This window comes from Mustelus asterias, chromosome 3 (genome assembly GCF_964213995.1).
Source record: "Mustelus asterias chromosome 3, sMusAst1.hap1.1, whole genome shotgun sequence".
In the NCBI taxonomy this organism is placed as follows: Eukaryota; Metazoa; Chordata; class Chondrichthyes; order Carcharhiniformes; family Triakidae; genus Mustelus; species Mustelus asterias.
Window position 1 is genome coordinate 8,351,740 of NC_135803.1, and position 53,457 is coordinate 8,405,196.

At 45.5% G+C, this 53,457-nt stretch overlaps 1 protein-coding gene across 1 annotated transcript; it reads right to left on the bottom strand.

Annotated features, from left to right (window-relative positions):
* Positions 1 to 847: 847 nt before the first annotated feature.
* On the bottom strand, positions 848 to 26,471 carry LOC144485788 (extracellular calcium-sensing receptor-like). The gene is made up of 6 exons (XM_078203876.1): positions 26,263 to 26,471; positions 24,220 to 24,511; positions 15,092 to 15,895; positions 8,231 to 8,458; positions 3,650 to 3,773; positions 848 to 1,761 (listed from the first exon to the last, which is right to left on the bottom strand). Exons 1-6 carry the CDS (start codon positions 26,469 to 26,471, stop codon positions 848 to 850), a joined length of 2,571 nt encoding a protein of 856 aa, XP_078060002.1.
* Positions 26,472 to 53,457: the final 26,986 nt, after the last annotated feature.

Sequence of the window (53,457 nt, forward strand, 5' to 3'; positions counted from 1 at the left end):
TTAAAAATAACGGTTGCTCATTTATGACCGAGACGAGGAGGAATTTCTTCAGCCAGAGGATGGTGAATCTGTGCAATTCATTTCCATAGAAGACTATGGAGGCCAGGTCATTGAGTGTATTTGAGACCGAGATAGATAGGTTGTTAATTGGTAAAGGGATAAAGGTTAGAGGGAAAAAGCGGGAGAATTTGGTTCGGAAACATATCAGCCATGATCGAATGGCGGAGCAGATTTGATGGGCTGAGTGGCCTAATTCTGCTCCTATATCTTCTGGTCTTATAGTCCAAAGATGCACTGGTTTGGCCATGGTAAATTGCCCCTTAGTGTCAGGGGGCTTAGTGGGGTAAATATGTGGGATTTAGGGGATAAGGGTTGGGTGGGATTCTTGTCAGTTCAGGCTCGATGGGCCAAATGGCCTCCTTGTGTACTGTAGGGATTCTATGACTCTATGATTCGATGATTCTTGTGACAGAGATGAGGAGAATTTTGTTCTCCCAGAGTGTCGTGAGTTTCCGGAAATCTCTTCCTCAAAATTCTGGTGGAAACAGGGTCAATGAATATTTTAAATTCAGAGGTAGGTAGGTTCTTGATAAGCAAGAGGGTGAATGATTATTGGGGGTGGGGGGAATGGGGTGTTGAGATTCCAATTGAATCAACCCTGATCTTGTTGAATGTCGGAACAGGTTCAAGGGGCTGGGTGGCCTACACCTGCTCCTCATTTGAATGTAATTGAAATTGGTACTTTTCTGAGTGTTGCAACAAAGCAGCCCAAAGTTGCAGTGATTTGATGAGGGTAAAGCATTGGACAGTGATTCTAAAGTGATACAGCTCCAACTTTGAAGAATTTTCAGATTTTTGTTGCAATCGATCTGCGCATTAAATATTTCTTTGTGTTCTTTTCTGGTTGGAGGATGATGATGTAACACTTGGGGGCAAAAATGCAGAACAGCAGACCGAAGCTCGACGCCAGAATTGCAAAAACTTCTACGGCCACCGTGTACTTTCCTGGGGAGCTGACGTAAGCTGGGATAAACGTGATCCACACTGCGCAAAATATAAACATGCTGAAGGTTATAAAAGTTGCCTCGTTGAAGTTATCTGGCAGTTTTCGGGCTAAAAATGCGAGTGCGCAGCACAGACACGCAAGAGCACCGATGTAACTGAACACACAGCAGAAATACACCATGGAGCCAACGTTACATTCCAGTATAATGATAGTCTTGTAGTACTTTGTGCTGTTAACAGGGAAAGGAGGTGAAGTGGTGAGCCAGATAATACAAATGATAGCCTGCACAGAGGTGAGGGCACAAACATTCAGTCTTTGATGCATTGGGCTAAACCATTTGATCTTCGTATTGTTGGGGAGTCTGGTTTTGAAAGCCATTAACACGACGAGCGTTTTGCCCAAAATACACGAGAGGCAAAGGACAAAAGTTATACTGAAAACTGTGTGACGCAGCATGCAGGACCAGACAGAGGGTTGGTCAATAAAGGCCAGAGAACAGAGGAAGCAAAGTGTTAAAGCAAAAAGGAGCAGGAAGCTTAACTCCGAATTATTGGCTTTGACCAGAGGTGTCTGCCGGTACTTGTAAAAGATAAAAGCTGTCGCCACAGTCAAGCAGGCTCCAATCACTGCCAGCGTCATTAGGGAACTTCCCATCTCATCATAAAATGAAAGGAACTCAATCTTCTTTGGCACACATTGAGTCTTTAACCCATTGGACCAATATTCTGGCGGGCATTTCAAGCACGATACTGAATCTATGGAGAAAGCAATACAACGCATTGTTGGTATTTCAAGGTCATACGCGTAGACTGATTCTGAAAGTAATTAAAAGGGTCCCAAAGAACCCCCCCCCCCCCTCCACCCTCCAGCCCCACCCCTGCAACCCTGACCCTCCCAGCAGTGTCAGGTTCCAAAGAATAAAGAGAAGTACAGCACAGAAACAGGCCCTTCGCCCCTCCAAGCCTGGCCGACCATGACGCCCTAACTAAACTAAAAAAAAACCTTCTGCCCTTACTCGGTCTGTATCCCTCTATTCCCTCCCTATTCATGGACCCATCCAGATGCTTCTTAAATGTTGCTAATGTTCCTGCTTCCACCACCTCCTCTGGCAGCGCGTTCCAGGCACCCACCACTCTCTGCATGAAAAACACCCCCCACATCTCCCTTAACTTGTTCCCCTCTCACCATGAACCTGTATTCCCTTGCAATTGACACTTCCACCCTGGGAAAAAGCTTCTGACTATCCACCTTGTCTGTGCCCCTCATAATTTTGTTGACCTCTGTCAAGTCTCCCCTCAGCCTCCGTCTTTCCAGTGAACACAATCCTAGTTTATGCAATCTTTCCTTCAATGCTTGAGCTGGTTGTATAATGTATAACATAACAAGATCCCACATTTTGGCTGGGATTCTCCCCCAAAAAAATTCTAAGCATAAAAACTGGAGTAAATCACACTGGTTTTTTCAGTGGGATTTTCAAAACGAAACTCCCACATTCTGTGCATCACAGACTGCCCTCGTGTGAATCTCATTGAAAATCCAGGGGCAGGGCCTATTCCCGTTGGAGAGGCTGACAGCATAGCGCTGAGCAGGCCACAGTGCATGCGCCGATCTGTCACAGCGGAGAATCGGCGCATGCACAGTAGCCCCGCACTGCTGGCCTCCCAATCGCTGGCCAGTGCTATCACTGGCCAGCCCCACGACCTGCATTGCTGGTCGTACAACCCCCCCACCACCCAATCGCTGGCCTCCCGGATGTGACTGGGCCAGCCCTGACCCCCCCCACCTCGATCTTCCGCCGACACCAGCAGCCCTGACAACCCCCTGCAGTCCCCACTAACCTCCCTCCCGCAGCCCCAACACCTCCCAGCAGGTTGCCCCCCCCCCCCCCCCCCATCCTGATGGCCAGCCCCAATCACTGGCCTCCCTCCCTCTATCACCAAGCCCAAGTACAGAGTGGCAGCGGGACCTCCCACCTCTATTGATCTCTCCCCGAGAGGCCTCGCCCCATATAGCCCCCGCCCCCTTGGCATTGCTGCTGCCTGGTGCCATTTCCAAAGTTCCCCCTGGGCATTGCCATTTTGCCCTTTGGGCAGTGCCAGTGAGCCAGGTTGGCACCCCCCTTTTACACCCAACCTCCTGGGGGGCCTGCATGGCCTCCCTTCACTTCAGCGGGATCAGGCTGGGAGCCCCCCACAAAGGGGAACATCTGTTCAATGTCCACCTCATCAATCCCCTTCAGTATTTTATATACCTCAATCAGGTCCTTCCTCATTCTTCTAAACTCCAGTGAGTACAAACCAAGCTACTCTACTGCTTCTCTAACGAGATGGGAGGAAACTGTTTCCACTTGTGTAAGAGTTGGTAACTCAGTGATGCAGCCTGAGTACAATGGGTGAAGGTTCTGGGGATTGGCTGGGGTGATGAGATGAGGAGAATTTTGTTTGTGCATCACGTAACAGTGGCGGAAGCAGATTCGATGCTCATTTCATTTTGGGTGTTTATTTGAAAGGGGAACATTTGGAGGATGGTGGGGAATGAATGAGAGAGTGGGATTAATTAGGTTGCTCATGCATAGAGCAGACAAAGGCACAATGCGGACAATGGCCTCCCCCTTTCTGTGCTGTGAGATATGTTCAGTCATACCTGTCAGGTTGCTGATCTCACCGTCAGAGCAAGGTATGCAGGTGAAACAACACAAGGGCATTTCTTTTTTGACTGTTTTCCATGTTCCAGGAAGACAACTGTCAGAGCAAACTCCCCGGGGGACCTAGGATAAATCAATGGTATTAAATTCAATCCAGTGGCCTCGAAAAGATGAAAACACTTAATATCATCTCATTCTATCACCAAAGTAAGAGTACTGTGGAATACCGTGTACAGGTTTGGTCTCCTTGTTTAAGAAAGGCTACAAATGAGTTTGAAGCAGTTCAGAGAAGGTTTCCTCGACTGATTCCTGGGATGAGGGGGTTATCTTATGAGGAAAGTTTGGACAGGTGTATTCCCTGGAGTTTAGACCGAGAGGAGATCTTATTGGAATGGATAAGAAGATCTTGAGGGGATTGGACAGGGTGGATGCTGAAAAGTTTTTCCTAGTGGAAGAGACTAGAATTAGGGACACCGTTTAAAAATAACAGGGCTGGAATTTTCCGGCTGTTTACGCCAGCGGGATTCTCTGGTCCCGCTGCAGTGAGCGGTGACTTGGCTGAGTGCCAAATTCTCCATCCTTGCTTGCAGCAGCGGTGGGGCGTGAACAGCCAGAGAATTCTCCCTTAGGTCGCCCATTTAAGACGGCAATGAGAATTGTTTTCTCTCTCAGAGGGTTGTGAGTTTATCGAGCTCTCTCCCCCTGGACAATGTTGAAGGCCGTAAGGTTACTGAATATTTTTAAGGCAGAGGGCGACAGATTCCTCACCAACAAGGGAGTTAAATGTTCTCAGGGCTGGAGGTTCGGATACAATCAGGACAGTGATGATCTTATTGAATAATGAAGCAGGCTCAAGGGGCTGAATGGCCTACTCCTGCTTCTAATTTGTATGTTTATAAGTAAGACATATATTTATTACCTTTGGTTTTCATTTATTACAATTATCCCAGTTAAGAAAATCTTAGTTGCAATTAAATTTGAAACAACAGTTTATAAGCAAGATGTAACTTCAAAACCTGCTGAATATAGTTTAATAAGGAATCAAATTAGCTAGATTAGATCAGTTACTAGTGGTGTACTGCAAGGATCTGTTTTGGGGCCACTGCTGTTTGTCATTTTTATAAATGACCTGGACGAGGGCGTAGAAGGATGGGTTAGTAAATTTGTGGATGACACCAAAGTCGGTGGAGTTGTGGACAGTGCGGAAGGTTGTTGCAGGTTACAGAGGGGACATAGATAAGCTGCAGTGCTGGGCTGAGAGGTGGCAAATGGAGTTCAATGCGGGAAAGTGTGAGGTGATTCACTTTGGAAGGAGTAACAGGAATACAGAGTACTGGGCTAATGGTAAGATACTTGGTAGTGTGGATGAACAGAGAGATCTCGGTGTCCATGTGCATAGATCCCTGAAAGTTGGCACCCAGGTTGATAGGGTTGTTAAGAAGGCATACGGAGTGTTAGCTTTTATTGGTAGAGGGATTGAGTTTCGGAACCAGGAGGTCATGTTGCAGCTGTACAAAACTCTGGAGTATTGCGTACAGTTCTGGTCGCCGCATTATAGGAAGGATGTGGAAGCATTGGAAAGGGTGCAGAGGAGATTTAGTAAGATGTTACCTGGTATGGTGGGAAGGTCTTATGAGGAAAGGCTGAGGGACTTGAGGTTGTTTTCGTTAGAGAGAAGAAGGTTAAGAGGTGACTTAACAGAGGCATACAATATGATCAGAGGATTAGATAGGGTGGACAGTGAGAGCCTTTTTCCTCAGATGGTGATGGCTAGCACGAGGGGACATAGCTTTAAATTGAGGGGTGAGAGACTTAGGACAGGTGTCAGAGGTAGGTTCTTTACTCAGAGAGTAGTAAGGGTGTGGAATGCCCTGCCTGCAACAGTAGTGGACTCGCCAACATTAAGGGCATTTAAATGGTCATTGGATAAACATATAGATGATATTGGAATAGTGTAGGTTAGATGGGCTTTAGATTGGTTTCACTGGTCGGCGCAACATCGAGGGCCGAAGGGCCTGTACTGTGCTGTAATGTTCAATGTCCTAGAGGTAATTAAAAAACTTACCTGTAATAATACCACTACACCACAACCTACCCCAAGCATTAATGCGCTGGAATTCTACCGCCCCGCCTGCCACGGAATCAGAGCGGGCAAGGGACGGCCAATGGAAATGTCAACGGGATTTTCTGGTCTCGCTCGAGCGAACCTGTAAAATCTCGCCCTTGATCTCTGCAGCTCCCTCTTTTAAGATCATGGGGTGCAAACCATCAGGTCCAGGTGACTTGTTAGCCTTTTACTAGATTGGTCTAGTTGGACCAAGGAGCGGCACAGGCTTGGAGGGCCGAAGGGCCTGTTTCCTGTGCTGTACTGTTCTTTGTTCTTTGTTCTTTACTCTATGAGTTTGCCCAAAGCTATTTATTTGGTGATGGTGACTGGATTTCATTCCTCCCCAGTATTTTTTACTATTTCTGGGTCATATCCTCTCAGGTAAAGATCAATGCAAAATATTCAATTAACTCTTCTGCTTTTTTTTGGTCCCCATAATTACTTCCCCAGTTTCATTCTCGAAGGGGCCAATGCTTCCGTTTACTTCTCTTTTCCTTTTAATGTACTTTAAAAATCTCTTACTGTCTGTTTTAATGTTTCTCACTGGCTTACCTATATCGTTTATTTTCTCCTTCCTATTTTTTTTTAGCTCTGCATTCTGAATCTATCTTATTTTTCTGGCCTATCATGAACCTTTTCCATCTTATATGTTTCCGCTTTCAACTTAATACCCTCCTTAACTTCCTTGGTTATCCATGATAAGTTCTTCCTTCTCTTAAAGTTTTTCCTCTTCATTGGCATGCATTTTTTGCTGGCTGTCATGAATTATCTCCCTAAATGTCTGCCACTGCTCATCTATTGTCTTACCCACTAATCTATATGACCAGTCAACTTTGGCCAATACCATTCTCATACCTTCGTAATGTCCCTTCTTTAAGTTTAGCACTGATAATTCAGTGCCAACTTTCTCACACTCAAGCTGATTCCTTGTGATTCCTTAGAAGGGGGGGGGGGGGGGGCAGGGGGGGGGGGGCAGGGGGGGGGGCCAGGGGCTTGATCTTACTGGCTCGTTCCACCGGTCGACATGACAGTGCACTGGGATAGCTGGGCACCTGCGCAATGGCGCCCATAGAGCTCAGCAGCTGGCTTCTCAGTGAGAATAGGCTCTGCCCACCTAACCCCTGCTGGTGAGAATCATCTGGGCTGTTTTTTTTCCAAGTGCCGTACGATTGTATCTGGGACCGCGCCCAAATAATAGGTACGATTCTCTCCTTTTTGGTAAGATTGCCCTCATGATCTTTTCTCGTTGACTCCTCAACCAGCGGAAATAATATTTTCTATTCACCTTTCAGAATTAAATATACATATATAATAGATGATATAAGGGTATTAAAAAAGATTGATTGGAATGGAGGTGTTGCTGCCAAGGCTGCCATTTATTGTTCATTGTGAGAACACAGTGGTCGACCTTCCGCCACAATCAATGCAGCGAGGATACTCCCACAGTGCAGTTCAACAGGGACCAGGATGTTGACAGGATGTTGATGCAGTGACAATGAATAATGGGATGAAATGTTACAGCCTCGTTCACAGCTGGGATTTTCCATTCTCCCTTGCAACAGGTCCCTTTGCGGACGAGACCAGAGAATCCCGCCCATGGTGCGAGACTTTGAGAGGAATTCAGAGTTGATGGTGTTTCCATGCCCTGTTCTTCTGAATTTTTAAAACATTCATTCAAGGGGTGCGGGCGTCCTTGGGCAGATCAACATTTATTGCCCCTCCCTAATTGACCTTGAGAAGGAGGTGGTGAGCTGCCTTCTTGAACCGCTGCAGTCCATGTGGTGTAGGTACATCCAGAGTGCTGTTAGGGAGGGAGTTCCAGGATTTTGACCCTGTGACAGTGAAGGAATCACAATATATTTCCAAGTCAGGATGGTGAGAGGCTTGAAGGGGAACTTGCAGGTGGTGGCATTCCCATGTGTCTGCTGCCATTGTCCCCCAAAGTGAAAGTGTTCATGGGTTTGGAAAGTGCTGTCCAGGGAGTGATGGAAATGCTGAGTAGATATGTCATAGAATCCCAACAGTTTAGAAGGAGGCTATTTGGCCCATCGAATCTGCACCGACATTCCAACAGATCATCCCACCCAGGCCCTATCCCCATAGCCCACGTATTTGCACTGCTAATCCACCTAATCTACATATCTTGGAATACTAAGGGGCAATTTAATATGGTCAATCCACCTAACCTGCACATCTTTGGCCGGTGGGAGGAAACTGGAGCACCCGGAGGAAACTCACGCAGACACAATGAGAACGTGCAAACTCCACACAGACAGTGACCCGAGGTCAGAATTGAACTCAGGTCCTTGGCACTGTGAGACAGCAGTGGTAACCACTGTGCCACCATGTCGCCCATTAAATTAGTTAAGGAAGAAATTTCATAATGTAATGATACTTTAGGACTGACTCTTTGAGGTGATTCCAAGTCCATAATGTACAATCTAAAGCTGGCACAATTTAAAGATAAACTTACCTCCTTTTTCCCATTGATCCAAATAATATTTTCTTTGTTTATATAGAACCTTTTATCAAAAGCTACAAGTCCATCATAACGTCCAATTGTCACAACATGAGCAACACCTTTAGAATCCACCTGCCAATTTACCAATTCATATAATGGGACTGTATCTAAGTTTTCATCAAAGTATATACTTTCTCCATTCTTTGCGGTAAAATTCACAGCGTACATATGATGAAGTAGCTTGGGGAAAAGAAGAAAAAAAACAACAGAATTACATGCAAGTCATTCATGAGATTGTATCTCGCAACACAATTCACTGTGTAGTCTTAAATTGAAATTAGAAATCATTTTCAAATCTTCCCCCAGATCAAATGTTCAGGAAATTGGAAATTCAAATATAAATGAGTACTTAATCCATTTGGAAGATGTTATTTCAGGGGCTTTTCTGCTGATTGGAAGAGTTGCTCTAGTTTAAATATGTCTGTGACATTTTACACATGATAGCCAATTTTGACTAAAATTACTAACTGTTCTATAGACAGTGGTTAGAAGTAACCTAGGCCTTGTACACACACAATCATTGATATACAGCAACCAGAGAAAACCCCCTCCCTCCTGTCACAGATTCATAGAATCCCTACAGTGCAGAAGGACGCCATTCGGCCCATCGAGTCTGCACCGACAGAACATTCCACCCAGGCCCTAAACACGTAACCCCACGCATTTACCCAGCTAATCCCCCAAACCTACACATCTTGGGACATTAAGGGGCAATTTATTATCACCAAACACCTAACCTGTATGTCTCTGGGAGGAAACCAAAGCACCCAGAGGAAACCCACGTAGACAAGGGGAAAACATGCAAACTCCGTACAGTCACCCAAGGTTAGATGGAACCCGGGTCCTCTGTACTGTGAGGCAGTAGGGCTAGCCATTGTGCCACTGTGCCGCCCCAAAGATGTCATAAGTAAAGTGGATAACAGTGATTGTGTAGCTGTAGTATATCTGGACTTCCAGAAGACATTTATAAGGTGTTGCACAAAAGGTTAGTTCACATGGGATTCGTGGTAATTTATTAGCTTGGATAAAGAATTGCCTAACCACCACAAAGCAGAGAGTTGCAGTGGAAGAGTACTTTTTTAACTGGACCTCTGTGGCAAGCGGTGTTCCATAAGGATCAGTGCTCGGGCTTCTGTTGTTTGTAATATATATAAATGATTTGGAGGAAAATGGAGGTGGTCTGATTAGTAAATTTGCGGATGATACAAAAATTGGGGGAGAAGCGGATAGTGAGGAGGATTGTCAGAGGATACAGCAGGATATAAATCGGCTGGAGACCGGGGCCAAAAGACGGCAGACGGAATTTAACCCAGACAAATGTGAGTGAATGCGGTTTGGAAGGCCTACTGCAGAAGGAAAATATACAGTAATTGGTAGAGCCCTTAGAAATATTAGCATACAGGGGGATCTAGGCATGCAGATCCACAGTTTCCCGAAGGTGGCAACTCAGGTCGACAAGGTGGGCAAGAAGGCGTATGGCATGCTGGCCTTCATTGGTTGGGGCATTGAGTATAGGAATTGGAAAATCATGTTGCAGCTGTATAAGACTTTGGTTAGGCCGCATTTGGGGCATTGTGTACAATTTTGTTTGCCACATTACCAGAAGTAGTGTGGCAACCAGAATTAAGGGAGGTTTAATTAAATTATTAAGGGGTTTGGAAGAGTAAGTGAGGAGGAACTGTTTCCCTTGTCACAATGGTCAGTAACTAGAAGATACAGATTAGAACCTAGAGGGGAGATGAGGAGATTTCCTTTGCTGGGCAACTTGTCACCTTTGGGACGCTGTGTCTGAAAAAGTAAAGGAATCTCTGAAAATGTCATTATCTGCAAGGGGAGAAAGTTGTATACCTTACATCCTAACTCATTGCCACTTTTACATCCTCTCCACATCTACTTTGTCAATCCCCCTCATCATCTTGTACACCTCAATTCGATCTCCTCTCATTCTCCTAAACTCTGGGGAGTATAGGCCTAAACTGCCCAATCTGCCGCTGTTCATCAACTGTCCGACCATTTAGGCTTTCTGCCCTAGGGTCAAATCTGTCCTCGTGCCTATGTACTTATCTTTGTTTAACTCTAAAATGCTAGTGTGGGACTCCAGTTTCTCACCTACTATGATCACTCTTCTCCAGAGGTTCCTTAACCAGGACATCATTAATTTGCCCTACCTCATTACACAATAGCAAATCCAGAACAGCCTCCTCTCTCTTGGTTCCACAACATATTGCTCCAAAAGCCAATCTCTAATACATTCAACAAACTCTCCCTTGAGGCTACCTTACCAATGTGATCAATCCAGTCTATGTGCATATTAAAATCATCCATGATTATAGCCCTCAGTATTTCTTGGTTTATACTGTGTGCCACCTGTAAACCTGATTTAGCCCGTATTGGAGTTTTGGATGGGACTGGTCCTTCATCGAGACTCACCCTGCTAATTCCAAAAACAGGCTTGGCCAGTTAAACAGAACCAGGGGGTCCACATTTCTTGACATAGAACATAGAACATAGAAAAACTACAGCACAAGTTGTGCCGAACACATCCCTACCTTCTGGACCTACCTTTTTTTTTTCTTTCAGCACAGAACAGGCCCTTCGGCCCACGATGTTGTGCCGAGCTTTATCTGAAACCAAGATCAAGCTATCCCACTCCCTATCATCCTGGTGTGCTCCATGTGCCTATCCAATAACCGCTTAAATGTTTCTAAAGTGTCTGACTCCACTATCACTGCAGGCAGTCCATTCCACACCCCAACCACTCTCTGCGTAAAGAACCTACCTCTGATATCCGTCCTGTATCTCCCACCACGAACCCTATAGTTATGCCCCCTTGTAATAGCTCCATCCACCCGAGGAAATAGTCTTTGAACGTTCACTCTATCTATCCCCTTCATCATTTTATACACCTCTATTAAGTCTCCCCTCAGCCTCCTCCGCTCCAGAGAGAACAGCCCTAGCTCCCTCAACCTTTCCTCATATGACCTACCCTCCAAACCAGGCAGCATCCTGGTAAATCTCCTCTGTACTCTTTCCAGCGCTTCCACATCCTTCTTATAGTGAGGTGACCAGAACTGCACACAATATTCCAAATGTGGTCTCACCAAGGTCCTGTACAGTTGCAGCATAACCCCACGGCTCTTAAACTCCAACCCCCTGTTAATAAAAGCTAACACACTATAGGCCTTCTTCACAGCTCTATCCACTTGACTGGCAACCTTTAGAGATCTGTGGATATGGACCCCAAGATCTCTCTGTTCCTCCACAGTCTTCAGAACCCTACCTTTGACCCTATAATCCACATTTAAATTTGTCCTACCAAAATGAATCACCTCACATTTATCAGGGTTAAACTCCATTTGCCATTTTTCAGCCCAGCTTTGCATCCTATCTATGTCTCTTTGCAGCCTACAACAGCCCTCCACCTCATCCACTACTCCACCAATCTTGGTGTCATCAGCAAATTTACTGATCCACCCTTCAGCCCCCTCCTCTAAGTCATTAATAAAAATCACAAAGAGCAGAGGACCAAGCACTGATCCCTGCGGCACACCGCTAGCAACCTGCCTCCAATCCGAAAATTTTCCATCGACCACCACCCTCTGTCTTCGGTCAGACAGCCAGTTACCTATCCAATCGGCCAACTTTCCCTCTATCCCACACCTCCTCACTTTCATCATAAGCCGACCATGGGGGACCTTATCAAACGCCTTACTAAAATCCATGTATATGACATCAACTGCCCTACCTTCATCAACACACTTAGTTACCTCCTCAAAAAATTCTATCAAATTTGTGAGGCACGACTTGCCCTTCACGAATCCGTGCTGACTATCTCGGATTAATCCGCATCTTTCTAAATGGTCGTAAATCCCATCCCTAAGGACCCTTTCCATCAATTTACCAACCACCGAAGTAAGACTAACCGGTCTATAATTACCAGGGTCATTTCTATTCCCTTTCTTAAACAGAGGAACAACATTCGCCATTCTCCAGTCCTCTGGCACCATCCCCGTGGACAGCGAGGACCCAAAGATCAACGCCAAAGGCTCTGCAATCTCATCCCTTGCCTCCCACAGAATCCTAGGATACATTTCATCAGGCCCAGGGGACTTATCGACCTTCAGTTTATTCAAAACTGCCAAGACATCCTCCCTCCGAACATCTATTTCCTCCAGCCTATTAGCCTGTAACTCCTTCTCTTCCTCAAAAACATGGCCCCTCTCCTTGGTGAACACTGAAGAAAAGTATTTATTCATCACCTCGCCTATCTCTACTGACTCCATACACAAGTTCCCACTACTGTCCTTGACCGGCCCTAACCTCACCCTGGTCATTCTTTTATTCCTCACATAAGAGTAAAAAGCCTTGGGGTTTTCCTTGATCCGACCCGCCAAGGACTTCTCATGTCCCCTCCTAGCTCTCCTAAGCCCCTTTTTCAGCTCATTCCTTGCTAACTTGTAACCCTCAATCGAGCCATCTGAACCTTGTTTCCTCATCCCTACATAAGCTTCCCTCTTCCTTTTCACAAGACATTCCACCTCTTTTGTGAACCACGGTTCCCTCACTCGGCCATTTCCTCCCTGCCTGACAGGAACATACCTATCAAGGACATCCAGTATTTGTTCCTTGAAAAAGTTCCACTTTTCATTAGTTCCTTTCTCTGACAGTTTCTGTTCCCAACTTATGCCCCCTAATTCTTGCCTAATCGCATCATAATTACCCCTCCCCCAATTGTAAACCTTGCCCTGCCGTACGGCCCTATCCCTCTCCATTGCAATTACAAAAGACACCGAATTGTGGTCACTATCTCCAAATTGCTCTCCCACAACCAAATCTAACACTTGGCCCGGTTCATTTACCAGTACCAAATCCAATGTGGCCTCACCTCTAGTCGGCCCATCCACATATTGTGTCAGGAAACCCTCCCGCACACACTGCACAAAAACTGCCCCATCCAAACTATTTGACCTACAAAGGTTCCAATCAATATTTGGAAAGTTAAAGTCCCCCATGACAACTACCCTGTGACCCCCACACATATCCATAATCTGCTTAGCAATTTCTTCCTCCACATCTCTATTACTATTTGGGGGCCTATAGTAAACTCCTAGCAACGTGACCGCTCCTTTCCTATTTCTAACTTCAGCCCATATTACCTCAGTGTGCAGATCCCCCACGAAGTGCCTTTCCGCAGCCGTTAAACTATCCTTGATTAACAATGCCACTCCTCCACCTCTTTTACCAGCTTCCCTACACTTAGTGAAACATCTATACCCCGGAACGTCCAACAACCATTCCTGTCCTTGTTCTACCCACGTCTCCGTAATGGCCACAACATCGTAGTCCCAAGTACCAATCCACGCCCCAAGTTCATCTACCTTGTTCCGGATGCTCCTTGCATTGAAGTAGACACACTTCAACCCACCTTCCTGTCTACCAGTACCCACCCTTGACCCTGATACCTTCCCCAATACCTCACCACCCTCACTGACTTCTGGACTACAACTCCCTTTCCCACTCCCCTGACAAATTAGTTTAAACCCCCCTGAAGAGCCGTAACAAATTTCCCTCCGAGGATATTGGTGCCCCTCTGGTTCAGGTGCACCCCGTAAGGTTCAGGTGCACCCCGTAAGGTTCAGGTGCACCTATAACCCTCCATCCTATTAAGCTCCATGTACTCATCCAGGAGTCTCTTAAAAGACCCTATTGAGTTCGCCTCCACCACCACTGATGGCAGCCAATTCCACTCGCCCACCACCCCCTGTGTGAAAAACTTACCCCTAACATCTCCCCTGTACCTACCCCCCAGCACCTTAAACCTGTGTCCTCTCGTAGCAGACATTTCCACCCCGGGAAAAAGCCTCTGAGAGTCCACCTGATCTATGCCTCTCAACATCTTATACACCTCTATTAGGTCTCCTCTCATCCTTCGTCTTTCCAAGGAGAAAAGATCATGCTCCCTCAGCCTATCCTCATAAGGCATGCCACTCAATCCAGGCAACATCCTTGTAAACCTCCTCTGCACCCTTTCAATCTTTTCCACATCCTTCCTATAGTGAGGCGACCAGAACTGAGCACAGTACTCCAAGTGGGGTCTGACGAGGGTCTTATATAGCTGCATCATTATCCCCGGACTCCTAAACTCAATCCCTCGATTGATAAAGGCCAGCACACCATACGCCTTCTTAACCACCTCCTTCACCTGCAGGGCCGATTTTAGAGTCCTATGGGCCCGGACCCCAAGGCCCTTCTGATCCTCTACAGTACTAAGAGTCTTTCCCTTTATATTGTACTCCTTCATCCCATTTGACCTACCAAAATGGACCACGACGCATTTATCTGGGTTGAAGTCCATCTGTCACTGACATTGAAGCTAAATTGGGAAACTTATTGCACTCTCCAAAAATTTGGAATTTGCAGTGTAAATCCAGCGGCAGAGGCCAGACCCAGAGAAAACATTACCCGGAATCCAATAGCTTAACATCCGCACTGTAACGTAAGGTATCAATATAGTGAAATAAAAAACAAGTAGCATAGTGAGAGAGATAAGACATATGGGGACAGAACTTTGACTTTGACAACCTGACATTTCTAAAGTATGAAGATAAAAGCAAAATACTGCGGATGCTGGAATCTGAAACAAAAAGAGAAAATGCTGGAAAATCTCAGCAGGTCTGACAGCATCTGTGGAGAGAGAATAGAGTCTGGATGACTCTCTCCACAGATGCCGTCAGACCTGCTGAGATTTTCCAGCATTTTCTATTTTTATTTCTAAAGTATTCACGGATTTCCAAGAAGGTTCAGATATCCTACCTCCCAAAGATCAAGTTGCGAAAAGGTAAAGTTAGTTTTTGATAGCATCTTATTGAGTGAATGTGCAATTGCGTACACAGCTTTGTACACATTGTAAGCGATTCTCAGCTGCGATGTATCAGTGTATTGATTATCGATTTCTTCCAGCTTTTCCTCTCCAGTGCACAGTTTCACCTCAACATCGCTGTCCCTCAGGCTCAGGTTTTCCGGCTTTTGCCAGAGGCATTCAAACATGGTTTCCCAAAATTCTTCCACAAAGACATTTCCGGAGTAGTTGGAAGGGTGAACTTTGAGGAGGAATTCTTTCAGCCCCGGCAGGATCGCTTTGGGTACGGCGAAGCCCAGTGTCCCCGCCAGGAATCTGGTGTCTCTCTTGGGGGAGATGCCGGGCATAGTGATCCAAGACTCACTGCCGATCCACTGGATCCCAGTCACGTTCTGGCGCACTAGTTCCTGCAACAACACTGCCATGTCTGCCTGAGCCACGAAGGCAACGATGATCTTGGTAGTGGCTCGCTGGATGGTGTCGATGAGACTACTCAGCTTCTCTTTGGAGTCTGTTTTGTGGACTGCTTCGGAGAAAGCGATGCAAATGCCGAAACTCTCCATGCTTTTGATAATCTCGTCCATTGCCAGGGCCCCGTAGGTGGAATTGCTCCTTATTGTCCCAATCCAGTTCCATCCAAAGTATTTGACAAGCTGGGCTAGACCATCCACCTGGTGGTAGTCATTTGGGATGGTTCGGAAGAAGGTGGGGAATTCGTACATGTTGTTGAGATAGTCGTAAGCAGCAGAATAGCTGAACTGGAGAATGGAAAGGACAAGTGAGAGTTAGAAATTCCGATTGGATTGTTGGCGAATTGAATGTGGTCTTATCAACAATCCCAAAGAAAATAAAGACATTAAAAAGTGGGTGAGTTTATAAACATTTTCATCAAAGCAAAGTACTGAAGATGCTGGAAATCTGAAATAAAAACAGAAAATGCTGAATAAACAGTTAAAGTCATCATAGGCCCAGATGACCATAAGCTGCTCTACCCTTTGGCTAGTGGTGATTTAACCTGTGGATCACCACATCTCAGGCAAGGTTGAGAAGGCAGAGCCTTCATGAATAACCTCAGCCGGTACAAGAATTGAACCCCCCGCTCTTGGCGACACTGCATCACATACCAGCCGTCCAGCCAACTGAACTAAACTGATCCCCCTTGATAAACACAACAGGTCTGGTAGCTATTGTGAAGGGAAAAGCAGAGTTCTGTGGCTAGGATTTTCCGGTCCCGCTGCAGTGAATTAAGTATTGGCTGAGCACCAAATTCTCCATTCTCGTTGGCAGCGAGGCATACGAAACCAGAGAATTCCAACCTACATTTCAGATCTAAACAATTGTTTTGTATTGTAATTGAAACATTAGTTTGGTTTCTCTCTCCACAGGCGTGCCAGACCTGCTGAGTTTTTCCAGCATTTTCTGCTTTTATTTTATATATGGGAAATGATTAACCTTTGGGAATCGATGAGTGATCGTCTATTTAATTCTTAGATGTGCTGGTTATTCTTGAATATTTCAGTTATCAGAATGCCTGTGCATCTTATTGGTAAGAATAACATGGAATGACCTACTGGTGATTGGTGAGACATAGCAGACTTTTACTTTGGTTGGCACGGTGGCACAGCGGTTAGCACTGCGGCCTCACAGCGCTAGGGACCCGGATTTGATTCTTGGCTTGAGTCACTGTCTGTGTGGAGTTTGCACATTCTCTTCGTGCCTGCGTGGGTTTCCTCCAGGTGCTCTGGTTTCCTCCCACACTCCAAAAATGAGCAGGTTAGGTTCATTGGCCATACTAAATTCTCCCTCAGTGTACCCAAACAGGTGCCAGCCAGAGTGTGCCAACTAGGGGATTTTCACAGTAACTTTACTTCACTACTTTGGTGGGGAGACTTTCAATAATTCCATCACGAGTGCAGAGGAATATTTCTCAATAGTTGAAGCAGTTGGTGAAGATCTGATCTGCTCCCTATCTAGATACAGGCTCTGTAAAGTGGAAGGCAGTATTCACCATTTTAGGTGTCAAAGCAATTCTCTCCTTACTGTAGTGACAACTTTACTTGAAACATAATCTCCAGGCATTCAAACTGCCAGCTTGTGGTTAATTTTATTAGATTCAGTTTTAAAAGCTCCCTTTCAGCAAAAGACACAAAAATACAGATAGAGTTTACACCTTTGTCAAGGCATAGGCCAGATGCACAAATCAGACTTTGATTGATAACCTTCATTCTTGACAACCGTTAAGGAAGGAGATAGTGGCTTTGGAGAAGGAGCAACAAAGAATCATCAGGCTTGTAAAGCACCTCGGGATGATTTGTTACATTAAAAGTGCTACATAAATTGTTATAATATCTGGAGTTTAAAATCTGAAAAGTGATTTCATTGAAATTTATAAAATTCATCTGTGAGATTATGGTCATTGGACAAATAATCTAGAGGCCCAGGTTAATGCTCTGGGGATCAACTCCCACCATGCCAAGTGGTAGGATTTAAGTTCAATTAATAAATCTGTAATTAAAAGTTAATCTCAGTGATGGTGAGAATGGAACCATTGTCAATTGTCATACAAACCCATCTGGTTCACTGCTGTCCTTTAGGGAAGGAGATCTATCTCCTTACCTCGTCTGGCCTGTATGTGACTCCAGGCCCATAACAATGTGGTTAACTCTCAACTGCCCTCTAGCCCCGAAGCCATCCAGCAAGCCACTCAGTTCAAGGTCAATTAGGGATGGGCAACAAATGCTGACCTTGCCAGTGACACCCACATCCTATTAATTAATAAAGGTTACTTCCCTGGCTGGAGACTTCAGAACTGAGGGTCATAATCTTGGGATAATCTGGGGGGTGGGGGGAGACCATCATGTCAGATGGAGGTGGGGAGTAATCTCTTCACTGAGAGGGCTGTGAATCTCTGGAATTTTCTGTTCCGGAGCATTCTGGATGCTCCATTGCTGAATATATTTAAGGCGAGGATAGATTTTTGGTCTCAAGGGGAATTATGGGATATGGGGAGTGGTCAGGAGAGTGGAATTGAAACCCAAAATTAGCCATGATTATATCAAAGGTAGAGCAGGCTCAGCAAGGCGTATGGGTCCATACCTGCTCCCAGCTCTTGTATTCTTATGTTTATGAGATTGATATATTTTTGGATACCAATGGAATCAATGGATCTGTGTGGAGTTTGCCGAGTCTGCACATTCTCCTCGTGTCTGCGTGGGTTTCCTCCGGGTGCTCCGGCTTCCTCCCACATTCCAAAGATGTGCGGGTTAGGTTGATTGGCCATGCTTAAATTGCCCCTTAGTGTCCTGAGATGTGTAGGTTAGAGGGATTAGTGGGTAAAATATGTAAGGATATGGGGGTAGGGCCTGGGTGGGATTGTGGTTGGTGCAGACTCGATGGGCCGAATGGCCTCTTTCTGTACTGTAGGGTTTCTATGATTTCTATCTCAACAGCCCACCGCCACCTTCTCAAGGGCAATTGGGGATGGGCAATAAATGCTGGCCCAGCCAGCGATGTCCACATCCCGTAAATGAATTTAAAAAGGTGGAAAATGGAGTTGACGTAAAAGATCTTATTGAAATGCAGAGCAGGCTCAAGGAGCCTTATTATGGGATCATAGAGTCCTTGCAGTGAGGAAGGAGGCCATTCGGTCCATTGAGTCTACACTGACCACAATCCCACCCAGGCCCTATTCCCATAACCCCACTTATTTACCCTGCTAATCCCCCTGACACTAGGGGCAATTTAGCATAGCCAATCAACCTAGCTCGCACATTTTTGGAGTGTGGGAGGAAACCGGAGCACCCGGTGGAAACCCATGCAGACACGGGGAGAATGTGCAGACTCGGCACAACAGTGACCTAAGGCCGTAACTGAACCCAGGTCTCTGGAGCTCTGAGGCAACAGTGTGCCCCTGTGACGCCCTTATGGTTTATTTCTGCTCCTATTTCTTATTTTCTAATACCTCCATGGGGTTGAATTGTTTTCAAACTATATGAGGTTTAAATGGTCATAGAGTCATAGAGTCATTGAGGTTTACAGCATGGAAACAAGCCCTTCGGCCCAACTTGTCCATTCTGCCCCTTTCTTTAAACCCCTAAGTGAGTCCCAATTGCCCGCATTTGGTCCATATCCCTCTATATCCATCTTACCCATGTAACTGTCTAAATGCTTTTTAAAAGACAAAATTGTGTTCAAAATTGTCTACTACTACTACCTCTGGCAGCTTGTTCCAGACACTCACCATCCTCTGTGTGAAACAATTGCCCCTCTGAAACCTTTTGTATCTCTCCCCTCTCATCTTAAACCTGTGCCCTGTAGTTTTAGACTCCCCTACCTTTGGGAAAAGATATTGATTATCGAGCTGGTGTATGCCCCTCATTATTTTATAGACCTCTATAAGATCACCCCTTGGCCTCCTACGCCTCCAGAGAAAAATGTCGCAGTCTATCCAGCCTCTCTTTATAACTCAATCCATCAAGTCCCGGTAGCATCCTAGTAATTTTTTTCTGCACTCTGTCTAGTTTAATAATATCCTTTCTATAATAGGGTGACCAGAACTGTACACAGTATTCCAAGTGTGGCCTTACCAATGTCTTGTACAACTTCAACAAGACATCCCAATCCCAATGTATTCAATGTTCTGACCGATGAAACCAAGCATGCTGAATGCCTTCTTCACCACTCTGTCCACCTGTGACTCCACTTTCAAGGAGCTATGAACATGTACCCCTAGGTCTCTTTGTTCTATAAGTCTCCCCAACGCCCTACAATTAACAGAGTAAGTCCTGCCCTGGTTCAATCTGCCAAAATGCATCACCTCACATTTATCTAAATTAAACTCCATCTGCCCACTGGCCCAATTGATCAAGATCCCGTTGCAATCCGAGATATCCTTCTTCACTGTCCACTATGCCACCAATCTTGGTGTCATCTGCAAACTTACTAACCATGCCTCCTATATTCTCATCCAAATCATTAATATAAATGACAAATAACAGTGGACCCAGCACCGATCCCTGAGGCACACCACTGGTCACAGGCTTCCAGTTTGAAAACCAACCTCTACAACCACCCTCTGGCTTCTGTTAAGAAGCCAATTTTGTATCCATTTAGATACCTCATCCTGGATCCTGTGAGATTTAACCTTATGCAACAACCTACCATGCGGTACCTTGTCAAAGGCCTTGCTAAAGTCTAAGTAGACAACGGGCCCGATTTTACCATTTTCATTCTAAGTGCCGAATCTGGGCGTAATGCAGATCCGACTTAGAAATCTACTTTCAGGTACCCCCATACGCTCTCAGCCATCTCCATCCCATTCGCGCTGTGGGCGGGGCTTAGCATGGCCGAAACAATCGGAGCTCTGAACTGCGCATGCGCAGTTGGAAAAAAATTGGAAAAAGCGCTCCTGTATCAGATCGCTCCCGGGCCGCAGAAAGCGGAGAAAGCGGACCGGGAGTGAAAAGCAGGAGCGATGGACCCCACACATATCACTGTCCCCCCTATCCACCTCCCCCCCCCCACTACCCACACACATCACTGTCCCCCCTATCCACCTCCCCCCCCCACTACCCACACACATCACTGTCCCCCCTATCCACCTCCCCCCTACTACCCACACACATCACTGTTTCCCTCATCCACCCCCCACTACCCACATACATCACTGTCCCCCTTATCCACCCCCCCACTACCCACACACATCACTGTCCCCCTTATCCACCCCCCCACTACCCACACACATCACTATCCCCCTTATCAACCCCCCCACCCACACACATCGCTGTCCCCCTTATCCACTCCCCCCGCTACCTACAAACATCACTGTCCCCCTTAGCTACCCCCCTCACTACCCACACACATCACTGTCCCCCTTATCTACCCCCCTCACTACCCACACACATCACTATCCCCCTTATCCACCCCCCCACTACCCACACACATCGCTGTCCCCCTTATCCACCCCCCCCCACTACTCAGACCGATTGCCAACTCTGCCCCCCCTCCCCACCGATTGCCCGCAGAGTGGCAACAGATCCCCGTGCCCCCCCACCAGAGATCCATCTGCCGCCCCCCCCGAGATACACCTTACCCGCCTCCCTCCTCCCCCCCCCCCCAGTCAACGATCTAGCCTCACTCCCCCCCCCACCCCCCCCAGAGAATGGTCTGGCCTCACTCCCCCCTCCCCCTCAGACAACGGTCTAGCCTCACTCCCCCCCTTCCAGAGAATGGTCTGGCCTCACCCCCCCCCCTCCCCCCCCCCGCCCCAGACAATGATCTAGCCTCACTCTCCCACCCCCTCCCAGAGAATGGTCTGGCCTCACTCACGCCCCGCCCCCCAAGACAACGATCTGGCCCCACTACTGCGCCCCCCCCCCCCCCCAGAGAATGATCTGGCCTCACTACCCCCCCCCTCCCCCGCCCCCCCCAGAGGAACATCTGACCCACCTCCTCCTCCCTCCCCACCAGACAACGATCTGGCCTCATTCCCCCCCACCCCCAACCAGAGAATGATCTGACCCGCCTCCCTCCTCCCCCCTCCCACTGATCTGAGTCAGAGAGCCGTTGGAAGCTCTGAACTCACTCTTCAGCAGCTGGAGCGCCCGTTTCAGACTTTTATTTAGCAGGTCCATTACGGCGCGGTTCCGGATTGGCAAACACGGTGGTAAAGGGGGAAATGCTGATAAAGTTGGGCGGGCAGTTCATTAATTCAATTTAAATGCATGCAAATGCATTTAAATCGTCGTTGCGCCCGTTTTGGGTGCGAATCGAATCACCGCCATTCCCGGGTTTTGGTAAAGTGGCAATCTGTGCGGACGCGGGCGCGGATCACGTTAATGGCCTCACACCCGACTTTACCATGTTTTCGCACCCGAAAATGGGCACAACGCAATGGTAAAATCGGGCCCAACATAACTGCACTGCCCTCATCTACCTTCTTGGTTATCCCTTCAAAGAACTCTTATCTAATTTGTGAGACATGATTTTCCACTCACAAAGCCATGCTGACTGTCCCTAATCAGTACTTGCATCTCTAAATGCCTGTAGATCCCGTCTCTCAAAATACCTTCTAACAACTTACCCATTACAGACGTGAGGCTCACCGGCCTGTAGTTCCCAAGCTTTTCCCTGCAGCACTTCTTAAACAAAGGCACAACATTTGCCATCCTCCAATCTTCAGGCACCTAACCTCTGACTATTGATGATTCAAGTATCTCTGCTAGGTGACCCACAATTTCCTCCCTAGCCTCCCACAATATCCTGGGATACATTTTATCAGGTCCTGGGGATTTATCTACCTTGATGCACTTTAAGACTTCCAGCACCTCCTTCTCTGTTATATGTACACTCCTCAAGACATCACTATTTATTTCCCCAAGTTCCCTTACATCCATGCTTTATGATAACATTTCATTCTTTATGCATATCATTCACTTGATTTGAACAACATTTGGATAACTAATGGTGATGTAAAGACGCATCGCAGAAATAGAAACAGTCCATTCATGCAAAAATAAGCTTGATCAGCATCTTAAACAAACAACATTTTCAGTTCCATAATCTGGCGCGTCAAGGATGGAATTTTATGGCCTCGCTCGTCCCGAATCCCTAAACTCCTGCCTGAGGTCAACAGACCTTTCCAGTCTGCCCCTCGCCCACTCCGATTCCCGTGCTGGGCGGCGGGACTGTAAATTTCCGGCCCAAATATCTACCAAAATTTTAAAATTTCAATTGACAAAATTAACCTGAACAGCCTTTTCATAGAGTGAGTTCCGGACTTCCTCTACCCTTTGTGTGAAAATCAACGTTAAAAGCCTTATCACTTTTAAGATAAGCATAATAATAAAGTAAAGGCAAAATACTGCGGATGCTGGAATCTGAAACAAAAACAGAAACTGCTGGAAAATCTCAGAGAGAAGAGAGCCAATGTTTTGAGTCAGAAGACTCTATTCTCTCTCCACAGATGCTGTTAGATCTGCTGAGATTTTCCAGCATTTTCTGTTTTTATAACAATAAAGTCACTGTGTTCTGATCACAATGTTAGATAGAAACACAGGAGATGATGCCGGAATATGAAACAATATTATCAGGAGAGGATAACCAGTCTTCAAAAAGAGACAGCTGAGAGGTGGCACATATAAAATTCTATCTAGAAATTACTAAATATTTTGATTGAGCAGGCACAAGGAAAATATTTCCATTTATGGGGAAGGGAAAACGTGAGGCCATCAAGACACTAGACAGAAATCAAATTCAGAACAAACTCATTTGTGCATTGAGTGGTGAGAATGTGAACCTCACTCTCACAGAGCGTAATTAAAGATGTTTCTGCAGATGCATTTAAGAGGAAGTTAGATAAAAGTGAGGGAGAATGAAATTGAGGTTCAGTTGATAAGAGTTAGCTGAGGAAGGTTTGGAGAGGGTTTAAGAAGGACATACATGTCAGCCTGCAATGGTCGGGCCAAATGGCATGTTTCTGTTTTGTATGATGTGGAGGTGCCGGCGTTGGACTGGGGTGGGCACAGTAAGAAGTCTCACAACACCAGGTTAAAGTCCAACAGGTTTATTTGGCATCATGAGCTTTTGGAGCGCTGCTCCTTCATCAGGTGAGGGACTCACCTGATAAAGGAGCAGCGCTCGGAAAACTCGTGATACCAAATAAACCTGTTGGAATTTAACCTGGTGTTGTGAGACTTCTTACTCTGTTCTGTATATTCTATGTAATCCTATGCAAAGTGCCCCTCCCCCACCCCCTGTATATGGGGAGCAGTAATATATAAGCAAAATATCCTGAATGTTGGATATCTGAAATAAAACAGAAAAAGCTGGGAGTACTGCGGGAACCTGAATCGTTGACTCTGTTTCTCTCTCCATCGGCCTGTTGAGTATTTCCAGCATTTTCAGTTTTTATTGTAGGCCTATATATATCTCGATGAGAATTGGTTTGATCAATATTTCAAATTGTACTTGGAAATAAACCATGTTTGAAATCAAACAGCGATCGACATATAAAGGGCTATCTCTTCTGTCATGGACACAGCCGGAGTGCAGGGGAAAGGTGCTGATGTAGTGCCGTCCCTACCATTGTCACGTTGAAGGGAGTGATGACTCTGGCAACTGCGACAGACTGCATGGATTCCGCATCTGTAACTATCGCCGGGATGTTAGAGGTCGTCTTGCACTTCGGGTCAGCAAGAGTTTCCTCTTGTCCGCTAATGAGCAGGGTGGTCACTTTGGTAGACATAGCAGGGTCCCCGCAGCCATCGTGAATCTGGTAGCCCAGTGTAATGTTCGGTATCAGGACCTGCTTCCTGTTTATCTCCTCGATGGTGTAAATCATGGTCTGGGCAAACTGAAACTGCGTCAGATCAAAACTGCAGGATAAACAGACAGATAATTATCATGTGCCAGCTTTTAACTGTCTAAAGGGAAGGCGCGTTGAGTTGGAGGAAAACCAAGGGTGTGAAATTGCAGGCCAGTCTATCTCTGATGGAGTAACACAGTCTGTATCTGGTTAGTATTGGTCCCGAATTGTATTCTCAAGGACAGTGGGACCAAGAGTTGCTCCATCCCCTAGATATATTGAGATACTAAACTGGTCATGAACCTTCACTCTGCTTTTGTGATTTCACTAATATTAGAATAGAAATTGATTGTCCACGTTTGTCCTTGAGTGAGTTAGGATATTAGTGACCAATAGGAATCTCTATCCACTTACTAAACATGTTGCTACATTGCCATCACACTAACTCTGTCCCGCTTACCTTGTGTTCAATGTAGCGACAAAGCAACTCTAATTTTCAAGGCGTGAAAAATTGAAATTTAGTGCTTTTAATAACTTATTCGGCTTAATAGCTGAAACAAGTCTTCAATCCAGTTTGGCTTGACACCCAGACAAGAACTAATTGGTCCTATTTGGAAACATATCGTAAAGACATTCGGTGTGATGGTGTGTATGTCTTGTCCAGAAATAAGAACCTAAATATTTTTAATGAACAAGTTGTTGCATGTAGCGACCAGAGTTCCTCCTCTCCCGGCGAGACTACCGACAATTTCGCTTATCAATAATTCATTGACTGTGGATTTGGGGATATTCTGATTTGCAACCTCAGTGAGAATGAGAGATAGACTCCACACTTGCAGCAATAGCGGATAATCTTCTTTCGTTTGAACCTTTTGCCAACACATTTCTGGCCATTATTCAACAGAACCGCTATTCAGATAATTGGTGAAACGTTCCTCCCGCATATAGCTGGGGTTAAAATCGGACATGGACAGACAGATCGGCTCATTATAGGACATGCCCAATATTCAATCATACTGAAGTCAATGGAACTGGATATGAGACAGAGCCTATAACAGGACACGATGCCTTCTTGGCTGCCTTACCTTTCTGGCTAGGTCCAACCTCACTCTGGCATCTTAGTGATCATCACAGTGCCCCAACATGGGGCAAATTCCTGGACCTTCCTCCAAAACAGCAGGGTGGCTGTGCCTACACTACATGGTACAGTCGTTCAAGAGGCAATTCAAGCCACCTTCCCAAGGGCAATTCGAGATGGACAATGCAATTTCAAAAATGTTATCACCTAAAGAAATTGAGAACACAGCACAAGAAACAGAAGCAGGATGAGGCCATTCGGCACTTCAAGCCTGCCCCACCGTTCAGTATGATCATGGCTGATCTATACCGGCCTCAACTCCTTTTCTGTGCCATTTCCCCATGGCCCTCGATACCTCAATCTATCAAATATTTATCCATCTCCATTAATCAGCACACAATTCATTTTATCAAGCAGATGCACCTGGCCTCTGGAAGGTTTGTAGCTGTTACCTTCAATTCCATGCACTAAACTTCAGGTCAACAGCAAATTCCACAACCTCATTATCTATTAGTCTCTGCAATTCAGTCCATCCCAACTCCATTAGATTCGATAAATAAATCTGGAATTGTAAAGCTAGGCTCAGCAATGGTGACCATGAAACTATCATGATGTGGTCTGCATTGACAGAAAAACATGACATGCCAAAGTTCAACTCGGTGCAGGAGTCAATTCTTCAATCAGATCGAACACAAGTAAAATGGGAAGGTTTAATTCGGTTCCTATCTAGGCGGAACACTGACCTTTTGCACTCTGGGGGTCCTGGCTGGGATCTGAAGTCGAGAATTTTCTCCTCTCTGTAATAGTGAATGTTAAACGATCCGCCAATGACGATGTCCCCGTCTTTTGCTATCCGAGGTAGGTCAAACCTCCCTCGAAGTCGACAGAGTGAATCATTCTGCCCCCAAACCGGGCCAGGCAAAAGATACAGCAGAAACAGGAGCTGACACATGGCGATAGACTAGTTCCAAAACACTGGTCCTGACTGAGTTTTTATACCCTTGCAGACACCACAACACACACGCACAGAATTGGCCAGCATTACACTGAATTGATTAAAAATACCAAAGAATTGGAACAATTCCAAAGGAATTAGTTTAAGGTTCTGCTCATGTCTCCAGAGGAGACAAACCCAGATTGGGTTGGTGTATATTCCTTTGTGATCGAAATCATTGGGAAAGAAACGCAAAGGTCAGAGTCCACCTGTTTCCCAGATGTTGCAATTTCCGCATGTTACATAGCAACAAGTGAAGCACCACCGAAACAGACCATTCGGCCCTAAAGGCTCACCCCAGTGTCAATGCCCAATATTGTCCACCTCTTGCCCTTTTTCATTTAACCCCATCAACAATGCCTTCTATTTCTTTGTCTCTGAAGTCTTTACCTAACTTCCTGTTAAATACATTTTTTCCCATTGGCCTCTACCACGCCTTGTGTTCCACATTCTCACCACTCTCTGCATGAAGGGTTTCTTTTGTATTTGGTCTGGGAGGTTGTTAGTGATGACACTTTATCTTTGACTTGTGGTCTCCACGCAGTGAAAACATCTTCTCTACCTCGCTGTCAGGGTACCTCCTGAAAAGAGCCCCAGTTTGTCTTAGCTTGGGGAGATAGTGATGTCACGACTCACAGTCCAATGGTCAAAGCTAATGCTCTGGGGACACAGGTTCAAATCCCACTAGTGGAATTTAAATTCAATTAATAAAAATCTGGAATTATCAAGCTAGCCTCAGCAATGGTGACCATGAAACTATCAGAATGTAGAGTAGATGGACTTCAGTAAGGCTTTTGACAAGGTCCCACATGGGATACTGATGAAGAAAGTCCGAGCCTTGGGATCCAGGGCAAATTGGATCTAACATTAGCTCAGTGGCAGGAGGCAGAGGGCAATGGTCGAAGGTTGTTTTTGTGACTGGAAGCCTGTGTCCAGTGGTGTTCCACAGAAATTGGGGCTGAGTCCCTTGCTGTTTGCAGTGTACATTAATGGATATGAAAGTAGGAGGTATGACCAGCAATTTCATATTGGTGGTAAATAGTGAGGAGCAAAGCCTCAGATTACAGGGTGATATAGACGGGCTGGTCAGATGGGCAGAGCAGTGGCAAATTGAATTTAGCCCTGAAAAGTGTGAGGTGATGCATTTTGGGAGGACTAACAAGGCAAGGGAATACACAGTGAAGGGTAGGATGCGCAGAAGTACAGAGGACCAGAGGGACCTTGGGATGCATGTCCAAAGAACCCTGAAGGCAGCAGGACAGGTAGATAAGGTGGTTAAAAAGGAATATGGGGGTGAGGGGGTGGGGGGGTGGGGGTTACGTGATCTGAGCACAGGAATAGTCATGTTTCTGTATGCTCTGGAGCTGCTCATTTTTTAATCCTTTTTTTTATCCTGACATATGCCTCATAGTCATTTTATCCCGGAGTGTTTACTCCGTGCTCTACCCTTGGAACATTTTTGGGGGAATATTGGTGACAGAATGCAGAGGATTGTCAGGAAAATCCTCAATAAAAAGGAGCAATTGGAGGCACCTGGGGAGAAGCTGGGCCCTCAGCATGGTGTCCCGGTTAGGGAGAAGGCTCTGGACCCGATGCTCTCAAAGGCCTTACAGGAGTTGACTGCAGACATTGTCAGGGTTATAGAGACAGACCCGGTGTTTTGACACAGAACAGTTCACTTGGATGAACTGCAGAACACCAGCAAGAGGCTCAGTGAGGCGGAAGATAGAATCCTGAATGTCAAAAGTGCGCTTCTTTGGTCGGGGTTTGGCTGTAATCCTTCTAGAATGAGCTGCCCGGAATGTCAGATATCCTGATGGATATGGAAAATCAGGCCGCAGGAAGAATATCCATGTGATCAGATTTCCAGAGGGAATGGAAGGCAGGCTTCTGGTTCAATGTTTTGAACACTGGCTGCCATGTTTTTTGAACATCGACATAAAGGCTGGGTGGATCGAGCTGGAAGGATATCCTACCTTGTGGTGCAAGGACAACCAACTTGACGGTCTGTTATCATACATCCCATAGCTTTAGGAACCGCCGGATAGTTTTGGAGGCGGCCAGGCGAGGTGGGATTGGCTCTATGATGGGGCGAAAGTCTCTTTCTTCCAGGTATCTCGGTAGCAATGCAGCAAAAATGCAAAGGCTTTAATGTGGTCAGAGAGCATGTGAATGCTTTTGGAATTCAATATACCCTGCACCATTCCGCTGACCTGAGGGTCACCCTCGAAGGGTCTGTTAGGACGTTCAACAATTCTGCTGAGGCTTCAACTTTTTTAGGATCTGTGAAAGGCAATGATTCGGAATCACGGCTGGAGCTTCTTGTTAACCCTGGACTTTACCCACTGTAAGGTTTTCCTCGTGTCGATCCTGTTCTGTGCTTTTTCATATTGACGGAGGCAATCCTGGCACTGAGCCATGAGGCAAATTTCACTGACTATCCTGTTTACAGTCAGACTCTGCAGTTCATCATCATTAATATCCCCTGGAATTGTACCTCTTAACTAATCCTGCTGGTGATTTATCACATTAATAGGGGGAATCCTGTGAGTGAGCATACTAGCGAATGTTGGTTCGATATTACGTTATCCTAAACTATCCAAGAATATTCTTTCATTCGTATCCCCTGTAATTTCATCTCTTAATCACTGCTGCTCCGTGAGTTATCATATTGATAGGGGAAATCCTGTAAGATCCTGATAGCCCGAGGTGAATTTCACTAACCGTTTTGACAATCCTTGTTAACCATTGAATGTATCCCCTGTAACTTCATCTCTGAAAGACCCTGTTAGGTGAGTTATCACATTGATAGAAGCAATCTCTGAGTGTACATGATAGCGAATTTTCACTTGTTATCCTGACATCCTCATAACCTGATTCAATCATAGAATCCCTACAGTGCAGAAGGAGGCCATTCGGCCCATTGAGACTGCACGGATCACAATCCCACCCAGTCCCTATCCCCGCAACCCCATGTATTTACCCTTCTAATCCCCTGACCCTCAGGGGCAATTTAGCATGGCCAATCCACCTAACCTGTGCATCTTTGGACTGTGGGAGGAAACCGGAGCACCCGGAGGAAACCCATGCAGACATGAGGAGAATGTGCAAACTCCACACAGACAGTCACCCGAGGCTGGAATTGAACCCGGGTCCCTGGCGCTGTGAGGCACCAGTGCAAACCACTGTGCCACCGTGCCACCCATGTACGTCTCACTCTTAAGGATTGTGTTGTGTAGGTTGTATGATATCAGAACTGTGCGATATTTATCCTTTTTTTCATCTTATAATTCTGGTGTATATTTTGGTGGACTATTTTACCTGATATCCTTTATTGCAATTATGATTAAAATGAGCAGTGCCATTGCAGGGAGGTGGGCATGTGGCTTAATCTGAAGGCAGTGGGTAGGGCCCTACAATTCCTCACAGCGGCTTGTAAAGAGGTGGGTTATTTGGATATGCGGAGAACCCCAGGGATAAAGAGTTCACTTTACTTTCAGCCCCTCATTTGTGCCACACCAGGATTGACTATTGCCTCTAACACAATCAGGAGCACTGTGATCTCTGACCATGCTCCAGGTTTTTTTAGAATTTCCTCACAAGGAGGCCCACCCCCTCAAGGGGGCAGCACGGTGCCACAGTGTTTAGCGCTGCTGCCTCACAGCACCGGGGACCTGGGTTCGATTCCCGGTTTGGGTCACTGTCTATGTGGAGTTCTCCCAGTGCCTGCGTGGATTTCCTCTGGGTGCTCTGGCTTCTTCCCACAGTCCAAAGACATGTTGGTTAGGTGCATTGGCCATATAAACTTCTCCCTCAGTGTACCTGAACAAGCACCAGAGTGTGACGACTAGGGGATTTTCACAATAACTTCATTGCAGTGTTAATGTAAGCCTACTTGTGACTAATAAATAAACTTTAACTTTAACTTTTATCCCTCAGCTCAGGCCCTGGATGGAGACTTGATACATCTTCACTTAAAGATCAGAATTTCATCGTGTGCTTGATGCTTGTTACTCGGCTAATTATCTTTCTGATGTAATAAGAACATAAGAACTAGGAGCAGGAGTAGGCCATCTAGCCCCTCAAATAAGAATCATGGCTGATCTTTTCATGGACTCAGCTCCACTTACCCGCCCACTCACCATAACCCTTCATTCCTTTACTGTTCAAAAATTTATCTATCTTTGCCTTAAAAACATTCAATGAGGTAGCCTCAACTGCTTCACTGGGCAGGGAATTCCACAGATTCACAACCCTTTGTGTGAAGAAGTTATTCCTCAACTCAGTCCTAAATCTGTGAGCCCCTCTATTCTATGGGAGGCCTGCAAGGCCTCTGCTGGAGGTTTGGTCATCTCATTCTTGGCCAGAAATGGGAATAGATTGATAAAGGAGCAGCGTCAGTTGGAGGTCTGGCTTGCTGAACTGGAGAGAGAGCATGGTTGGAATTCCTGTCATTCCAAGCTGAAGGAAATTGTTGTAGTTAGGGTGGCACGGTGGCACAGTGGTTAGCACTGCTGCCTCACAGCGCCAGGGACCCAGGTTCGATTCCTGGCTTAGGTCACTGTCTGCGTGGAATTTGCACATTCTCCCCATGTCTTCATGGGTTTCCTCTGGCTGCTCTGGTTTCCTGTGCTGGTTAGGTGGAATGGCCATGATAAATTCTCCCTCAGTCCCGAAGACGCCACAGTGTGGCGACTAGAGGATTTTCACAGTAATTTCATTGCAGTGTTAATGTAAGCCTTCTTGTGACACGAATAAATAAAACTTTTTAATATTAACAAGGTTTTAAGAGCTTTTATGCCAATTAGCATAAATCAGAACAAGCTGAGCACGTTCCGGTACTTATGGAGCATTCCTTCTCTCCTCGAGTTCCCTTTGTCTCCGGCAATCTGACAGCAGCTTTGATCTCAGGGAAGGAGGTGTCTTCTGCCATAAAGGAGCTTCAGCTTCTTTATGGGGAGGTGGTGGCTTAGTCATATTGTTACTGGATTAGTAACCCAGAGACCCAGGGTGATACTCTGGGAACCCAGGGTCAAATCCCACCTTGGCAGATGGTGAAATTTGAATTCAATGAAAAAAGCAATCTGGAATTAGAAGTCTAAGAATGGCCATGAAACCATTGTTGATTGTTGTAAAAATCCATCTGGTTCACTAATGTCCTTTAGGGAAGGAAATCTACCATCCTTACCTGGTCTGGCCTACATGTGACTCCAGATCCACAGTAACATGGTTGACTCTTCAAAAATAATTGGGCTATAAATGCTGACCCAGCCGGTAATGCCCACAACCCATGAATGAATAAAAAAATGCCTGTTGAGATACCTGGGCCTGATGATTTTGGGTATGAGTTCTGCAAGAGATTCAAAGACTTGTTGTTGGATCAATTAATTGATACGTATAATCATTCATTCGGTGTAGGTTTGCTATCGCAGTCACTCAGTGAGGTGAATATCTCCTTAACCCTGAAACTGGGTGAGAATCCTGAGCAGTGTACCTCTTACAGACCCATCTCTTTATTGAATGTTGATTTGAAAGTGTTGTCTAAGGTTCTGGCAGTGCGCCTGGAGAAAATCCTTGCAGTGATGATCCAGGGTGAATAGACTGGATTTATTAAGGGTTAGAACTCATGCAATAATGTTAAGAGTTTGCGGAATATCATCCAAGTCTCCCAAAAGTTCATTTAGGATAGGACCGTAATCTCCCTCAATGTCAGAAAAGCCTTTGCTGGGGTAGAATGGAATTGTTTGTTCTATGCGTTGCATAAATTTGGATTGGGAGGGGACTTTGTGAAGTGGATTGAAGTACTCTATAAGAACCCAATGGCGATGGTCCTTACAAATAGTTACAAATTGGAGAATTTCGGCCTTCAGAGAGGGACTAGGCAGGGATGTCCCCTCTCTCCCCTTCTGTTTGCTTCAGTTATTGAACTTTAGGTGGCGGTCATTAGGCGTGACCCCCCTTTTGCCTTATGCGGATGATGTGTTGCTGTGTCTCTGTTCCTGCTATTATTGATTTGATGGTCACTTTTCCAGTTATAATGTTAACTTTGTGAGATTGGAGGCTATGCCTCTGGGCAGGTTTAGGGGTAGAGGCCTCCCTCCCTCTTGTTTCCCTTTAGGTGGTCCCCATTGAGGTTTACTTATCTGAACATTCATATTACCCCTTGCTTTTGGCAACTAAATAAGGCAAACTTTCCTCCATTATTGATTGACTTTTACTGGGGGGCATTTTCCGGTCCCGCCCACCACGGGAATTATAGAATCATAGAATCCTACAGTGCAGAAGGAGGCCATTTGGCCCATCGAGTCTACACCGACCACAATCCTACCCAGACCCTATTCCCGTAACCCCACACATTTACCCTGCTAATCTCCCCGACACTAGGGTCAATTTAGCATGGCCAATCAACCTAACCTTTGGACTGTGGGAGCACCCAGAGGAAACCCACACAGACACGTGGAGGAAATGCAAACTCCACACAGACAGTGACCCAAGGGCGGAATTGAACCTGGGTCCTTGGCACTGTGAGGCAGCAGTGCTAACCACTGTGCCACCGTGCTGCCCCACGTGTTTGACGGCACTACCCTGTTATCTGTTGAGCAGCTGCATCAAGAGTTTGATATTCTAAAAGACTCCTTTTTCAGATATTTGCAACTTAAGGACTTGTCTTTAGTATGACAATGCTTCCTTTTGATGCTAAAATTTCCCTGGTGGGAAAAATTCTGCTATCTGCGGAGCCCAGGCATTTAGGTAGTCATTTATTCAACATTCTATGCTCTAAATCTGGTGATGATACATTAGACACACTGTGGTCTTGGGAGAGAGACCTCACAGTAACAATTGATGAGGAGACATGGGGTGATATTTGGGAATGTTCTAATAACATTTCAGCTTGTAATAGAACAAAAGAAACTCAGTTTAAAATGGGATTTGGCATCACTGGCTGGGCCAGTATTTATTACCCATCCCTAATTACCCTTGAACCGAGGGACATTTGAGAGTCAACCACATTTCTGTGGATCTGGGGTCACATGTAGGCCACACCAGGTAAGGGTGGCAGATTTCCTTCCCTGGAGGGCATTAGTGAACCAGGCAATCGACAATGGTTTCAGGGCCATCATTAGATTTTCAATTCCAGATTTTTTGTGTGATCTGCCATGGTGGGATTTGAACCCAGGTTTACTCTAGGTCGCTGGATTACCCATTTGTTAGAGAGTGTTCTGATAAGCCTTTCCTCCTACGCAATTGTTTTGCTGGCATCTGTAGAGGGTTCTGAACATGTGCGGGTTTTGGAGGGCTTTTCACTCTGCAAGAGAGTGATCTGCAAGCAAGACTTGTTTTACTAGTGCTCCTGTTTTCATTGTTATTACTGTTATTGTTAAAATCCATTATTTATTTATAAAGAAAATCATTCTTTAAACTACACAAGGGTGGCATCGTGGCACAGTGGTTAGCACTGCTACCTCACAATGCCAGGGACCCAGGTTCAATTCCCGGTTTGGGTGACTGTCTTTGTGGAGTTTGCACATTCCCCCGTGTCTGTGTGGGTTTCCTCCGGGTGCTCCAGTTTCCTCCCACAGTCCAAAGATATGTGGGTTATGTTGATTGGCCGTGCTAAATTGCCCCTTAGTGTCAGGGGGATTAGCAGGGTAAATACATGGAGTTATGGGGATAGGACCTGGGTGGGATTGTGGTCGATGCAGACTTGATGGGCCGAATGGCCTCCTTCTGCACTGTAGGGATTCTATGATTTAATTATCTTATTTGTGTTCTCAAGTTACCACATGGTCCAATGACAGCAGGTGTACGCCACCACCTGTTGTGTCCTTGTAAATCATTTTTGCACCTCTTCACTGGCTTCGCATCTGTTTTTATATCAAGGCCAGAATTGTACATGGTTCTCCCAGTGCGGTCCCACCAAGACCCTATACAAATTTAACATCACTTTGTTGCTTTTCAATCCTATCCCTCTAGAAATGAACCTAATTCTCTGTTTGTTTTTTTATGGCCTTATTAACTGGCATTGTTTTCTAAAATGATTTTTGTATCTATATCCCCCGATCCCTCTGTTCCCCTACCCAATCCCGACAAAGAACAAAGAACAATACAGCACAGGAACAGGCCCTTCGGCCCTCCAAGCCTGTGCCGCTCCCTGGACCAAACTAGACCATTCTTTTGTATTCCTCCATTCCCACTCCGTTCATGTGGCTATCTAGATAAGTCTTAAACGTTCCCAGTGTGTCCGCCTCCACCACCTTGCCCGGCAGCGCATTCCAGGCCCCCACCACCCTCTGTGTAAAATATGTCCTTCTGATATCTGTGTTAAACCTCCCCCCTTCACCTTGAACCTATGACCCCTCGTGAACGTCACCACCGACCTGGGGAAAAGCTTCCCACTGTTCACTCTATCTAAGCCTTTCATAATTTTATACACCTCTATCAAGTCTCCCCTCATCCTCCATCTTTCCAGAGAACAACCCCAGTTTACCCAATCTCTCCTCATAACTAAGCCCCTCCATACCAGGCAACATCCTGGTAAACCTCCTCTGAACTCTCTCCAAAGCCTCCACGTCCTTCTGGTAGTGTGGCGACCAGAACTGGATGCTGTATTCCAAATGCGGCCGAACCAACATTCTATACATCTGCAACATCAGACCCCAACTTTTATACTCTATGCCCCGTCCTATAAAGGCAAGCATGCCATATGCCTTCTTCACCACCTTCTCCACCTGTGACGTCACCTTCAAGGATCTGTGGACTTGCACACCCAGGTCCCTCTGCGTATCTACACCCTTTATGGTTCTGCCATTTATCGTATAGCTCCTCCCTACATTAGTTCTACCAAAATGCATCTTTTTAAGAGTTCTTAACCTTCTTATTGTTCCTGCTAAAATGTACCACCTCAGCCTGAGATATTTTGAAATTTATTTGCCAGTGACTTGTCCCTTCTGCATGTTTATTAATGTCTTTATGATGATTGAAGAATAATATGAAACATAACAGCATGAGCTTTGGATTTGTTTTGTGGAGAAATGCATGATTCCCATGCACAATTCTCACTCCGACTTCAATTCACAATGGGTGTAACCTTTCATGTTCTCTTCACTTTTATTTCCACCTGTAACTAACTTCTGCACTATGGGGCCATAGTATTGAAGGGGGTTGGAATCATCATAATTTTCCACTCCCTACCAATGTTTTTTCCTTGGAATCCCCAACCCACACCACTCTGTCCGAGCGCCACAAAATCAATTCTAATTGTTGGCTTATCTGGTTGCAGTGCAAAGTCTGACCACCAGGTGGCAGGTTTAATGTCCTTTGTACCAAGCTGCTTCTCCCCCGGGAGTGAGTGCTGTGTGCATTCCCCAATATACAGAGAATTGTCACTTTTGTCCATTTGTGTTTCTGCGTCTGTTGTTTGTTTAGATTTCCCTCCATGGCCGGAACTTTACCGATTCTGGGGCGGGAGAGGCTCGCAGAACGGCATTCTCCGCTGGCCTGGGGCAGGATCTTACAGCCTTGGGTGGGAGAGGCGGTAAAATTCCGGCATATATGTCAGTGAAGTGTCAGTGGGCATGGTTGCCACACATTGTCTCTGAGTGAGAAGTTTGTGGGTTTAATTCCTCAGGTTTGCGATTGGGGAGCACACAATCCAGGCGGGCAATTTGCTGCAATATTATACTTTGAAAATAATGCTTTTTTTTCGAATGAGATGTTAAACTGAGTCTTCTAGCTGCCCACACCGGGGGCTGTGAAACATTCCATGACACTATTTTTCAAGCGTTCATGAATCATAAAATTGTACAATCCCTACAGTAGAGAGGAGGAGGCCATTCGGCCCATGGAACCTGCACTGACAATCATCCCACCCAGGCCCTATTCCCATAACCTCTGCTACTCCCCCAGCACCAAGGGGCAATTTTTAGCATGGCCAAACAACCTAACCCTCACATCTTTGGACTGTGGGAGGAAACCGGAGCACCCGGAGGAAACCCACGCAGACACGGGGAGAACGTGCAGACTTCGCACAGTCACCCAAGACCAGAATTGAACTTGTGTCCCCGTGAGTGGGAAACTTCCTGTGAGAAGGAATGAGAGAGGGGTGGAGAACAAGAGAGAGGTAGCAAGTCAGAGAGAAGTGGGGGGGAATTAGAAAGAGTGGTGAGCGGGAGAGAGGTGGAGAATGGGAAGGTGGCAGTGAGCAGGAGAGAGGTGGAGAATGGGAGCGTGGCAGTGGGTGGGGGAGAAGTGGAGAATAGGAGGGTGGCAGTGAGTGGGAGAGAGGTGGAGAATGGGAAGGTGGCAGTGAGCGGGAGAGAGGTGGAGAATGGGAGGGTGGCAGTGGGTGGGAGAGAGGTGGAGAATGGGAGCGTGGCAATGGGGGGGGGGAGAAGTGGAGAATAGGAGGGTGGCAGTGAGTGGGAGAGAGATGGAGAGCTTGAAGGTTGAGTGAGAGCAGGTCAGAGGTTGTGGTTATTGGAGGTCAATCATCTCAGCTGCAGTTCATCACTGCAGGAGTTCCTCAGGATAGTGTCCGAGGCCCAACCATCTTCAGCTGCTTCATCAATGACCTTCCTTTCATCATAAGGTCGGAAGTGGGGATGTTTGCTGATGACTACACAATGTTCACTATCATTCGCGGCTTCTCAGATACTGAAGCAGTCCAGGTCCAAATGCAGCAAGACTTGGACAATATCCAGGCTGAGGCTGACAGGTGTCAAATCGCATTCACGCCACACAAGTGCCCGGCAATGACCATCTCCAACAAGAGAGAATCTAACCATCGCCGCTTGACATTCAATGGTATTACCATTGCTAAATCCCCCACTATCAACATCCTGGGGGTTACTATAGGCCAGAAACTGAACTGGGTGAGCCAGATAAATACTGTGGCTACCAGAACAGGTCAATGCTAGGAGTCCTGTGGTGAGTAACACCTGCTCACTCTCCAAAGCCTGTCCACCATCGATAAGTCCCAAGTCAGGAGTGTGATGGAATACTTTCCGTTTGCCTGGATGAGTCAGCTCCAACAACACTCAAGAAGCACAACACCATCCAGGACAAAGCAGCCCGCATGCTTACTAACCTTTCCACCCACATTCAGTCACTCCACCAGTGATGAACAGTGGCAGCTGCATGTACCATCTAGAAGATGCACTGCAGGAACTCACCAATGTTGCCCACCCCTAGTTATCCTTGAGGAGGTGGTGGTGAGCTGCCTTCATGAATTACTGCAGTCCATGTGGTGTAGATACACCGACAGTGCTGTTAGGGAGGCAATTCCAGGATTTTGACCCAGCGACAGTGAAGGAATGGCCCATTTATGAATTTATGAATAGCATGGACTAAAGAGTGTCAGCTCTGACTCAGCATGGTGGCACAGTGGTTAGCACTGCTGCCTCACAGCACCAGGGTCCCAGGTTCAATTCCTGGCTTAGGTCACTGTCTGTGTGGAGTTTGCACATTCTCCCCGTGTCTGCGTGGGTTTCCTCCAGGTGCTCCAGTTTCCTCCCACAGTCCAAAGATGTGCAGGTTAGGTTGATTGGCCATGCTAAATTGACCCGAGTGTCAGGGGGATTAGCAGAGTAAATGTGCGGTAAAGATGACTTTCACTGAGGAATATCTGTGTACCTGGACCTCAGCTTGAGTAAAGGAAGAATGGAAAGTTTGCATTTATGCTGCACCTTTCCTGAGCTCATAGCATCCCGAAATGCTCTGCGACCAATGACACCTCTGAAGTGTAACCACTGTTATAATGTAGGAAACAAGATAGAGTTGATCTTATCGAGGTGTATAAGATGATGAGAGGCATGGATAGGGTGAATGCACTCAGTCTTTTTTCCAGGGTTGGGGAATTGAGAACTCAAAGGTTTAAGTTAATGAATTAATGGGAACCCAAGAAGCAACATTTTTACACAAGAGGGTGGTATATATGTGGAATGAGCTGCCAGAGGAAGTGGCAGGGACATTGACAACATTCAAAAGGCATTTGGACAGATACATGGATAAGAAAGGTTTAGAGGGATAGGGGCCAAATGCAGGCAAATGAGATTAGTTTAGATGAGCATTTTGGTCGGCATAGACTAGTTTGGGCCGAAGGGCCTGTCTCCTTGCTGTAGATTCTATGATTCTATGAATGTGCACCAAGCCAGCTCCCACAAAGAGCAGTATGATATAATGGCCAGATAGCCTGCTTCAATGACACTGACTGAGGCATAAATATTGACCAGGACAGTAAGGAAGCATGGGAAACAGAAACGTAGAAACATTGAGGCAATTCAACATGGATGAGAGGAGGCTATTCAGCCCATCAAGCCTATTCCACTACTGATTAGATCACGGCTGATCTGTATCTTAACTTCATCTTTGTTCTCTTAATAATGGGTGACACGATGTTTAGTACTGCTGCCTCACGGCTTGGGTCACTGTCTGTGTGGAGTTTGCACATTCCTCCAGTGTCTGCGTGGGTTTCCTTTGGGTGCTCCGGTTTCCTCCGACAGTCCAAAGATGTGCGGGTTAGGTTGATTGGCTATGCTAAATTGCCCCTTGGTGTCAGGGTGTTAGCAGGGTAAATGTGTGGGGTAATGGGGATAGGGCCTGGGAGGGATTGTGATCAGTGCAGACTCGATTGGCCAAATGGCCTATTTCTGCACTGTAATGATTCTATGAACCTTGACGGACAAAATTATTCAAATCACAGTTTTTACATTTCCAACTGACCCTTGGCCAATTTGTAGGAGAGTTTCAGATATTGAGTTCCAGGGAGAAAATGTGAAGATACACAGTGATGTGAAATTGCCGGAGATGTTCCCACTATTGTGTGATACATTATTGGAAATGAACAAAATAAAGGCAATTTATAGCAAAGAAATATTGGGAGGAAATATTTGACTGCGATTCTTCATGAGGGCAAAAGACTTTCTGTAACAAGAGAGTTGAAGTGAGATTAGAAGGTTTATTAATTAAACTGCAGGGTTTAAGGAAATCAACGAGGAAGCTCGGGAACAGCTGGGTTCCTATCAGAGTGTCAATCTTTTTCTAAAGAGCAGAATTTAATGAGCATTAGCACTTCAGTCACAGGTGCTGACAATGATGAACAGGAAACACTAAAGAGTTGAAAGAGATCTCACAGCGGGACCCTGCCCTCCGTCCCCAGAACAAATATTGAATGGAGGATTGCAACGACATCAGCAAACTTTAATTAATTTGTTTTTCCCTCTCTGGTTTACTGTCTCTGTCTTGTGAGTGCCTAATTAGAGGCGGATCTATTTGCTAATCAGCGACTGTCAGGATGTATGGATCATAAATCGTTTGGGTGCAGTGAACGGTGAAAATGAGAGCCCAGTGTGTCAGATTGAGGTGGTGGAAAGATGTCTCGTGTTGCGCAAGCACACAATGACAATGGGGAAGATGTCATACTCTATTCTAATGGTATCACCTTGAGACTGATTTTGTGCCTGGCAACAGGCTAGTTAACCAAACCGGTACCAGGACTGAGACCACATCCTTTCCACACCCAATGTCCACACAGACAGGCAGGTTTGCCCCACAGAAATTACTTGGTAAAAGTCAAGTGCAGCGATTTCCCCCGTTCCCAATAGACCAAGGATGTCCGATAGGGAGAGAAAGAGACAAATATAGAGAAAGAAAAGCTCAGTGACCGAGCTTTTGATCGCCCACCCCGATATGTCCTTAATGAAAGCAGAAAAGGCTGGCAGAAACTCAGCAGGTCGGGCAGCATCTGTGGAGAGAGAAACAGAGTCAGAATTTTACCGGCATGTCCGCCCCGGAATCAGGGCGGGCGAGGCTCGCAGAACGGCATTCTCTGTTGGCGTTGGACGGGCAAGGTGGCAAAATTCCGGCAAATGTTTCGAGTCTGGAAAAGCACTTTGAAGAGAGGGAAAATGTAATTAATTTTACATTGTTTAAGAAGGAGTGGAGCATAGAGTCATAGAGATACAGAGCACAGAAACAGGCCCTTCGGCCCAACTCATCCATGCTTACCAGATGGAGAAAAATAGAAGCTCAGGGATTGGTGAGAGTTCAGGAGAGAATTGACAAAGATGTCGTGGACACAAGACACAGGGGAGCGTTAATGGTAGTGTTAAAGACCAAAGAAGATATTAATAGTGGCATAAAGGTAAGATAGCAGAATGTGTTAGTAGCAGAACAAAGGTCAGCGCTCTGTGAAAGCAACTTAAGAACAAGTGACAGATGGTCGGGGGTGTGGGGTGGAGAAGGGGGGGTTAAGGAGGGGGGAAGCTGGGTGTTGGGAAAAGAAATTAGATTTAAAAAAGAGGTCAAGGTGGAAGTGAGAAATCATTTCCTGTAGTTGTTGAACTCAGTGTTAAGCCCAGAAGTGCCGAATCAGAAGATGAGGTGCTGCTCCGCCAATTTACATTGGGCTTCACTGGGACCCTGAGCAGGCCAAGGACGGACATGTGGGCCTGAGAGTAAGATGCTGAGTTGAAATGGCAGCAACAGGAAGGTCAGCGTCTTGCTTGCGAGCTGAGCGAAGGTGTTCACCAAAACAGTCACCCAGTCTGCCATTAGTCTCGCCAGTGTGGCGGAGAGGACATTGGGAGCAGCGAATACAATAAACCAAAGTGAAGCAGGTGCAAGTGAAATGCTGCTTAACCTGAACTGAGTGTTTGGGGCCTTTGAACAGTGAGCAGGGAGGAGGTGTTGCACCTTCTGCGATTGCATTGGAAGGTGCCATGGGAAGGGGAATGAGAAGTTGGGTGTGATAGAGGAGTGGACTAGGGTATCCCAGAGGGAATAATCCCTGCGGAATGCTGACAGGGGGAGGGAGGGGAAGATGTGTTTGATGGTGGCATCATGCTGGAGTTGGTGGAATTGGCAGTGCATGACCCTTTCATAGAATCCCTAGAAGGAGGCCACTCAGCCCATTGAGCCCGCACTGATAACAATCTCACCCAGGCCGTAACCCCATGTATTTAACCTGCTGGACACTAAGGGGCAATTTAGCGTGGCCAATCAATCTAACCTGAACATCTTTGGACTGTGTGAGGAAATAGTCCAGTCATTGTGTAAACAATTAATAAAAAATATTTATTAACCTAAAAGAGAAAAATAGGGCACTTGACAAGAAGGACTTTAATACATTACAACACTTTACAGTGATGGCTGTAGACACACAGTATGACATGAAGATCTTAAGCAAGATGGCAGCAGAGTGTGGCGACTTCTTGCAAATTGTGCCCAGCACACCCTCTAATTCCATCTTTTACTCCGGTTCTATGCTTCAAAAACTGTATTCTAACTCTTTTATGACTGTAACACTACATTCTGCATCCTCTCCCTTCCTTGTCTATGAACGGTATGCCTTGCCTGTATAGCGCGCAGGAAACAATACTTTTCATTGTATACTAGTACATGTGGCAATAATAAATCAAATCAAATTTTTCCGTTGGTTCCCAAACTACCTACATTTACCTGAACTCTGAGGAGCCCCTTTGTTCCCCAAACAATATCCAATATTATATAACTCTGTGAGCTAAATCCAGCAGGAAATTACCAGGCACAGCTTGCCACATTTGGGAAAACCATCTTCAGTTTCAGCCAAGGCAAAATCTGCTACTTCTTTTTGGGGGCCTGTTTCTGCAGCTGGGCGCAGCTATACTGATAGCTGTGACTGTGTTTCTTTCTTCAGTCATTGTGCAATGAATATATCATTCTTTCTCTTTGATGTTATCCATCCTGGGAATGGTGGCACCATTTTAAAAGCCACCATTTTGAAGTTACTTCTTCTATAACCCCCGTCTTGTTTTCATCTAGTCACAGAGTTAAAGGGCGGGATTCCCCAGCCGTTCACGCCAATGGATTCTCCTGTCCCGCTGCAGTCAACAAAGATTTAGCTGAGAGCCAATTTCTCCATTCTCACTGGCAGCAGCGGCGGGGTGGGAACAGCTGGACAATTCCAGCCAAACATTTGCTTTTCTCACTGATATGCTAATTCACAGCTTAATATCTCTTCAGGCAGTTGCCCTGATCAACTCCCTGTTTTATTTTATTTTATCCCAATTTCTGCCTTGGACTTGAGCTTGGAATTCCCTTTGTGGAGCAGGTCGGTCCATTCTCATTGCAGGTTCCGGAAACCCCCCCAGCGGTCAGACTACCCTCATTGATCCACTGGAGCAAGCTGAGAGGGGTGATTGAAAAGCAGCAGTGCTGGTAAGAGATTAATTGGATTAATTGAATTGTTTATTTATTTAATTAGTCAGCTAGTGTGTGTATTTTTTTGGCCTTTACTTTAACAGCAGTTTTTCAAGTTTAAAGTGAAAACTAGAAGTGGGCAGCAAAGGAGTCTGGGAAGGGTTTTTATTTTAACTTTAAAAGTCAGTTACCTGGGAGGTTCCCCCTCATTGATCCACTGGAGCAAGCTGAGAGGGGTGATTGAAAAGCAGCAGTGCTGGTAAGAGATTAATTGGATTAATTGAATTGTTTATTTATTTAATTAGTCAGCTAGTGTGTGTATTTTTTTGGCCTTTACTTTAACAGCAGTTTTTCAAGTTTAAAGTGAAAACTAGAAGTGGGCAGCAAAGGAGTCTGGGAAGGGTTTTTATTTTAACTTTAAAAGTCAGTTACCTGGGAGGTTCCCCCTCATTGATCCACTGGAGCAAGCTGAGAGGGGTGATTGAAAAGCAGCAGTGCTGGTAAGAGATTAATTGGATTAATTGAATTGTTTATTTATTTAATTAGTCAGCTAGTGTGTGTATTTTTTTGGCCTTTACTTTAACAGCAGTTTTTCAAGTTTAAAGTGAAAACTAGAAGTGGGCAGCAAAGGAGTCTGGGAAGGGTTTTTATTTTAACTTTAAAAGTCAGTTACCTGGGAGGTTCCCCCTCATTGATCCACTGGAGCAAGCTGAGAGGGGTGATTGAAAAGCAGCAGTGCTGGTAAGAGATTAATTGGATTAATTGAATTGTTTATTTATTTAATTAGTCAGCTAGTGTGTGTATTTTTTTGGCCTTTACTTTAACAGCAGTTTTTCAAGTTTAAAGTGAAAACTAGAAGTGGGCAGCAAAGGAGTCTGGGAAGGGTTTTTATTTTAACTTTAAAAGTCAGTTACCTGGGAGGTTCCCCCTCATTGATCCACTGGAGCAAGCTGAGAGGGGTGATTGAAAAGCAGCAGTGCTGGTAAGAGATTAATTGGATTAATTGAATTGTTTATTTATTTAATTAGTCAGCTAGTGTGTGTATTTTTTTGGCCTTTACTTTAACAGCAGTTTTTCAAGTTTAAAGTGAAAACTAGAAGTGGGCAGCAAAGGAGTCTGGGAAGGGTTTTTATTTTAACTTTAAAAGTCAGTTACCTGGGAGGTTCCCCCTCATTGATCCACTGGAGCAAGCTGAGAGGGGTGATTGAAAAGCAGCAGTGCTGGTAAGAGATTAATTGGATTAATTGAATTGTTTATTTATTTAATTAGTCAGCTAGTGTGTGTATTTTTTTGGCCTTTACTTTAACAGCAGTTTTTCAAGTTTAAAGTGAAAACTAGAAGTGGGCAGCAAAGGAGTCTGGGAAGGGTTTTTATTTTAACTTTAAAAGTCAGTTACCTGGGAGGTTCCCCCTCATTGATCCACTGGAGCAAGCTGAGAGGGGTGATTGAAAAGCAGCAGTGCTGGTAAGAGATTAATTGGATTAATTGAATTGTTTATTTATTTAATTAGTCAGCTAGTGTGTGTATTTTTTTGGCCTTTACTTTAACAGCAGTTTTTCAAGTTTAAAGTGAAAACTAGAAGTGGGCAGCAAAGGAGTCTGGGAAGGGTTTTTATTTTAACTTTAAAAGTCAGTTACCTGGGAGGTTCCCCCTCATTGATCCACTGGAGCAAGCTGAGAGGGGTGATTGAAAAGCAGCAGTGCTGGTAAGAGATTAATTGGATTAATTGAATTGTTTATTTATTTAATTAGTCAGCTAGTGTGTGTATTTTTTTGGCCTTTACTTTAACAGCAGTTTTTCAAGTTTAAAGTGAAAACTAGAAGTGGGCAGCAAAGGAGTCTGGGAAGGGTTTTTATTTTAACTTTAAAAGTCAGTTACCTGGGAGGTTCCCCCTCATTGATCCACTGGAGCAAGCTGAGAGGGGTGATTGAAAAGCAGCAGTGCTGGTAAGAGATTAATTGGATTAATTGAATTGTTTATTTATTTAATTAGTCAGCTAGTGTGTGTATTTTTTTGGCCTTTACTTTAACAGCAGTTTTTCAAGTTTAAAGTGAAAACTAGAAGTGGGCAGCAAAGGAGTCTGGGAAGGGTTTTTATTTTAACTTTAAAAGTCAGTTACCTGGGAGGTTCCCCCTCATTGATCCACTGGAGCAAGCTGAGAGGGGTGATTGAAAAGCAGCAGTGCTGGTAAGAGATTAATTGGATTAATTGAATTGTTTATTTATTTAATTAGTCAGCTAGTGTGTGTATTTTTTTGGCCTTTACTTTAACAGCAGTTTTTCAAGTTTAAAGTGAAAACTAGAAGTGGGCAGCAAAGGAGTCTGGGAAGGGTTTTTATTTTAACTTTAAAAGTCAGTTACCTGGGAGGTTCCCCCTCATTGATCCACTGGAGCAAGCTGAGAGGGGTGATTGAAAAGCAGCAGTGCTGGTAAGAGATTAATTGGATTAATTGAATTGTTTATTTATTTAATTAGTCAGCTAGTGTGTGTATTTTTTTGGCCTTTACTTTAACAGCAGTTTTTCAAGTTTAAAGTGAAAACTAGAAGTGGGCAGCAAAGGAGTCTGGGAAGGGTTTTTATTTTAACTTTAAAAGTCAGTTACCTGGGAGGTTCCCCCTCATTGATCCACTGGAGCAAGCTGAGAGGGGTGATTGAAAAGCAGCAGTGCTGGTAAGAGATTAATTGGATTAATTGAATTGTTTATTTATTTAATTAGTCAGCTAGTGTGTGTATTTTTTTGGCCTTTACTTTAACAGCAGTTTTTCAAGTTTAAAGTGAAAACTAGAAGTGGGCAGCAAAGGAGTCTGGGAAGGGTTTTTATTTTAACTTTAAAAGTCAGTTACCTGGGAGGTTCCCCCTCATTGATCCACTGGAGCAAGCTGAGAGGGGTGATTGAAAAGCAGCAGTGCTGGTAAGAGATTAATTGGATTAATTGAATTGTTTATTTATTTAATTAGTCAGCTAGTGTGTGTATTTTTTTGGCCTTTACTTTAACAGCAGTTTTTCAAGTTTAAAGTGAAAACTAGAAGTGGGCAGCAAAGGAGTCTGGGAAGGGTTTTTATTTTAACTTTAAAAGTCAGTTACCTGGGAGGTTCCCCCTCATTGATCCACTGGAGCAAGCTGAGAGGGGTGATTGAAAAGCAGCAGTGCTGGTAAGAGATTAATTGGATTAATTGAATTGTTTATTTATTTAATTAGTCAGCTAGTGTGTGTATTTTTTTGGCCTTTACTTTAACAGCAGTTTTTCAAGTTTAAAGTGAAAACTAGAAGTGGGCAGCAAAGGAGTCTGGGAAGGGTTTTTATTTTAACTTTAAAAGTCAGTTACCTGGGAGGTTCCCCCTCAGTAGTAGTTTTTTTTTTCTCTCGGGCCCCTAGCCCTATAAATTGGTGCAGAGGAGATACCCGATCCTCTACACTGGTAGAGGATCCCACCCTTCCATCCTCCTCTAACCTAATTATAAGTGTGGGGAAGTTTTTTGTTTTCTTTTTTTCTTGCTGGTAATGGCTTCAGGGATGGCAGTTCAGGCAGTATGCTGCATCTCCTGTGGGATGTATGTGGTGAGGAAATCCAGTAGTGTTTCAGGAGATTTTAGTTGTAAGAAGTGCATTAGATTGCAGCTTCTGGAGGAGCGTGTAAAGGAGCTGGAGGGGGAGGTAGAGGAACTCCGCATAATTCGGGAGGCGGAGGTGGAAGTTGATAGGAGTTATAGAGAAATAGTAACTCCTAGAAATGAGGCTTGGGTCAATGCCAGGAGGAGGGGTAAGAAGCAATCGGGAAGACAATCCCCTGGGGCGGTTCCCCTCCATAATAGGTTTTCGGTGCTGGAGGCTACAGTTGAGGAGGAATCAACTGAGCATAGAGAGCAGATCTCTGGGGGTGAGCCGAGTGAGAAAGCTCAGGTGGTTAGGGGCTGTAAAAGACTGGGCCTTGTGATTGGGGACTCCACAATTAAGGGGACAGATAGGAGGGTCGGAACTAAAGGTAGGGACTCAGGGTTGGTGTGTTGCCTACCAGGGGCTGGGGTCCGGGATGTGTCTGACAGGGTATTCAGGACTCTTAGGGGGGAGGGAGATAAACCACAAGTTATTGTACATGTGGGGACACACGACATAGGGAGGATAGGGGAAGGGGATATTAGGCAGGGATTTATGGAGTTGGGGTGGAAACTAAAGGCCAAGACTGACAGAGTGGTTATCTCTGGAATCTTGCCTGTACCACGGGATAGTTTAGAGAGGAATAGGGAGAGGGAAGGTTTGAATTCATGGCTGAGGGGATGGTGCAGGAGGGAGGGGTTCAGGTACTTAAGCAATTGGGGCTCGTACTGGGGAAGGTGTGACCTCTATGAGAAGGATGGTCTACACCTTAATCAGAAGGGGACCAATATCCTGGGGGGTAAATTTGCTAAGGCCATGCAGGGAGGTTTAAACTGATTCGGGGGGGGGGAGGGATCCTGAGTAGTGGGGCTGAAAGTGAGGGATGCATGGATGGGGACTGCAATGCACGGCATTGCAGAGGTGGGGTGGAGCAGGGTTTGAAATGTGTATACTTCAATGCCAGGAGTATTCGCAATAAAGTGGGTGAACTTGCAGCGTGGATCAGTACCTGGGACTTCGATGTTGTGGCTATTTCAGAGACATGGATAGAGCAGGGGCAGGAATGGATGCTGCAGGTCCCGGGGTTCAAATGTTTTAGTCGAAGTAGGGAAGGAGGTAGAAGAGGGGGAGGGGTAGCATTATTGGTCAGAGATTGTATCACAGTGTCAGAGAGGAGGTTTGATGAGGACTTATCTGTTGAGGTAGTATGGGCGGAGATTAGAAATAGGAGAGGAGAGGTCACCCTGTTGGGAGTCTTTTATAGACCTCCTAAAAGTTCTAGAGAGGTTGAGGAAAGGATTGCGGAGTCAATCCTGCTTAGGAGTGAAAGTAATAGGGCAATTGTTATGGGGGATTTTAACTTGACTAATATTGACTGGAATTGTTATAGCTCTAGCTCGTTAGAGGGGTCAGTTTTTGTTCAAAGCGTGCAGGAAGGTTTTTTGACTCAGTATGTAGACAGGCCAACTAGAGGTGAGGCTATATTGGATCTGGTGCTGGGAAATGAGCCAGACCAGGTGCTAGACTTGGAAGTTGGTGTGCATTTTGGTGATAGTGACCACAATTCGGTTACGTTCACCTTAGTGATGGAAAGGGATAGGCATGAACCTCGGGCCAGTGGTTTTAGCTGGGGGAAGGGTAATTATGAGGCTATTAGGAGAGAATTAGGAAACATAGGTTGGACTAGGAGATTACAGGGACTGGGAACGTCCGACATGTGGAGTTTTTTCAAGGAGCAGCTACTGCGAGTCTGTGATAGGTATGTCCCTGTCAGGCAAGGAGGAATTGGTAGGGCTAGGGAACCGTGGTGCACCAAAAAAGTTTCTTTGTTGGTTAAAAAGAAAAAGGAGGCTTATGTTCGGATGAGACGTGAGCACTCGGGTAGTGCACTAGAAAGCTTTAGATTGGCTAAGAGGGAGTTGAAGAGCGAGCTTAGAAGGGCTAAAAGGGGACATGAGAAGACTTTGGCGGATAGGGTTAAAGAGAATCCTAAGGCGTTCTATAGGTATGTCAAGAACAGAAGGTTGGTTAGGGCAAGTTTAGGGCCAGTTATAGATGGCAGAGGGAAGTTATGTGTGGAACCGGAGGAGATTGGTGAAGCATTGAACCAATATTTCTCTTCGGTGTTCACGCAAGGGGACATGAATATAGCTGAGGAGGACACTGGGTTGCAAGGGAGTAGAATAGACAGTATTACAGTTGATAAGGAGGATGTGCAGGATATTCTGGAGGGTCTGAAAATAGATAAATCCCCTGGTCCGGATGGGATTTATCCAAGGATTCTCTGGGAGGCAAGAGAAGTGATTGCAGAGCCTCTGGCTCTGATCTTCAGGTCGTCGTTGGCCTCTGGTATAGTACCAGAAGATTGGAGGTTAGCGAATGTTGTCCCATTGTTTAAGAAGGGGAACAGAGACTTCCCCGGGAATTATAGACCGGTGAGTCTCACTTCTGTTGTCGGCAAGATGTTGGAAAAAATTATAAGGGATAGGATTTATAGTTATTTGGAGAGTAATGAATTGATAGGTGATAGTCAGCATGGTTTTGTGGCAGGTAGGTCGTGCCTTACTAACCTTATTGAGTTTTTTGAGAAAGTGACCAAGGAGGTGGATGGGGGCAAGGCAGTGGACGTGGTATATATGGATTTTAGTAAGGCGTTTGATAAGGTTCACCATGGTAGGCTTCTGCAGAAAATGCAGATGTATGGGATTGGGGGTGATCTAGGAAATTGGATCAGGAATTGGCTAGCGGATAGGAAACAGAGGGTGGTGGTTGATAGTAAATATTCATCATGGAGTGCGGTTACAAGTGGTGTACCTCAGGGATCTGTTTTGGGGCCACTGCTGTTTGTAATATTTATTAATGATCTGGATGAGGGTATAGTTGGGTGGATTAGCAAATTTGCTGATGACACCAAAGTCGGTGGTGTGGTAGACAGTGAGGAAGGGTGTCGTAGTTTGCAGGAAGACTTAGACAGGTTGCAAAGTTGGGCCGAGAGGTGGCGGATGGAGTTTAATGCGGAGAAGTGTGAGGTAATTCACTTTGGTAGGAATAACAGATGTGTTGAGTATAGGGCTAACGGGAGGACTTTGAATAGTGTGGAGGAGCAGAGGGATCTAGGTGTATGTGTGCATAGATCCCTGAAAGTTGGGAATCAAGTAGATAAGGTTGTTAAGAAGGCATATGGTGTCTTGGCGTTTATTGGTAGGGGGATTGAATTTAGGAGTCGTAGCGTTATGTTGCAACTGTACACAACTCTGGTGCGGCCGCACTTGGAGTACTGTGTGCAGTTCTGGTCCCCACATTACAGGAAGGATGTGGAGGCTTTGGAGAGGGTGCAGAGGAGGTTTACCAGGATGTTGCCTGGTATGGAGGGGAGATCCTATGAGGAGAGGCTGAGGGATTTGGGATTGTTTTCGCTGGAAAGGCGGCGGCTAAGAGGGGATCTTATTGAAACATATAAGATGATTAGAGGTTTAGATAGGGTGGATAGTGATAGCCTTTTTCCTCTGATGGAGAAATCCAGCACGAGGGGGCATGGCTTTAAATTGAGGGGGGGTAGTTATAGAACCGATGTCAGGGGTAGGTTCTTTACCCAGAGGGTGGTGAGGGATTGGAATGCCCTGCCAGCATCAGTAGTAAATGCGCCTAGTTTGGGGGCGTTTAAGAGATCCGTAGATAGGTTCATGGACGAAAAGAAATTGGTTTAGGTTGGAGGGTCACAGTTTTTTTTTTAACTGGTCGGTGCAACATCGTGGGCCGAAGGGCCTGTTCTGCGCTGTAATGTTCTATGTTCTATGTTCTAGTCCAAGAAGTGGTAGGACAGGTTGACCAATGATCTGAGAAGCTATGACCTCCAACTATGATGATGCTGCAGATTGTCAACACAGCAACTACCATGCACATCCCACATACCACAGCTCCCAGCCAATGCGCCATAGCCACAAGAGATGTTGGAGCCCAGCCACTGTCTCCCACCATTGACAACAGCAAACAGAGGCGCCACTAAACCTTCTTCTCGCCGCAGGAACGCTCATCCTCAGCCCACAGAGGGCATTGAGATGGACCATGCAGAGAAAGGAGGGAAAGAAGTGTCAAAGGGATAAATATAATATTCATCTGTCCTGCAAGAAATTATTCCAAGTAGCAGTAACCAGGGATCAACGCAATCGGCAAATTGACCAACTGTGGTTTAACATAAAGTGATGGAAGAAAAAAATTAAAGCATAGTCTGTGTCAATCCAACCTCTAAATGAACAGCAAGAACCAACAGAGCATCTCACCCCTCTAACAGAATGCAGAATGAGGCATGGAAAGGTTATAGGGCCGACAGGCTGTCTGGACCCGTGAATTCAAGGAATTGGAAGGGGGTGGGGGGTAGATGGGGTGGTGATAATATTAATAATGATAATGTAGTGATAACAATAAAGTGATAACAACAGTGTAACAGAGCAAGACTGATAATGTAAGACATGAAGTAAACTAACGAACTTCATATAGATTGGATAAAGACCTGGGGAGTAGTGTAGTATAAGGGTCTGGCACATACAGGGTTAATGTGGGATTGAGTACAATACTGCTTACACAGTGACGTAAGAAGGCATATGACTCACTCCTAGGGTCAGTGTGGTGCTGAGTAGCGACATGCAAAGTTCTAGACGTGGAGATAGTTCCTTGCCTGTACTCTTTGTGGAAACTTACAAGTGGTTAATAAAGACTTGCTGTTAACCTACAAAGGTAGGTTTCTTGCGCGCTATACAGACAAAGCATACCGTACACAGAGAAGGAAACGAGAGAGTGCAGAATGTAGTGTTACAGTCATAGCTCGGGTGTAGAGAAAGATCAACTTCATGCGAGGTCATTCTTGATGGAAAACCTTTCTGTAACCAACATCATCCCAACAGTGCAGATCAAATAACAGGAGGAAATTAATTTGCATTATGTTGAGTTCAACAGTTTCTGCTGAGGTCATTTGGAGGTGGGGTGGGGGCAGGTGGGGACGGGTAGGGGGGGTGTGGCTGGGGGTTGGACAACAAACTTCATCTAGTGGAGCAAGAGGGAAGTGCAAACCAGAATGACCCCTGTGTATATTTTCAGGTAGAATGGTTTTTTGTGGGCTTGAACCAGTTGACCGATTCAAACAAAGTTTCCATTCTTTATTGGTTTAAGCAGGTGACAGCCATTCATAGATTGGTCCCATTCTCTGTGAATTCAGATGGGTTAATGCTTGTTCACAGATATCACTGCTTTGAAGCCCCCCTTAAGTTTGATAATTGACACAAATGTGCCAAAATTAAAATTTTTCATGTGTGTGTGTGTATGTATGTGTGTATGTGTGTGTGCGAGATTTTTGATTTGATTTATTATTGTCACATGTATTAGTATACAGTGTAAAGTATTGTTTCTTGCGCGCTATACAGCCAAAGCATACCGTACACAGAGAAGGAAACGAGAGAGTGCAGAATGTAGTGTTACACTCATAGCTAGGGTGTAGAGAAAGATCAACTTCATGCGAGGTCATTCAAAAGTCTGATGGCAGCAGGGAAGAAGCTGTTCTTGAGTCGGTTGGTACGTCATTTCAGACTTTTGTATCTTTTTCCCGACGGAAGAAAGTGGACAAGAGAATGCCTGGAATGCCTGGTGTCCTTGATTATGCTGATTGCTTTTCCGAGGCAGCAGGAAGTGTAGACAGTGTCAATGGATGGGAGGCTGGTTTTAGTGATGGACTGGGCTTCATTCACAACCCTTAGCGGTCGAAGGGTCTTTTTCCGGCTGGAGGCCTGTGACCAGTGGTGTTCCGCAGGGCTCTGTACTGGGACCTCTGCTATTTGTGACACATATAAATGATTTGGAAGAAGGTGTAACTGGTGTTATCAGCAAGTTTGCGGATGACACGAAGTTGGCTGGACTTGCGGATAGCGATGAACATTGTCGGACAATACAGCAGGATATAGATAGGTTGGAAAATTGGGTGGAGAAATGGCAGATGGAATTTAATCCAGATAAATGCGAAGTGATGCATTTTGGAAGAAATAATGTAGGGAGGAATTATACAATAAATGGCAGAGCCATCAAGAGTATAGAAACACAGAGGGACCTAGGTGTGCAAGTCCACAAATCCTTGAAGGTGGCAACACAGGTGGAGAAGGTGGTGAAGAAGGCATATGGTATGCTTGCCTTTATAGGACAGGGTATAGAGTATAAAAGCTGGAGTCTGATGATGCAGCTGTATAGAACGCTGGTTAGGCCACATTTGGAGTACTGCGTCCAGTTCTGGTCGCTGCACTACCAGAAGAACATGGAGGCGTTAGAGAGAGTGCAGAGAAGGTTTACCAGGATGTTGCCTGGTATGGAGGGTCTTAGCTATGAGGAGAGATTGGGTAAACTGGGGTTGTTCTCCCTGGAAAGATGGAGAATGAGGGGAGATCTAATAGAGGTGTACAAGATTATGAAGGGGATAGATAGGGTGAACGGTGGGAAGCATTTTCCCAGATCAGAAGTGACGATCACGAGGGGTCACGGGCTCAAGGTGAGAGGGGCGAAGTATAACTCAGATATTAGAGGGATGTTTTTTATACAGAGGATGGTGGGGGCCTGGAATGCGCTGCCAAGTAGGGTGGTGGAGGCAGACACGCTGACATCGTTTAAGACTTACCTGGAAAGTCACATGAGCAGCCTGGGAATGGAGGGATACAAACGATTGGTCTAGTTGGACCAAGGAGCGGCACAGGCTTGGAGGGCCGAAGGGCCTGTTTCCTGTACTGTATTGTTCTTTGTTCTTTGCTCTTCTTTTGTAGTTTCTTGCGGTCTTGGACAGATCAGGAGTCAAACCAAGCTGTGATACAACCGGTGTGTGTGTGTGTGTGTGTGTGTGTAGAAGGAGGCGCATGACATGCATAGGCAGCTGGGATCAAGTGGATCACTTGAAGAGTATAGAGGATGTAGGAGTAGAGTTAAGAGAGAAATCAGGAGGGCAAAAAGGGGACACGAGATTGTTTTGGTAGATAAGGCAAAGGAGAATCCAAAGAGCTTCTACAAATACATAAAGGGCAAAAGAGTAACTAGGGAGAGAGTAGGGCCTCTTAAGGGTCAACAAGGTCATCTATGTGCAGATCCACAAGAGATGGGTGAGATCCTAAATGAATATTTCTCATCAGTATTCACTGTTGAGAAAAGCA

Excerpts from the sequence above, each read along its gene's own strand:
- LOC144485788 (XM_078203876.1), bottom strand. The coding sequence starts at position 26,471 with ATGTGTCAGCTCCTGTTTCTGCTGTATCTTTTGCCTGGCCCGGTTTGG. Across the intron at positions 24,512-26,262 it reads GGACCCCCAGAGTGCAAAAG|TTTTGATCTGACGCAGTTTC; the intron begins GTCAGTGTTCCG and ends TTTATCCTGCAG. Across the intron at positions 15,896-24,219 it reads CTCCCTTCAACGTGACAATG|TTCAGCTATTCTGCTGCTTA; the intron begins GTAGGGACGGCA and ends TCCATTCTCCAG.